Genomic DNA, 70,180 nt, shown 5'->3' on the forward strand with positions numbered 1-70,180 from the left:
CGAGGAGCCAGACTGACCCTTGCCGGCTCTCTGGGCAAGGCAGCCTCGCCTCGTGGCCGATGGAGATGACCCTGTCCTGGCTGAGCTCTCACGTACCTCACTGCACAGGGGCTTGGGCTGCAGACAGAGGCCGTTTTCATTTGTGGCGCTTCTTCACAGAGAGCGCCCTGCACGGGGCCAAGTAGCAATAATTACTTCTCTTCAAAGGCCTAGGTCTCTGGGCAATCTACCGTGGCAAAATTTTGGGTGTTTTTAATTAAAAGTTTCAGAAAGTTGGGCCTGTTAGGTCAAAGGAATTCTCTGTTGCTCTGGCCCATCCTCTGCTTGGAAATTGTTTACCTGGGTATATTTTTCCCCTTTTTAATTAAAGCTGAGTTAAAACACAGGTTATTTGGAAGTGGAGATAATGACCATAAAACCCCATTTGCATTTTGTGTTCATTAGGGCTGAACTCTGTACCCTGTGCCGTGGGGCTGAGCCTGGCTCGCGGCAGCTCCACACCAGCAGGGCAGGGGGACGGACGCGATGTCCCCACGGGGTCCTGTCCCCTCCTGGTGCCATGCCGGCTGCTCACACCAGGTCCTGGTGCAGAGGAGGAGGAGGTGCTCTCCCTGCCCCTGCACGGCATTTCTCTATGGGATATGGGCAGGGCCGCGGCAGAGCAAGCCGCACATCTTAAAAGCACAGAGCAGCACCATGTGCGTGGGGATGCAGGAACGTTTCCAGCTTTGTTCATCTGTTGGAGAGGCAGACTCCACGGCTCTGACAGGGAGCATTTGTGCTCAGTCCCGGACTGCTCCCAAGAAACTGCTGCCACATTCATGAGAAAAAGAAAGAAAAATATAAAAAAGCTCCCTGCTAAGCTGCCCAGGCCCAAGCAGGTTTAAAAACAACAAGCTTTGAAACAAGGTTTGCCAGCACACACAGGACAGTGGCAGGAAGCCCCAGCCGGGTCCGTGCCCCACCACAGCCCCGTGGGAGCCACCGCGCTACGTGCCCGTGGTGCCACGGCGGCTGCGTGGGAACCGTGGCCGGGAGTGCGGGGTCCTGGCGGCTCTGCCCCCAGCTGCAGCCCCTGGCGAACCCACCCTGGTGTTCTGCTAACGATGTGGGATCGCAGGCAGCTTTGTGAAAGTAATTACTTTATTTGGGGTAAAAGGCGCATGTGAAAAAAAAAATAAAAAAATCCTACAGGCACAGAAAGCATTTCCGTTCGACTCGAGGAGCATCTCCCCGAATGCAGAACACATCGGCGGCTGCTTTTATTTGCAGTTCTGATCCCGGCGCTTGTGGGAATTAATGGCTGTAGGTTTTGAAATGCAATTATAGGCTTTGCAGTGGTAATTTTGTTTTTATTTCCCACTGCGTTTGCTGTTGCTCTGTGGAGAGGAGAGGCTTTAGTTAAAACTCATGTAGCACAAGCATACCTACAATTTGTTTGCTTTTTCTAGAAACTTTTTCCTTTCCCTTTGTGGGCTGCAGGTCCATGGGATGTTTTATTTCCGTCTCAACACAAATAAATGTCCAGGACCTCGATGGTTCGGCCTGGTAACAGGATACAGAAGCTTTCACCTCGAGGTCATTTCTTAAATCCGAATCAGGTCAGTAAAGACCGAAGGCTGCTGAACTCCATCAGAGGCCAGCTCCAGCACGGCATGGTTTGGGCGGCTCAGCACAGACGGGTGCTGCATGCCCACACAGAGCATTGCTGTGCCGGGCTGAGCAGGGCTGCTCGTGCCCTCTGGGGACTTTTGCTGCATGCCCCGAGCCCTGGGGCTGTGCCACGGGCGCTCGCATCCAGCAGCACCGGTGTGCGTGGCCAGGGGCTGTGCCTCCAGCTGGGAGGGAAAGGGGAAAGGCATCAGTTGCTCACAGTCACCTTTCTCCAGGAAGCTGATTGAATTGTTTGATTTCTGGAGAAAATTGATCAAAGCAACAACTGTCTGGAAATATTTTTTTTATTTGCAGATTTTTCACAAAGAGAAAAACATAAAGACTCAACACGAAAAATGCTAGAAAAAAAAAAGAACAGAGTATTGTGACAAAACAGAAGTGGAAGGCTGCCATTCCTGAATGGTCTGAAGACCTATTGAGATGGTTTGTTTTGAGAAATTGAAGAAACAGTTGTTTCAGGTCCAAGAAACAGTTTGGGAACTATTAGGTACAAACTTGGTGGTTGGTTAAGATTTCCACTTTTTCATCCCACTTAAGGATGGGAAATATCTTCAACATTTTCCTCAAAACATGGCCACAGTTAAGTAACCCTTGACTGCCCACACTGGCATCTGTGAAAGGAAGAGTCTTTAGTGACCACCATCAGCCGGTGTCTGCAGGGCACCTGGACCGAGCCCTGAGGTCCAGCAGTGACGGTCTTTGTGTAGCACCAGCGTGGCCCCAGCCCAAAAGAGCCATCAGAAATAACCAGTGGAATGGAGCAGACCAAAAGCTGAAAGCTGTCGGCTCGGAGGTTTTGCTCACACGTAGGCAGCAGGCTCAGCGTGGCCCGTCACTCAGGGGGGGATCACTTTCGCCCGGTATGTTTCTGTGCAATGGTTCTCACAGTCCCGCCAACCCAGAAAAAAACCATGCTGGAAATGTGCCCCAGGAAAGCCCTGCACTCACTAGTACCCTGCTATAAGGCAAGAAAACAGAAATCAGGATGGCCCGTGAGCCCTGCGGCCTCCCTGTCCCACGTTCCTCTCCCTAGGGACAGCGGAGGCCCCGTCCCCACAGCTGGTCACAACCCTGGTGCTGCGGGGTCGGGACCGTCCCCTCGTTACCGGAGCACGCTAACTGCTGGCAGCGCGCTGCGCGGCGCCCGCCGCCTGGCAGGTACTTTGTGCTGGATTAATCATGCATTACCCAAGCAGTAATTTGTGATGGTATTGAACATGTCACAGCCCTGGGAGGCACCGAGAGCTCAGCAACTTCATTATGTACCTCGCCAAGCGACACGTGCTGAATGAGCAAACGTCTCCACATCCGTGAGCATCGCCGCTCCCTTGCAGGGAGGAGGAGAGACAGGAGAGGGAGGGAGCACGACAGGGCTCCAACATGAGGGAAAGAGCAACAACAACTAAACACCGCGAAGGGAGGGGAACAGATGAAGAATGAGCCAGGAGTGGGAGGCAGGTGGGGTGGGCAGGGCTCTGCAGCTCCCTTGCTCGTTCAGTAGGTGCTCAAGGGCTGCGTGCTCCCAGACAAGCTCCTAGGCTGAAGTTCTCAGCACCGCGCTCATTAAGCGGACCCTGCGGTGCACTTCCCGTAATAGCTGAACAAAGTACAGCAGCACTACTCACTGCTGTTAGGAAAAGTCTCTCAAAAACGGGCTTTTGAGGAGCAGAGGGGGTGGATGCCCAGGCAGCCCGTGCCCTGCAGCCGAGCAGCTCTGTGGCTCTCAGCGTTGACGGGCAGCGTGCCGCCTCTGCAGCAATGCTAACTGCATCGCCTGAAGGACCACGTGCACCTCACACCTCTTGGTGCTGTTCCAGCAGTCAAGCTGAACGCAAGAGAAAGGAATTAAAGAATGAAAAGTGGGAGGCAGGGAGAGGGAGCGATGCAAGCTCTTGGCACTTAGTGTAGCGTGCACAGGGACAGCCGGCGCAGAGCCGTCTCCAGCCGTTTGCTCAGGGTGCATCGGCACGCTGCGAGGGGAACATCCTGATGTGGGTGTGATGCTGGAATTCCTCCTGGGTGAGGTTCAACCCGAGCACCACGCTCTGCCTGGCCGGCCGGTGGCTACCACCTTGTCAGACACGTCCACCTGCCACCCAGAGGGCTTTAAAAACAGCCGAGGCAGAGGCTTTGGGGCAGGTGAAGCCCTGTTCCCCTCCTCTGCATTGCTTACTGTGCTCCTCCCCGGCGCTGTCTCCCAGCATTTGCACGCCTGTCTGTCCCGGCGTCCTATCGCCCAGTGCAGGCAGCTCCCCGCTGCAGGCAGCCTGCAGTGCGGGCACCGCTGCCTGGCCCTGCTCCCGCTGCCCCAGCCTTTACAGACATTATTCATATTTTTTTATTGTTTTCTTGTGCTGTCCTAGCAGTGGCAGCATGCAGTGGCTGTTCAATGGTCAATAATTCAAAAAAATAAATAAAATAAAAAAATATAGATCATTCATTGTCAAGACAACACCAATGAGACAATATTTAGTTTTTATGCATGAGACAAGATGATAATATTTAGTTTTTATATACCAGAAAACTAAAAATAAGCGGTTTTCATACAGGACCCTGTAGCACCCTCCTGCCAGCCCTCTCGCACACTCAGCCTGAGCTGCTGCATGTCTGTGAGCTCGGGGCAGCGGGTGCAGCCCCCACCGAGAGACAGAGCATGTGCATGGGAGCAGGAGGGCCCCTGCAGCAGGGCTAAGCACGAGTAAAAAAATTAGATATTTATGGAAAGTTGTGGCAGCACTTAGTGAGTTGCAGTATTTCACAATAGGTTATGAAATGTAACAAATATATGCACATACACACACACTCCAATGCTTAAACCCCTGGGGGAAGTGTGTGCCTTGGTGTGCCGGGGCTGCAGCCCTGGCTGGGGTGTCGCAGGCTACCCCGAGGCGCGAGGACCCGCAGGGGACACGCAGCAGAGCCACCGAAAGCTTCAGCAGGTAATGGCCTCCTCTGTTTTCCAGCTCACAACTAAATAGTCTTGTCTTGTTAGCACTGTCCTGGTAATGAAAAACCAATACTGTCCTTGTTTCGTGCATTGCTGCTCTCCAACCTCGGGCGCCGTGCCGTGCCTGCCACCTCTGCTGAGCATTTCTGCGCGCAGCCCCCGGGTAAGGGCAGCGCAGGCAGGGGCAGGGGCAGGGGCAGGGGCAGGGGGCTCCCGAGCCTGCCGGGGGGCTCGGCACCTCCCAGTGGGTCTGCGGGGACCTGCTCCTGGCTGGAGGGCAGAAATGACAAATGCACACTTCTCCAGCCGGTGTGCTGCCTTCAACTGGTGGGTTTTTAAGGTTCAAAGGCTGTTTCTTTTCTCCTCTGCTGCTTAAAATAACAGGGTCAATGTATACACACTCCTCATAATAATGATAATGGGGGCTGCTGGAGAAACGCAGCCTCCAGATGAACTCAAGACACAGACAATCAACTGGAACTCAGGGGTAATTTCGGTTTCTGATCAATCTAAAATCATTTTGACCCAAGGTATAATTTAAAATGTTCCTACCTCGGTTATTATAGCCCCAGGGCACTGTTGGTTGTTTTCGCTCACTCGCCTGCTTGTTCTCTCTCTCTCTGCTTATAAGATCCAAGGAACAGTTTAATGAAAAATGAGTGTGTGGCTGGAGGGGTCAATGGTTAGTCATTCTGGATCCTTTAAAAAAAATCGGGTAGGATTTAGTCGTGTTCTTTAAACAGGGGTTTTCACACTGGAGCAGACTTGCAGAAAGAGAAAAGTGTTTATTCACCAGGCAGCTCTCCTGGCCTTCTTCATCGCTTCTTGTGTCCCAGTTTTCTCTCTGTCACCCCACAGCATCGTGCCCTTGGCCCTGAGGAGGGATCTCCTGGAGGTGCCCACGGTCACTGGCCTGACACCGCCGGTGGCAGCGGAGGTGGCAGCTCCGAGCCACCCCCCTCCAAGCCCAGAGACCGCTGGATTTCCAGGGAATGCACCAAAAATAAAATCCGGCTGAGTGCGGATAAGAGCCAGCCAGGGTGGGACCCCCTCCCCCAGAGCTTCCAGGCATTCCCGCAGGGACAGCAGCCCCCTTTTGGGCCCGGGAGGGATGTTTTGAAGTTGTGGTTTCTCTGCGCCTTGTCCTCTTTCAGCAGCAACAGGGTGAAATCTTTTCTGAGAAATAATCAAACCCCTGGGGCTGTGCCAGAGGACCAGCTGCTCCTCCTGTCCCCCTCCTGCCCCCGCCGGCCCAGACTTTGCGGGGCTGCCTCCCTCCTGATGGAAGGCGCAGCTCGGTGGGAAACGCCAAGGCAAGGTAACGAGGATGTGGCTAACGAGGGAGCCAATAAAGTGAATCAGCACAAAGCGCGCCGGCGGGCTGGAGCTGGGACGCAGCGGATGCTCGGTGGAGGCACGGAGGGTTTAAGGATGTCAGAGCGAGCGGTTGGCAGGATAATTATTGCAGGCAGAAAACAAAAGAGAGTGACAATTTTCCTGTGGATGGATTCAGCCCTCATGCTTCTTAATTCCCATTGAACAAAGAGCTATAATTGTTCTCAATAGCGAGGAGGGGAAGAACCTAATTTCCAATGTGAGTCAGAGAAGCTTTCAAGCAGAGGGTGGGTGGAAACTATTTATAAAGGACCATTAGGGAAAATCTGATTTCGACGCACAGTAAACAGAACACAGAAAAAAAAAAAAAACTATTTATATTTGAGTCTGGAAAGCATGTCCCATGCCGCACAATGTAACGGCGTCCACGATGCAGCCCCTGAATGCTAACACTGAGGGTTCGCCCCTCGGCGCTGCTGAAGGTTGTGGTGTATTTCTGTCCTTCACAGAGCTGGCAGAACAATGCCTTCCTCCCAGGCATGCATTTCAAACAGCAAACAAACAAAACGTGAATATGCTCTGTCCTTTCTGTGTTGCCTTCAGAGAGAAAAAAAAAAAAAAAAAAACAATTGGTTTTGTTTGGCCAAAATTTGCAGAAAGCAAACACCCAAGTGAAGTGCCAAAGTAACTGCAGGACTTGTGCTCCCAGTTCACTCCACATTTGTTTGCACAGATAAACCTGCATCCTTCTGCAGTCAGATTTCATGCAATACCCGCCATTCTCTATTCCCAGCATAGACACACACACACAAACCCCTCTAAAAATAGACTGAAGAAGAGTTAGAATCCAGCCATTGGCTCGTGAGGGCATAGGGTTGTAATTCAGAAGGCTTTCCTTGGAATTAACTGATTCCTGGGGGTCACAGACCTGGATCACGGTGTGCTGGGAGCCCTCTGCTCCTTCAGGGACACCTCCAGCTGACGGCCAGGTGCCACAGTGGCCGCCTAGCACCCTGGAGGCACTAGGGCAGGGTGGTGGGATGTGTGATATATAACTCCAGATATTCTCTCCTAGTGTAACATGTGTCTTCCAGCCAGCGGGAAGCACTTCAGACCCGGGATATTTCTCCATGAAGTCACCCTGCTGAGCCTGGCTAATCCTGCATGCACATTTCTGGGCTGGAAGGGAAAGACGTCACTGCGTAACGTGCTACCAGGAACCGGGATGTGGGCAGCAAAAGTCCTGCTGTCCCAGGTGAGTAAAGCAGCCTCCCTGCTCTCGGTGCCTCAGAGCAGGAATGGGCTTCGTGGGCCCAAACCAAGGCTGAGCAAAGTCGGGAAGGGCTTGGCCAGGATAGCAGGGACACAAAATGAGCCGAATGATAATCTACTGATTAGTCCTGGCTAAGCACAATCTGCTAGATATCAACTTAACAGCTATCTGGCACGTTTCCTCTGCTGCTTTCAGAGCACTTAACCAACAGCTTTAGTGGATTTATTCCTGTTTTATGGGTCGGCCGATGGAAACCAGCGAGCAGAAGTGACCACAGCTCTCCTGCGAGCCTGTCTCCGTGCCAGCAGCCCTTTCTGCCCGCCGCCCTGCCCTCGGTTCTGCCTCTCCCCGTGCTGGTGCTGATGACTGGATGACACGGGCCCCGTCTGCGGAGCAAACCGCAGCTGATGGGATGTCTGCCTCCCCGCCGGCTGGTGCTCCCCCGGCCCGGGCCATGAAAGAGAGAGCTGTTCCCCGCGCGATGTACTTTGTGTGCGTGCAGACCTGATTTATATCTCTTCCAACAAGCTGTTCGTTGCTATCATGAGCCAACAGGACCCATAGGGTGTTACAAGACATATTACATGCAGCCAAGAGCTTTAATCCCCCTGGGGGAGTGATTACAAACAACTACACACGTCCCAGAGTTGCTTAATCACTGTTAAGAAATTTCTTTATAATCTGAGTAAATTACTTTAATTACTTGCAACTACCAATTAGCGTTTGAATGCTTCCACTGAGAAGTTTGCAGGCATTAATCTGCTCCCTTGGAATGTTAAATCACCGGCTGGAAGATGGCTTTCGTCTCGGCAGCAGGCAGCAGGCTGCCGGCCGGAGCGGAGCAGCCAGCCCCTACCCGGCAGGCCCCTCTGCGTTATTTATTTAGTGGCTGGGAAGGGGAGCGCAGCCCTGCCCGAGCCGCAGCAGCTGCAGGAATTTGCCAGGTCGCCTGTGCTGGGAGCAGGAGGCGCCGCGTGGCCCGCGCTGCCCGCGGGGCTGTGCTGGGCAGCACGGAGCTCGCTGCCCGCACGCAGCCCTGGCTCTGACTTAGAGCAACCCTCAGACCTGGAGAAGTCAGCATCTCGGTCTGAGCTTGCTTGTCTGACCGCTTTCTCAACTTCACTGCTATGGAAGAGATTCAAACCACTTTTTTTCTTTGATATTTAGTCCCGGGGTGGCCGCGCTCGTCCTCTTTCTCCCTGCTCATTGCTAGGAGCGTGCTGGTGTGAGGAGCGCGGGCAGGAAACCAAAACGCCCTCTGTGGCACTCCGGAGGCACGGCTGAGGAGCAGCTGCCGCGGCAGCGGGGGGCAGGCGGCCTGGCATCGGCTGAGCGCCGGACCAAGGCTCCCAGGGTCAGGATGCTCCCCGAGCTGCGGGGAGGAGAGGTCGAGGCAAGGGGAGGCTGCAGCCCTGCGGCAGCTGGGGAAGGGCGTCGAGAAGCAAGACGTCACGTTGGGAAAGGCTCCTGCACGGTCAGAGGGCTGAGCGGCAGGAGGGAGGATGGCACAGACTCTGTTTGCCTTCACCTTCTCGTGGGCTGTGCTCTCCTCTGGAAGATGTCGATGAGATCAGGTTCTCCTCACAATGTGAAGCCCACTGAGTCAAACATGTCAGCTCTACAGAGCATCGGAGACCTTGATAACTGCATAAAGGCAGTTTCTGTAATTTATGTTAAGAAAGAAAGAAAGAAAGAAAGAAAGAAAGAAAGAAAGAAAGAAAGAAAGAAAGAAAGAAAGAAAAAGAGAAAGAAAGAAAGAAAGAAAGAAAGAAAGAAAGAAAGAAAGAAAGAAAGAAAGAAAGAAAGAAAGAAAGAAAGAAAGAAAGAAAGAAAGAAAGAAAGAAAGAAAGAAAGAAAGAAAAAGATCACAATGTCTGTGACACTGGTACGCACCAGCCCTGCTACCAAGGTGAAGTTTTGGCTTCCCCCGTTTGAAATGGCACACCCGACACTGACAGGAAATATTTAAGTCCACTGGAGCTGACAAAGACTGATTTCCTGCAGTCCTGAGTTCTGTCATCATTTTTTTGGGATTGGCCAATAGCTTCCCAAATTGCTGGGGAAAGGAACAGGGTGGGAGGCCATAGATGATATCAAGGCAGACAGCGTGATTGCCTAAGCCCTCTTTTCATGGGAACCCAGACTAAAAGTGGAGTTCAGTGCCTAGGGAAGGGGACTAGGAGTCAAAACTGTTTTTTTCTGCTTCCATTTAGCATGACTCATGGTATGTTTTGAGGACAGCTTTCTCGTTTGTGCATTTCAGTTTCCCCATATATACACTAGCCATGTCATCTCCCCATTTTATGAACCACTTTAAGTGCTGGTTCTGGAAGTGGCACCACCAAAGCTACAGGCTTTGTCCACTTGTGTGGCCCATGCCAAGCGCTCCCGTTCTGCAGAGACCAGCTTCTCTTTCAGAAGATGCTTTTCCTCCCCCCGCCCCCACGCAGAGACATGCATACACATACGTCCCAAATGTATGCATTTCGTAGGTGATAAATAAGCGCTGCCAGCCCTGAGTAGGGAGGGCTGTTTTGCTTGTTTGGATTTAAATAAGACTTTGCAGGAGTGATCCATCTGCAAGAGCTTCATGCAAATTCCTTTCTGAGACAGTCCCCAGGCTGAATCACCGATCCCCTGGGCATTTACTGCAGGGGCTCCATCCTGCCCCTGGGACCGGCCACACTGCCTGGCCAGCCCCGCTCCGGCCGGGTCCTGTGGGCGCTGCTGACACCCCTGCAATCCTTCCCGCGGCTTCCCCCTCCTGCCCTGTCGGAGGCGTGTGGAAAACGTCTTGTGGTTGACCAGACGGGGATTTTCGTACACAGCTCGTAAGGTCAGGAGGGTTCTTCCCATGCCCTGAAGGACACGAGCTCTTGCAGGAGGTTTTCCGTTCAACTCCAAACCCTACTCGTCCATCATCTGTGTCCGCGGGCACCTTGCTCAGCTCCCCGAAGGCATTTCTCACCCAAGTGCCGAGTCTGCGCCCTGGGCACTGCTGAGGACCTCCGGATGCACCACGCCGTGTCACCGGCAAGTCAGCGAGCACAGGGCTCTGCATGCTCAGGTACCTTGGGCTGGGTGCTCGCATGTGCCTTTGCAGGGTAGCAGTGGCAGTCCGTGACCAGGAGCACAGCTGCGTGCTGTGTTGTGAAACACCGCCAGGCATTACAGGAAAGTTCAGGTCGCCAGACGGATCCATGTCACTGCAACCAGGGAAGCTCATGGTCAAACTGGAGGAGGCAGCGCCTGATCTTACAGCACACAGCAATGGCAAACTAGCTTCAGTGCTTGGAGCCTTCTTTGTTGCGTCTCTAAGAATGAATATTTTGGATTTTTTGATGATTTTTTTTCCTTTTTCTTGGAGAGAGACAACTATTTGTTTTTTGACATTGAGGAGGGAGCAGCAGTGGCTAGCAGCACGTCAGCCTGACAAGCAGTGTGATCCTCGCTGGAGGATCTGCATGCCAGGCCCCTCAGTTCCTCTTTATGACTCTCAAACCCGTATCACTCAGAGAATGATATTCTTACTTCTTCAAATACACCCCTCAGGGCAGATGTCACCTTCGTATCAGCGTGTGAAGCTGGGGGTGCAGGCACGGAGGCTCACCCACGGCACGCTGCTGTCTCTGACACACCTATACACACACGGAGCTAAATTTACCCCTCGCATATTCCTGAGAAAGACTGAAAGGTCTCAGATGCTATCAAATATAATTCCCTTGCGTGCCCAGGCAGCACACGCACACGTGCACACTTACGCATAACACAGACTTGTGCACTTCTAGACGAACATTTGTGTCGGGGGGGCAGGTCCAAGCCCCCTGCCTGCCCCTGGAAAACTTTCTGCCAGGGGAAAGCATGAATTAGAGGATCTGGGAAGAGCAGGAGCGTGGCCAAGTCCAGGGCCAGGTCTGCAGCTGGCGCCGAGAAGCCCTCTGTGGCCGTCCTCCCTGCGAGCCGGGGCTGCTCAGGCAGGAGCTGGGCTGGGCTGCCCGGTGGCTCGGACTTCAGAGCCCTCGCCCAGGCTGTGTTTATCCGTTGTGATACTTTCACATGAGAAACAAATAAAGGCTGATGATATCTCCTGCAAGAAAAAACCAAGGTTACTCCCCTGACCTGATTAATGCAAATAAACTGAATGGAGTCCTGTCGCCCGGGGCTTGCAAATTTAATATCTGTTAAACTGATTCATTTCATGCTGTTTTAGCCTCTCGCCCTGTGACTGCAATTACCTCTGATGGTCTCTCCAGGCTCCCGGTGCCTGCTCCCCCCAAGCCTCACGTGAAGCACTTTGGGTTGGGTTGGGTTGGGTTGGGTTGCTGTTTGGATTTTTTTCTACTTGTGGTTTAATTTCCTTTGAGTTTATTAATTATGGCTGGGGGCGGGGGGCAGGCAAGTTTAGATAATGCTTCCTCTTTGCACAGAGTGGTACTTCAGCCCTGCGATCCCCCAGTTGTTGGCAGCCCCAGGATGGGCTGGAGGTAGTGGGGCCAGCTGGGGCGGTGGGAGAAGGATGGGGATGGGGATGGGGATGGGGATGGGGACGGGGACGGGGACGGGGACGGGGACGGGGACGGGGATGGGGATGGGGATGGGGATGGGGATGGGGATGGGGATGGGGATGGGGACCCCTTCCTTCCCTGTCCTGCCTGGGAGCTCATCTCCTCTGCATCACTCTCATGGGTTTGCCCTGCATTTCCTGGCTGGCTTCACCTACACAAAGCAACTGCTCGGCAGGAGGCTCAGCAAACGTCTCAAACCATTTGGTCAGAACAGGGGCCTGGGTGCGTGGTGCTGCTCTCATGTGAGATGCTCTGAACCCAGGACCCGGTGCTACCAGCAGTACCCCGCACAAGGCGAGGATCACGCTTTATTCCAACCCCAACCCCAACAAGTAGGATCTGCTTTCATATCTTAGTTGAGCAGCAAAAGCCTGGTGAGAGTAGCAGGTTGGTTTGTTTGGTGGAGGCAGGATTTCTTCCCCCAGCAGCTCTTCAGGAGCTCTAAACCCGCGGGTGAATCCCCAGCCTGGCAGCACTTCTGGCAGTGCAGGGGAGCGGAGGACCAGGGCCGCGTGTGGGTGCATGAGGGTTAAAAGTGGAAGGGAGCAAGCGTGAAAGCGAGCGCGGTGTGAGCATGAAAGATAAATGAGGCTGAGGACGTCAGTCGGGTTTCACTTCACTTTTCATCTAACTCACCAGTGAGGGAGCACTCAGTGAGATTAAAAGGGAGCCCCCTCAGGCGGGCGGGGGGCCGGGTGCGTTCACAGCCCGCCGGCAGCGCACCGCCGCGGGGTGTCACCTCGGCAAGGACTGCGCCGCACGAGGTGCTCCGAGGACCAAGGGCACTGCAGGGCTGGGCCTGCCCAAGCTCTCAATGCCCTGTGTGCCCATTCCCGTGGGACAGGGCGGCAGGAGGCCCTGCCTGGCCCCCCAGCCCAGCGTGGAGCCCCACGGCTCTGCGCACAGCTGGCTGCCGCAGCCCCGGTGTGGGCACAGAAAGGTGATATCGGTGCTCGGCATCCCTGGAGTTTTTCTGAGACGTGTCGCTCCCCGGGAGATGAAAGATGGCCAGATAGCTCCACTTCTCTCTTTCCACCCCTAGGAAGCATTTAGGCTGTGAAAATACAGATAAAAGCTGAAATACCAAGTGCGCTCTCTCAGGGCTGGCAAGCCGGAATGCGAAGCAAATGAACTGATTTACCTCCTTAAACAAGTAAGAACAACTTCATTGCCAAGCCACTGCCATAGCAGCCTCGTTGGGGATGCTGGTGCTGAGCAGCACCATATTTCCCCAGGCCTCCTGCCGTCTCTTTGCTGCCTGCTGCAGGGCCGGGCAGGCTGCTCCCTGTGCCCCGTGTCCCCAGCACCTCGCGCCCAGTGGAGCTGAGCCGGGCACCGCTGCAGGAGGGCATCCACAGCCCCCTGTGTGTGCCCAACCTGTGCCGAGGGTAAGCAGGGCTCCCACCCGCCCCGCTGCCAGCCTGCCTTTCAGCGGTGCAAAACGCATTTTAAAGAGAAGAAAAGCGCACCCGTGAATGGCCCTTTATAATTCATGAGCGGGGCTCCCAACGACAGCTTGCACCCTCTCTGTTTGCTTACATCTTACTTTAAGTCTAGAGCTGTCAAGGGAAGTGAGAAGAGAAGGATGCTGACTTCCCGAGCGTGCACACGCACACACACGTGCATGCTCACACACCCCGTCGCACACCCTTCGGTTTATTTTGCAGTCCTTGTTTAGTTTCAGACACTGGAGCTGCCAATCTCGCCGTGTTTTTAGTGCCTCTGTGCTGAGTCTGTCATGATGCCTTAATGGCTGTATCACCTTGTGAGGCTCTCAGACATCCTTAGCTCCTTTCATCAGCTGTGGGAAACCTGCCAGCCTCTGACAGGTTCTTCCAAACAAATCACAGAGCGATTTCAAGCGGGAGATGTGACCGGCGATCTGGCGAGCGGCCAGGCGCTGGGGCACGCACATCCAGCGGCGCTGGGCACTGAGCACCCCCAGGACACGCAGCAGCCTCCTGCGGCCTCTCCCCGGGGCCGGGCTGCATTTGCCAGGGGCCGTGGTCCCGGAGCCCCAGCTCCATGGTCCCAGAGCCCTGTCTGCTGTGGGCTCGGGATCTGTGGTGAGCCCGCTGGAGTGCTTCTGGAAACAGCGACGGACACGGTATTTCATCATTTTGGGGCCCAGACTGTCTCTCCTGCACCAACAAGGGAACTATTTGTGTGGTTCAAAGACTTATTCATTCTGTTGTGCTTTTTTTTTTTTTTTTTTTTTTTTCCAAACCACCCACTTCAAGTTTTGGGTGAAGGTTCAATTTCATTTTTCTTATTCCCAGCTCATTTGCCCATCCCTAAAACAAACATATTAGAGCAAGCACAGGGGGAGAGGGTATATTAATCAAACCAGAGGGTAGGTGAACTTAATGCAAACAGAGAATGACAATGCACGGAGTATTTGCATAATCCAGTGAGAAAGCTTTCTTCCTGAAAAAGCCAAAGCTACTGGCATAGAGAAGTATGGGTCTGAACAGGAACTCTGGTCCTGAGCAATTGCAGACTTTGGGGGTAATAAATCAGGGATCTGGGTAAAAAATGTAGTGGTTCCAGCATGCTTTCCAAAGTTTGCATTTTGTTTGCTTTGATAGAGGGCCCTATCCTGCCTGCTTTGAAGTTAATGGCCAAGCTCCCTTTGATTGCAGCAGAAACAAGCCCGGGCCTGAAGAACAGGTGCTCGAGTCGGAGTCGCAGCGGAGACCAGGCTCATCAGCAATCAGCGCTGGTTTTATGCAAATGCTGCCAAATGAGGAGAATTGTCTTGCCAGCTGATACAACCAGAACAAAGCCCCAAGCACCAGCAGAGGGTAACGTATGCAATTTCAGGGCTAAGAAGTCCAGGGAGAGATTTAATAGCAGTTGGCATTTTACAAAGGAAATAGCTATTCCTGCACAGGGATGATTAGAGGTATATATTAAAGCGCGGTTTTTTAGGAGCGCGCTGGCTGGCACTCCCCACTTCTGGGTGACCTTGGTCAAGTTGTTTCACCTTGCTCCTGCTTGGTTTTCTGCTGAGCTCCTTCCTCAGCGGGATAATTCTCCCTGCTTCACAGATGGGAAGTGGCTGCATTTGTTGATATTTGTGGGCAGTTTGACTTTCCCTAAGACAATATATTAGAGGAAGGGGAGGCAAATATTGGTCCAAACGGGATCCTGGCCTGGCAGGGGATGCAGGACATGTAAGGCTGTGTCCACCTGTGCCAGTTGCTGCTGGGGTGAGGAGGATGCAGAAAATGTCAAGGAGGAAGCAGCAGGAGTCACACACAATTGGTGCTGAAGGATTTGGGTCTGTTTAGTCTGGGGAGGTCTGAGACAACGGTCTTTAAATACATAAAATGAGTCTGAAGAAGAGAGGGAGTAGATTGTCCTATCCGTCATGGACCTGTAAATAATGGACTTGGGTGACAGCAAGGGAAAGTCAGGTTAGACACTGGAAAAAGCCTTGTAACGGGGGTGCTAGCACAGCCCAGGGAGGACAGGTCTGCACCCGGGGATGAGCCAGGAGGAGGGAATCAGACGGCATTAAACCACGCTGGGCCTGCAGCTCCGCAGCCACCGGGGCTGTGTCCCGGGGACGGCGCAGGGCAGCGGAGGAGCTCCGCTGGCGTGCGATAGATGGATGGAGCCAAACCCGAGCCCGGCTCCCAGCACTGCCCCCGTTTTCTGCGTGCGGACCGAAGGCAGGGCTCACGCGGGAGCCGCGGCACATGCCTGAGCACAGAGCTGGAGGCAGCTGCCCGTCCGGCCCACAGTAAGGCACAAGTGGGTAATACCATATGTTTCCTTCCCCTGTAATTTTATGGCTGAAGGTATTTGATCAGACTGGTTGTTCACTAACCATCTGTCCCCTGCACAAATACAGCTGATTCTTGTTATAACTCTCTGATGGCGAATGCCCTTCTCCGGCGCGGCAGGAGCGCGCTCAGGTTAACTGCGTCCCAGCCATTTCGGAAAATGCTTCTCGTTTTAAGAGCCGGGGCTGTCACGCATGCACATGAATGGCAGCCGATGTCTGTGCTGATTACAGTGGGAGGATATTTAAAGCCCATTCTGCAAATCAGTGCCTTGGATACTAATATAAGTAACTTAAAAAAAAAAAAAAAAAAAACAGAAAGAAAGGAAAGCGAGGAGATAAAAACCCCGTCATTTACATTTCTAAGGAATATGAAATTGTGCTTTTGAAAAAAAGCAATTTGTAAACTTTAGATAGCAGCAAATTCCTTGTTTTTTGGATACAATACCAGCTTTGCATATGCACTGAAAGAAAGAGGGAGAGAAAATAACCCTGAAGCATCCTGCCCACTGCATTAGCTTTTAAAATAAAACCCATTTATATATAAATGTTGGCTTTTTTCCCAGTCTCTGTAGAAAAGCTTTTCTATATTAAATGCTACAATGAATTAAATTAACCATAATGATTTCTTTGTGAATGGAAACCCTTTTTCCTGTGTGACATGTTTTTGATCATTTTTTTTTCCCGGTTACAACAAGCCGTACTCCTATCAAGCCGAGGATTTTGTTTGTTCTGCTATTTGCACAATGCAATACAATTATTATTTGCACTTTTTGTTCTTAAGAAAAATAAATCACAGCTCCTCGGCAGGCCGTCTCCGCGCAGAGCCCTTTGCCAGAGCCACTCTGGCCGGTCGGTGGCGGGGCCGGGACAGGTCCCTCAGCCCCAGGATTCAGAAGCTGAGAAGGAGCCGCCTGAGGGAGGGGGAGATCACCGCCTTCTTGTTCCCCCTCTGCACCCCAACAGCAGAAACCGTTCACCTGCAGCTCCCGGCCGCTTCTTCCCCCCTGTTCTCCTTGCAGGCCCTCGGCACAGCTCCAGCTTCTATTTCTGCTGTGACGCTGTGCTGCCCTGCGGCACGGGGCTGTGCTCCCCCCGTCCCTCACCACCCCTGCTCGTGGGGCACCCCACGGCCGTGTGCCTGTGCTGGGCAGGCAGGGGGGGCCGGCACGTCGCTGGGACGGGAAATTAGGTCACGGTTCTGGTTGGAGTGTGCTGGACGGCGTCCCATTTATTCAGGACTTCTCCTAACAAGTGACTGGCTTGTATGTTCCCCCCACCTCATTTGGCTGTCTTTTTTTATTAGTATTTTTAATCATTTCTCCTTTCACCCACCTCTTTTTCCTCGAAAAACGAGGGGCAGGGGGCAGGCCCAGGGAAAGCTGGAGAAGTCTCCCTGTGCTCGGCCAAGGCTGATACGGGAAAGCTTGGCCATCCCACGGGCTGCTCTGTTGCAATCATCTGAGCAGGGCAAAGGGCTTCAAAAGTCAGTTCAGAGCAGCAAAAGAAAGGAAAGTCCCCTTCCGTGTCCATCTGCCCATTCATCCCAGTCAAAGCCATCTCGTGCCCCCTCTGGCAGATCCGTGGAGTTAGCACGAAGCCAGCCAGTGATCTGCAGTTTCCCTTGCTGGATCTTAGCTGCGGTGTCCAGAGCCCCAAACCCCAACCAGCAAAGCCTGGAAGATGTTAGGATCATGGCCCATCTGGGGGCTGCTGGGCTCCACCACCCCGTGCCTGGGGGGAGCAGCAGGCAGCACGGGCACGGCGTCTCCCCGCTCTAACCAGGTGCTCCTGCAAAACCGCCCCCTTTTGCAGCCTGTGCACGGTCTGCATCCAGCTCGGGTCAGAAACAATTTCAGCTCAGCAAGGATCACTGGAAGGATTCGTTTTCCCTGACACCCAGCCCTGATTTACTTGTGCTGGATTTGGTCCCACCACCCCGCCCCAAGCCCCTTGAGCAACCCCTCTCCTCTCCCGCTGTGTCCTCGGATGTTCTCGGGCAGCGACAGAGCCCCGTCCCCTGAGCCGCCCTCCACCCAGCCACAGGGGCTGGCCTGACAAATAAAGCAAAAATCAGCCAAAGCTGGAGGCATTTCCAATTGTTTGCTTTGTGATCTGGCACCCAGTGTGGAAGTGTCTCTTACTTGGGAAGGGCAGAAAGAATTGGGTGCAGAGGTGCTGCCGTCCCCCCACGTGCTGCTTGTGCGCCGCTGCTCCGCTGAAACACCGAGCTCGAACAAATGATATGTCACTGCGAAATCCGGGTTTCCTAGGTAATATTTTATCTCTCATCTGAGTGATCAGCATAATGAATGTTTTTGTTCTTGCATAAATGGCACCTGAAAGAAACCCCATTTAGCAGAGAATTACCAAATTCAGAGAAAATGCCTGACACTGAGAATCCCCTCAGGACTTTCCCTGCGGATGGGATTGGCCAACGTTCCTGGAAGGACAGACTTTCCAGCTCGTGCTGGAGTAATAAGGTAATTGTGGAATGAGTAAGAAACGGTTGCATCAGTTCCCTGGGGAAGCTGTGCATAGATGGGAATATTTTCGGTCTGGGGTCAGCGTTTCTGCTGCCATTCACAAAATCAGCGTGAACGTGCAGAGGTGGGTACGGATCCTCCCTCAGAGGGGGGAAGAGGAGGGAAATAGATTCTCCTGGATTTCAAATACATTTAAGGGAGGGATAGATCTGACATGAGCTGCAGGTCCTTAAAATTATTTCTTACCTCACTGCCAGAAGTGAAAACCCAGGCAGGGGCTTGCTGGCCGTGGTTCCCAGGGCAGGGCCAGACCGTCCTGGTGCTGTGCCTGCGGGGGACCCGGGCAGGGCTCACCGCAACTCTGCCCCCCTGCCCACCTGGTGGAGCCGCGTGGGGAGCGAGCAGACGTGCACCAGCCACTGGGTGGTTACAGCGAGGGTGGTCACCCTTCCATGGACAAAATAGGCCAAATTTGCCGTGAGAAATAAATAAAAAGTAAATAAAGAAAAATAAATAATTAAATAAAGCTCTCTCGCACTCACTGGAGCTTGGGAAATGCTTTGCAGGGAGACAGGCAGGCAGGGGAAACATCTTGCCACGGCAAACAGGGTTGCATCACCAGGCTGGAGGGGGAAGGCAGACCGTGCCCACGTGTCCTGGGGCTGGCCCTGGGCCTGGGGCAGCTTGGAGGACCAAACACACCCTGCTTCACACACACTTGTCACTCTGGCCACCACCGACCTGGACTTTCCGTGAACCCAGCCGCAGCGTGTAACGTTACAGGAGATTTCTGCAGCTCCCCCAAACCTGCTCGTGCCCTGAGCTAAGGCAGAAGTAGGTCCCTGCCTAAATTCAGCAGCAGGGCTGCGAAAAAAACAGTGAGATTATGGCTATTTGCTATGAGACTGCGGCACTGCACTGTCCTCAGAGCTTTAATTTAGATGATTTAGGGTCCTTTTATTTAGGTTTAGCCCATTTACAATTGTAAAGAGGCTGTGAACCAAGTCGCTGGTCTTTGAACGTATCGACAGAGCTGATCAATTGCCTACTTCGAGGGGCATGATGTGGTTAGGCAGGAAAAAAAACATCTTTTTTCCATCCTAATTAGGTGCTCCATTCGGCTCTGCAGGCACACGTGTTTCCAGCGGCAGGGGTGACATTTCCAGCTCACCAGGGCGACGCCGAGGGAAGCAGAGCACACTGAGAGCTGGGGGCGGGCACGGGACCTGAACACAGCCCCATTGCCGTCGCATCCCACACGGGTAAATGCAGCACCCCGTTAAGCTGGGTGCTCACACCAGCAAACCCCAGCCCGCGTTTCACCCGGCTGCAGCCCCACGAAGCAGCACGAGGCCGGGCAGTGCTGCCAACAAGGGGGCTCCGCGCCCCGCACAGCCCCAGCCGTGCCTGCCCTGCTGCGGGGGGCTGCTGGGGATGGGGACAGGGAGATGAAAGCACAGGGAAGGGGCTGGGAGCTCCCGTGTGCGCTGGGACCTGACCTGGAAAGCGGCAGGAAGGAATTGGTGCATCAGCAAACAGCCAAAAATAATCACGCACCCGAGGAACGCCTGAGCAGCGAGAATGCAAAGCGCTTCACATGCGAAGACTGGAGGCAAAAATACCCACATTAGCAAATCAGGGCCATTATTCTCCCCCTCTCCCTCCCCCCAGCCTGTCTTCACATCGCCTTTAATTAATTCGGCTGCTGTTAGAAGCGGGCCACGGAGACCCCCTGGCCTGCCAGGCTGTGTGAGCAGCCCGCAGGCAGCAGCAGGCGGCAGAGGTGCGGTGTGGGCACCTCGGGGCAGCTTTCGGCTGCTCCAGCCACCGCTGCCAGGGTCACGGTGCGGACCCAGCACTTTTGTCACCCTTGGTGCTGTCAGCCTGGGAGCCAGACACACACCTGGGAGAGTTTCATCAGTTCCTCCTTCTGATCAGTCTTAAATATGAAATGTTGATCTGAGCTGAGTGCTAACAGCCTTCCCACTGCTAGTCAGGAGCAACCAGAGTCCTGCTCCCAGCTGGACAGATTTCAGGGATCTGTCTTCATCTGCTCTGCAATCCCACCGCCCAGAGCTCCCAGTGTTTTACCATGGGAGAAAACAAAACCTTTAGCAGTGAGTGGTCCTCCAGACACCCCCACACTCTGGGGATCAGAACTCACATGCCAGTGAGAGCCCCTAGATTGAAGCCTGGGCAGAGGCTGGCAGAAGAGGAGGTGGTTTTGTGGGGCTGGGATCAGATGTTGCATTGGCTTTGGGATTTAGAAATCTTCAGAAATATTTTCCAGGCCTCCAGGTGTGATCCTGCAGCCACTGATATCGGCGAGAGCTTTCCCTGGGCAGCCAGGGCCTGAGAAGAAGACCTCAGTCCATACACTTACTGCAGCATGGCAGGCTCTGTGACGGAGCCCGGTCACCCAAGTGCACAAAGGAACTGGCTTGCAGAGCAACCAGGCAGCACGGCAATGAAGAGCGCACACTTCTGCCCACGCTACGTGGCAAGGAGACTGCTAATCCCTTCCAGCTCCAGCCCTGGGACAGCTGAAAGACCTGATTCCAACCGGGGCAGGTTAACCCGGGGAAGGTGCTGTCCTGAGGACACGGGTGTCTGAGCACCCCAGGAGCTGCCTGCTCACGGACCGAGTTTCCGGCATCCTCCTCCTCTGGGACCCAGCTACTTCAGTGCTGTGTTCCACAAATCGAGGGACACGATGGGAGCTGGAGGCTCTGCTGGCTTCGGCCACCCCTCAGGAAGCTGTCCTCGCAGGTAAAACTCGGTGGCTGTGACCAAGCGTGGCACAGCTAGGAAAGTTAACGATGGGAAGTGTTGGAGTCAGCAGAGGTTCTCGGTGCTATCTGTCTTGTCCTGAAAGCTCCCCGGCGATTATTCTGCCTTCACACAATAACAGGAGCTTTCTGTTAAGCAGTACCAAATGCACCAGGTTCTCGCAGGCTCGCTGCTGCTGCTGTCAGCCCGGCTTCTGGCAGCCGCGTGGGGAGACCCGTGGGGTCGAGGCGAGGAGCACCATCATCTCCTGACTGCGAGCCAGCAGCGAGATACGCTGAAAGGTAGCGCACAAGAAGCTGCTGGTGTTGTTGTTCTTGGTTTCCTCTGTGTTTTTTTTCTTCTTACCATCTTCCAGATGCTGCAGAATCCCCAGATGCAGCCACAACAAAGTTCTTGCATTTTTAACTTTAAAAAACATAATTGGGTAACTGAGAATAATGACTAAACAATGCAATAAATCATGTCTACACCTGGCTTGGAAATGGGGGGAGGGCAGTTCAGGGAGAAGTGCTTCTTCCCTCATTAAGGAACAGAGCTGAAACACGGACACAAAATGCTCCCAGAGTCAGCAAATCTGTTCCAGGCTCCGCCAGGCAGCCCCTCATGTCTCTGTGCACCCGCCCCGGGGGGCCACAGCCACCGGCCCTGGGGCCAGAGCCCCCGGAGCTGTTCCTCAGGCTGGGGCACAACGGCAAACATGAAGTGAAATGTCACTGCTTTAGTAGCTGAAGACATTTTTATGTCCCGGCAATAATTTTTGACTGTGCAGTGCCACTCACCTTCTCTGCTGTATAAACATTGCAAATAACAATTGCCACGCTGCCGCGCTTAAAATGGGGCAATTATCTAGGACAGGAAACTGCGATAACTGCGCACAAGTTGTTAATGTTCATTTTATTTGCTCATTTATACGGCTAGCAAGACCTGCAAACCTGCCTCCAGCGCAGAAATCCCTGCCAGCCACTGTGGGGCCGGTGGAGGCGGTCGTGCCGGGGCCGTGCCAGGGCTGGGGCTGCTCTCCCCAAGGACAGTAAGACTTGGGCTCTGGCTGAAGCTACTAGTGAGCATTTTGTATATCTCGGTGCTTCCTCCTCCTGCCCAGCTTGCCCCGATGCTGCAGATCAGCAGGTGTTGCTCTCCCCTTTACGGAGCCCCATATGACTGCACAGACCTGAGCAGAGTGAGTCGGCGTGGAGCTTGTTGGAGGTGCCTGGGACTCTGCCCCCGCTTTGTGCGGGACTAAAAGGGATGCCCGCAGCCATCCTGGTGGCTCAGGGAGCCCCGGGAGCACTGTGACTTGCAGGGCAGCAGCAGCACACTATAGCAGCATCACACGGGGCTGTCAGAGCCTCCAGCAGCTCCTTTTGGCCACCCCGGCCCCGTGCCTGGTGCAGAGGCTGAGGATGCTCCCGGTGGGCATCGCACGCGGGGCAGGTCGTTCGCTTGGCACCAGGCTGCAGCACCAATCCTGCCCAAGGTGAGTAACTGGGAAGGCGCAGGGGATGCTGATTCTTTTATCTCTGCCCTTGTTGTGCTTCCCCCATTTTGGTCAGGGTTTGGGAAGATAGCTTACACCGTTCTTCTGTGCGGGACAGCCCCTGCATACCTCTCCAAAGAGACATCAGCGCACCCAGGCTCAGGGCTGTGCCTGCCCCCATGTGCTAGTGATGTGCTCTTCCCAGCACGTACGTTTATCTGCTAGTTCAAGGCGAGATGCTTATCTGTTTGAGCCTCTTCAAGCTGATAGATGCTCTTATCTCTGCTGCTCTCTGAGTGCTGCACAGGCTGGGAAGTTTGTGGCAAAAACGCTAGGAAAAAGTTGTGGGTTTGGAAGCCTGAGGTTGCTCTCTGGGTCTTTCTCTCCCGTTTGTCACTGCTCAAACTCCCCTGGGCAGCCCTGAGCCCCCACAGAACTCCTGGCCATTGCTGTGCTGGGCATGGGAGCAGATCCCTTCCTCCCGCAGCCTCTTCCCACCCCAGAGCACACAGAGCCACCTCCACACCACGGCAGGGCGGTGGCAGGCAGGCACAGCAAGGCCCTAAGGCCATCGGCACAGCCAGGCCCATTAGGAACTGCACTGAAAGCTCCAAGTTTGACTGATGGTTGCATAAAGGCCCCGTCACCCACCTTTGCAATTAAACGTTTCATTCTCTGGCTGCTCTGATCCTCCTGGCTCATCCTAAGCTCTCCGACTTGTGCGGCTTTGTCTCCCGACCTTCTCCGTCCTGGTGCAAGGAGCAGCGGGTGCTGGGCAGGCCGAGCGCCCGCGGGCAGTTCCTGAAAGTGGCAAAGAAAACATAAACATAATTGAAAAAAATAATTGAAACTTAGAACAGCGTTGATGAGAGACTTTTCTCCTTGGCCTGCCATTAATCGCCAGGAAATAAATACCTTTACGGCCTCTGTAATTACGGCCTAAATACAACGGAGAGACATTTTCTATCATTAAATGTCTCCTTAACGATCTCAGCTTCCACCTGCTTCCCTCTGAGCACCGCTTTCCCAGACTTTGCCCACCCCGCAGCCTCAGAACCGCTTTCCAAGGCACAGGGGTCACCCTAACCTCAGACAAGGGGAAACTTTCCAGGTTCCTCCGCAGAGCCTTGCCCCGTTGACTCAGCCTCGCGCCACTGTGCGGCCCCAAAGCAGGCTCCGTGTCGGGGCAGGCCGCAGCCCCGCTCTGCCCAGTGGGACCAGTACAACCAGTCGGCCTCTGCCAGCTGCTGGAGCCGGGAACGTGCCCCGTGTTTGGGCAGGTGTTGCAATACGACTGCTCCTCCTAGGGCAGCAAGAGGTGGGACTGGAGTCTGAGACACGGATCCCGAGCCCCAGGTGGGGATTTCAGGGCTGGGCAGGAAGCGTCTGTGCCGTGCGCCCCGAACATCGCGCCTCGGCTCCCGCAGCCGTGGTGAGAGCCAGAGCTAATCCGACATGTCCTGAAGTGGCTTGAGACCCTTCGGCAACAGAGCCCTCGGAGAGCAAAGCGTTGCTGCATCCATTGTATTTATAAGCTTGTTAGTTGATTAACCACACTCGAATGCTGGCAGACCGACGGTTTCGCTGAGTGGCTTCAATAAGAGCCTGGAACAATAAGATACACACAGACAAAGGTTTTAATGGATAATTAATTGTTCCAGCGTGTAAAGTTTCTGTGCAAAGATCCCAGTGAATCAGAGTTTCCGATTTCCACCCCCTCGTCCAAAGTGACAGAACAGAAACAGAGAAAGCCCGGCCCCGATGGGAAATGCTTGAGCAGGGGCAGAGGTGGAGGAAGATGAGTTCTGAAGGCACGGAGCTGGGCACGAGGACACCGGACCTCCCGGTTACTTTTTCTGTGCTGGGAGCGGAGGAGCACCTTTTCCAATGCTTATCTCCCCTGAGTCCTTCCCCCCAGCTGGTTTGCCCTTCTCAACGAGCTTCTCCAACCATTAAAAACCAGTGGCAAAGCAAGCAGATCGGTGCCTGCCCCACAGCAGCAGCGGAGGCTCTAATCCCCGCCTGGCAATGGGCTCCTCGCAGAAGGTGGGAGCTGATATCACGGCATCGTCTGAGCTGTCTGGAAGCAGCGCTGGGAATGTAATTGACCCCATAAGCCCATTTGGTGTGGGGTGCCTTGGTGTGAGCCACTGCCGCTCTGTAATCACCTCCTAATCCAGAAGCAGGCTCAGGGCATCCTGCACGCTCGGAGAAGGTGCTTCTTCAGGAAGATTAACAAAGAAAGCTGAGAGAAAGCGAAGGGACAGTCAGGGCTGTCCATCCCCGCAGGTGGCATTGTGAAGTGCCCAAGGGGCGGCCACCTCTCCATCCCCCCGAGCTGCTGCTGGCCACCAGCACGGACCAGGCCCAGGAGCATGCCCTGCCCGCAAGCCCCTGGGGCCAGCAGGCAGCGTGCCTCCCAGGCGGCTCGGGGAGCCAGAGGCTGCCTGAAACCACCACAAACCGCGCTCACGAGCCTCGAACCCGCCGGCATGCGTCACGCACGTCATGCTCACGCCCAGCCGTGTGTCCCCGGAGCCCCGGCCGCCAAAATGCAGGGCCCGTGTCTGCCCCCTTCCATCCGTGTCTGCCCCCGTCCATCCCCGTCTGCCTGAGGTGCACTTTGACGCCTCGCAGCCAAGCACAACGCCCCGTGCAGCACGGCACGGGCACACCGCCCCGAGCGGCCGCTGCGAGTGCACATGCTCGCACATACATTAGCGGCAGCCACATGCTAAGCACACACGCATGCATATTAATCACTTTGTTCTGTCTGTCTCCCTCGCTCCCTTTTCTAAGCTGTGCTTAAAGCCAGAGAGATTAGCTGATCACAGCCAAATGCATGCTACAAAGCAGACTTCAATGGAGTCCGAGTATAATGGCAGATTACATTAGAGAGAACAGACAGACGTGTCCTTGTCATCCCAGGTTAATATGACTATAGATTAATGCTGTAGCTGTTGATTGTTATGGAAATCCCTCCATTTAGCTCGTTCCTAAGCATTGACAGTTCTAGCCTTGAATTCGGAGCAGGGGTGGAACTTGTTAATGGATTTCATTTTCCTGCAGGAAGCCAAAGCATTTAAAGGGAGAGGGAGTGCAAATTTGCTGACTTTCTGGAAGTGTTCCAGTGTGCATTGAGTCACTGTGGACATTTAATCCCTTGTTCAGATGCAAAGCAATGCAAAGAGCCACGTTGGTCTTGCCTGTCTAGGAAAAAGGAGGAATTGAGGTTTGGGGAAGTGAGCGCCTATGGGTTGTCTCCTCTTAAAGCCTCTCCTGACCCAGGACCAAGTGTCTCGGGCACATCCCTACGCCCCACGGGCAGACACGCACGTCGCTGCACCTGCAGCAGGGATGTTCCTGCCAGGCCTGGTTGATTGATACCAGCTTGGGACTGCGGCTGCTGCTACCCCTCTGCTTTGTTGTCAACTTGTAGTTACTGTGTTTGTTTGCTTGCTTTCCCCTCGCCGGGTGGGAACACTCCAAATCCCAGCAGTGTGGCTCAGCCGCGATGCTTTTTCCCTTTATCACGTTCCTCTTTCATCACTTTGTCGCTGTACCCCTGAGCAACGGGAACATTTCCAGCAGCCCCTGCACAAACCCACCATTTCTCCATAGATCCCCGCCCCGATGAATTATTTAGGTTTCAAGCAGAGAGCCGAGTGGCAGCAGAAGCTGCGGGATGAAGGCTCTTCCACGGGCACGCGGGGAGCAGAGGGATCGCCGGGCAGAGCCACCCTGAGTGACGGTTTGCTCTAGTGCGATTTCTGCTGTGTTTAATAGCAGGGTCCCCCCCCTGCTCCCACTCTCCAGCAGAGATCATTAGTCCTTCCTTGCACGACCATCTGAGGAGCAGAAAGCTGCTCTTTGGCTCCCTCAGCATCTTTTACTGCCTGCTGGGGAAGCTCAGGGATATTTCGTGACCATCCAAAAGGTCGCCCGTACCTGCGGGAAGTGACGAGATCCCACCGTGTCCCTTCCCGGTCCTGCGCTTCTCAGCAGCAAAACGACCCAAATCACAACAAAGCCCCAGGAGGTGCCACGGGGTTTTATGGTGCTCACGGTCAGGCTGGGACATGTCCATACAGCTGGGGGGCTGCAGCAGCCGGGGGAGGTGGCTGGGAGCCCCCAGCAGCAATGACAAATAACCGGGTACCTCCCCTTTCTGAACCACTCCGTCTTTTGGGGGAGCCTGATGTAAAACTGAGTTTGCAGAAGCAAGGACCGTGTTTTACAGTAATTTTACACCTGCCCAGCATATGGGACACCTGGACTCGATGGGAGCCTTGCAGCACTACTGCAGCTCATGCAGCGCACAGTACCAATGCTAATGAACTGCCCCGTCCCTAATTGGTCCCGGTCCTGGGGGTGTCACGTACTCACTGTCCCCGGGGGCTGTCAGGAGGGCTCCTCCATCACTGCTCCTCTGCTGTGGGGATGCCCGGGGTGTCCCACACCGGCTTCAGGTGGAGGAATAAGCAGCAGGAAGGGACCAGAGCCCCAGGAACAAAGCTGCCCTCTTGTCATGCAAATGTCTCTGGTGGTGCCGGAACGCGAGGGAGGGAAACATGGGGGCTCCGCGATCCGATAGAGATGCTGCATTGTTTCTAATTAATTAGCATGTTTGTCAAAGCTTTCCACGAGGCGTCAGCAGCTTTCTAAGGGCATTTTGCCAAAGAGCATTTAAATGGAAATCCCCCTGAGACGCAGCGTACTCCTCGCGGGGTCTCACTGGAAGGGGGATTCTTCCCAGGGGAAAGCAGCCCCCAGCTCCTGCCCCATGTGTGGGCACTTTCAGACCTCGGACCCAGGGACTGCGGGGCGAGCGTCGTGGGCAGCCCTCTGCTGCACACCGATGGTGTGGTGCCATCCTCAGAGGGGTTGTCCTGGGGCGGCCGCGCTGGGTGCTCGGCGTCGGGTTAAGACAGCTCCGCAGTCTGGCTCTGCCCTTGCCACTTTCTTCCCCGACCGCGTGGCAATTCAAACGTTCCTTTCCCAAAAAGATTATAACGCTCCAAGCAAAGGTCTCGGTGACGTGCCTGGAGCCAAATTGCTGGATCTGACTTGAGCACACACATTTCCCTGTACAGAGGAAGTTGCAATTGTGCTGCTTTCACCAAGGACATGGAATTTCACATCGGCTTATTGCGCGGGCATGCATTTGTAAGATTTTCATGGCCCTGTGATTTATGCTGGGGCCTGAGTTATAACTCACATTTCTGTTTAAAAGCTAAACACTCTAATAGTGGTGGCTATTACTGTCATCACGTACCAGCCGCACTTCTGAGATTCAATCTAGCCAAAGCTGGCCTACGTGATATTATCTGTGTGTTTGTCTGCCTGATGGAGCTGCCTTTATTTCTTCTCTTTCATATATTGCTGTCTCAAGGACTGTTTTCCAAGCAACAATTCATGTCTCCTTCAGTCATCAGTGAAAACAATCAAGCTCAATTTTATTTTTGGCAGAAATCAAATGCTAAATGAGATCATGGAATCATAAACAAGAAAGACGTAGACAAATTGGAGGGAATTTGGAGAATGGCATAGATGATGAAGCGGCAGGAGGGACCGGCTGATGGGGAAAGATTAAAAGCGGTAAATACTTAAAGGTAGGCTCAGAAAAGACTAACAGGGGATGTAATATCTCTCTAGGAATATCCGAAGGGTGCAAACACCGAAGAGGAAGAAACATTGTTCAGAACGGACCCACACCAGGGCAGCTCAGGATGAAGGTGATGCAACCTGACGGAGGGGAACGCGGGCTGAGCACCAGCATAGATTTCCTCTCTCTGCTGATAGGCAGTGCCATGGACTTTCCAAAGGAAAGCAGGAGAAACATTTGCTCGAGTGCTCTGAGCCTGCTGAGAAGCACATCCCTTAAATAAATAATTGGCAGTGGAACATTTTCAGCTTTATGCTATCTTTCCTGGTAACTCGTCTAGATGAATGAATAATCCATGATGGATAGCTTACTCACAGAATGTTGCTGCTGACATTGCTCACAGTTTGCCAGTGAACAGATCACATTTTCCTTCGATTCATCTATTACTTCAGGTTATCTGATTCTTTTTTTTTTTTGGACTGCCTGCCTGCAGGAAGCTGCGAGTGCGTGGGGTGCAGCCCAGGAGCGGTGCTGGACGTGGGAATTGCTCCTGCCCGAGCCCAGGCGAGCACAACCCTGCTGCTCAGGAGCACTGGGCAGAGGCCACCAGAGGTTTGGCTCTGCCACGAAGAGCAGGCGAGTGGAAACGGAGTCTTTCACAAATTGAAAAACCTCTTCCTTCTGGGCGATGCCGACCTTACCGGGAGAAGGGGAAAGGAAAAACAAGCACAGCTATTGCTTAAAGAAGCCGAGTTGCATCATTTCTCCTGGCATTCGCAGGAAGCCGCACGGTTCATGCTCTGTGGCATGTACGGCTGCTTCCTGCTCTGACTTGTGCAAACGGGCTCGGCAAGGAGCCTGATGCTTGTCCTCCTTTGTTGGGAAGTAACACCCACCTACACGGGCTGCATGTGATGGCCCATCATTTTCTAAGTCACTGGAACCGAATAATTGGATGTCAGCACTGTTTTCATCCTCGGGCCTGACCAGGCTCTTGGGTCCCCTCCTGCCTTGCTGGCTCAGTTCCCTGCTCGGAGAGTGGAAGCGAGTCTTGGAGCAATATTGTACCTGAGCTCGATGAATCAGTGTCCCATAAAAGTACCGGCTACTTTGATTGCCTAATAAAACATGCAGGGTGGATAAAAATAATCGCAACGGCAAGAGGTAGAGAAGCAGGGCTGGCCTGCAGAAGTGCTTGGGCCCAGCCGCTGTCTCCTGCACGGCTCCTGCTTTCCAAAAGCGTCTCTCCTGGTGCACAACAGGAAGCAAAGCTGGACCGAGCAGATTAAAGTTTAAATTCAGCTACAGCCTCGCAGATTTTTCCTCTCAGGCTTCGGTTGGTGCAGCTAATTAAACTGCAGGCACACGGGCTGCTGAGCTCTTACCGCACGCTTCCCGAGCACGGCTAAGGAGCAGCGCATCTCCTGCACGCAGCCCCTGGGGTAAACCTGCTGCTTCGAGACAGGTGCTAAAAAAACATGAAGAAATGCTTGTCTGGGACATTTCATCCCACCGTTTGAAAGGAAGCTGTGAGCTGCTGAGCTGTGGAAAGGCACTGCTTTGAGAGGACAGGTCGTGATCTACCCTCAGCTGTAAATCCGGGTGCCTCGGAGCGCAGCTCACTGGGATTTACCGTGGCATGACGGCGAGCAGGGCGCTGCCTGGCACTCGCTGAGCTCAGCTCGCAGGGGCAGCCCACACTTGGCCAAACGAGGGGATTGTCAGCAAAGCTGCCAGCAGAGGAGGTGTCCTGAAAGATGGGAAACATCCCCTGTCCTCTGCAGGGCCGCTCCCAGGACACAGGGAGGCAAGGGGAGGTTCGTCTCCCCCAGGAAGGTCAGTGCCTGCCCCGGCTCACCTTGTGTCAGGAGCTGCGGGATGTAAGGGCTGCGTGGGATGTTCAGCCCATCAGCAAAGTGACAGCTGTTTGGATTACTTAAGAACTGAGAAATGGGCTGTTAACCTGGCACTGCTGGCTAGCAGACAGCCAAAAACCGTGCGTCAAATAAACACCAGCCTGCATCCATCTGGAGCTCCGCTGAGATGTGCAGAGACCTTTCAGACCAGTTGCTCCAGACAGTAACACAAGCAGGTCTCTGCTCCGAGCTGGGATGCTGTAATCCCCCCTGTGGGCTTTGTGAAGGAGATTCTTCACCCCACTTCGTGCTCCTCACCCATTCCTTCCCTTTCCTTTCTCCCACCTGCATTAACCTTCCCATTGCCAGGGTGGCCAGGTTTGACCTTCAGCACTTTTTGGCTCCGTCCCTGCCTGCACAGGCACTGCTACACCACTGCTTGTCTGCCCTGCCGGGAACAAAGGGGCAGAAGAGCTGCTTCACCTTCCCAGCCACCTCGGGCTCCCCTTTTCACAGGCTTTTCTTCCCGAGCCAGCAGCCGCTGGTCGCAGCCTCAGCTGCTTTGGAGGCGCAGTGCTGCCACGCTGCAGGGCAGGACCCAGCCCTGCGCCCGGGTAAGGGTCGGCACCGGCTTGTGCCAGCTCACCCGCTGCCCTCAGCACTGCTTCTGCTGCCAGAAAGGGTGAGCTGCAGCTTTTGGGGGAAGGAATAACTCACTGCCAATAACAAACATTAAAACTGCCGGGCCGTGATTTGGCCAAACAAACATCGGTGCAACAAGGAGCAGGAGGGGGGGACTCAGGGCACGATGCTGCTGCTGCCCGGCCCCTGTGCGGGGGGCTCGCCCCGGCTGCTCCGGCACCACGTGGAGACCGAGCAGCACAAATAGGAAACACATTGGGGATTACTGGGAGAGATAATAGCAACAGACGGGGCCCTGCCTGGCCTTGATTATGGCGAAATCACGGCAATCGCTGCTGTTTATAATTCCAGCAGAAGTCTCTCTTGTTTTTTTATTGTATTCACTTGATTGTGTTTTGGGCTCGTACCCCCTCTATTGTAAAGTTAAAGGGACCCTGACAAGTAGTTCGGGATCAAAACTGGACCTGACGGGGAATCGCCGTAATCTGATTACACGGGAATGTCCCCCAGACCTGAAGCAAGTAAACACTTTAATTGCATCTGACCTGTCCTAAAACATTATTCCTACATTTTTATTAAACAAACAGATATATTTCAGTCTAATATGTTTCGGGTTGTTATTAGCGAAATCAGGGCCTTGGTCCTGCTGTTGCACTGCAAGCGTCTCCTAACCTGAGGGCACTGGGATTGCAGCAATTTATCCCGGGGTACCCACAGGTGGACAATTTGGGCAGTAAAAGCAGCAGGGTGACATCTGAGCCCCGGGCAGAGACACAGGGCACCTCCTCAGCTCAGCAACGCGCTCAGGACCCCCCCATTCGGTGAGCTGGCCCAGCGCCACTGCCAGGCTGGGGGACCAAACATACCCGAGCATCACGGGACAGCGAGGGGAGGTGGTCGCACCACGTTAGTCACCGGATAGCTGTTTTCATCGGAAGGTACGGAGGAGGAGTGCTGCCCTCCCAGAAGAAGCAGCCATGAATTTTGCACGGGGATCAGGCTGGCGAGCGAGGCGCCCCTGCTGTCTGCGCAGGAATTCGGCCCAGGGAGCAGCTCCGCTCCTCACCGCCTCTCCAAACGCCCCCTTTGTCCGCCTTGATCCATTTTGTTTTTCTGTTCATTTGTCTCTAGAGCCATCCCTCTCCCCGTCCCTGCCTGTCAAATTTCACTCTCCTTTCGTACCTGGAAAGCCTGAATTAGAGGGTTTTGAAAACCACTTTAAAAGACAGCCATCACCCATTGTTTTTCCAATGGCATATGGTGATAATAACAGTGCAGCAGCCCCAGACCTCCTGGCTTCAATTACTTTACAGGATCAGCTAATCCCAGTTAAAATTACCTATGTAACTGAAGAATAATTGTAAACCGGGGTCTCTCCTGGACTCTGGCTTTCTGAAAAATCGTTACTGAGGTGCTCCCTGTGCCAAGGCTGCGGAGGATCAGCGGATGAGTAACAGGTTCTGGGAGATGCTGTCCGAGGAGACTGCTTTCTTTTGCTTTTCAAAGCAAACTCCAAACAGATGGCCACTTTTTTTCCTGCGGCTCCGTGGAGTGCGTGGGATTGAAGCAATGGGGAGAAAAAGAGATTTCAGGAGTTTCTTTAGCCGGGTGGAGCTCAAAGGGCTGAACCTCTCCCAGGACTGTCCCAGCCCAACAGAGCAGTACCGAGGCGGCCGACGGGGGCTCGGTTTGGGAGATCTCTGCCGCAGCGGGGCAGGTGCAGGTCCGGGGCGAGCCAAAGCAGGGCCCCGAGCCCAGGTGAACGCGAGGCTCGAGGCAGGGAGCGTTGCTTGTGCCAGTCGTCAGCGCCATCGCTCTTCGCTGCCCTCAGCTGCGACAGGGACGGGGAGACATTAACAGCAACTTATTTATGGAGACAGCGTGATCCTGCCCACGGCATGAAGAGGGCCGGCTCTGGCACCCCCTGACATCTCGTCTTTTGCCGGGGCTCCCTGGGCCTTGTACCTGCCTTGCAGTCTCAGGACATCTCTGCGGTACTTCCGTGGAGTAACTCTGCCTGTTACTGTGACAAGGCGTGATTTTTCTCTGGATGGGCGATAAAACCCTCCTGAACCACAGAGCTGTGTTTTGATTGCTTCTATACGTATGGAAACTTCCATGACAGTTTTTCTGCAAAATGTTCCTTTTAAATCTAAAATTCCCTGGATTTAGCCCAGTTCTTGATGAGGTCACCTCCCCATTACCGTTCCCACTGCCAGCTTTGCCCAGGTATTTGGCACCCTGCGTTATTCCACCAGCTGCCTCTAACTAGCAAATGTATTTTCCCTGGCAGTTTTGTTGCAGGCCTTGATGAAGGATCAGACAGACACTGACAGCTCAAAGACTCCATAAACTTTATGAACTCCGTGACAGGCTGCCCGACACGCTCCGTGCAAGACTCCCCTGTAGCCCAGGGTCTCAGACCCCACCTGGTGCATCCTGCAGAGTGCCCTGGTCCTGACATTGTTTGGCAAAACCTGTCAACAACTGTAGATCGGATCTCTATAAAAAAAATAGAGTCAGGTGTATTCCAAGAGATATCATCTGCTCAGGTACGGCCAAGAACAGCACACATTTCACCCAAAGCGCTGCACATCATTCTTCCAGCCTGCTGCGGCCGGTGCTCGTTGCTCCCAGACTGCGAGCTGCCGTGGGGCTGTGTCACCCCTGTCAAGCAGATGCTATCGAAGGCTGCCCCTTGGCTTCCCAGCCCAGGGACTGGGAACATCTCCCCATGCCTGAACGTGCCGTCACCTCCACGGATGGCTACGGCATTGTGCCAGACATCAGCCCTGCCAGCCAGCCTCGCGGTACGGGCACAGCTGCAAAGCTGAAGATTGCTCCTAGAAGCGGTGCTGGGGCTGACAATTTGTCGGTGCAGGGACAGGAGGGGGGCTGCCCGTGTGATTTACTTAATTAAAACGAGATTATCTCTAAATAGCGCACTAAGTAAGCACACTTGAAACATAAAAAGCAACAATACAATGTTTAGCATCTAATTGCACTGTGGCTTAAGTGAAGGTTTATATTGTCTGGAGCTTGCTGAACACTTTCGCAAAGAAAGACAAAAATGGGAAAACAGTGGCATGATCAATGTTGCTATTTGGTCCTCCTCAAATTGTTTTTCTTCTGTAAGTGTAGCCCAGCGCTTCTGTTACCATTATTACTCTCCCCTATTTTTCAGTCTGGTTTATGAAAGCTATTGATCCATCAGATGCTCGAAGATCCTGCTTCCCTGGCCGGGATGTCTCATCTGAAGCTATTATAGACTCTGCACACTGCAGTGGTTTAGGATCAATACCGCCATACGCGCTCACACGCTAGCCGAAGTGTAACTTAATTGATATGTTGGTTAGGAGATACTCAGGGATACTCGCGGTGCCACGAGTGTATCCGAGGGAAAGGGGAGCGTCCGCGCTGCTTCGTATCGCGTTGCAGAGAAGTGCAGTTCTGACAGCCAGCATCCGGCTCTTTGCTGCTAGGCTTGCCTTAATGATATTTGATTTGCCTCTTACCAGCAGGTAAATAATTGCATAAGACCAGGAGCTTGCTCAGAGGAAGGATGAGGGGGAAGACAGAGTCATTTTCTGATTTCCAGTTGCAAACTTGTGGTGTTCTTCTGGGAGGAGAGTGTCTTTGCTGGGGACGGGCTGACTTCAGCCAGTCAGCCTCTTCTTCCTCAGCACGTGTCACCCAGCATCCGAGATGTGTTGACCGCTGTTAGGGGGACATAGGGGGCTAGAAGGCATTCACAACCTTGGATTTACTCAACCTGCCCCAGCCACACACTCCCACCCGCCTGGGGACACCCCTTGTCCCCGTGAAGCCAGCCCCACAACACCCTAAGCATTTACCCCGCAGGGGCTGGCTCTCCACCTGGCCAGGGCCAGGTCCCTCTCCTGGAGCAGGAATTACTTTGCACATGTGGAACAATTTATCGTGAGCCGGCGCAGGGCTCCTCTCCAGGTCCTGGGCCACTGATGTGCCAGACGAACAGCACTTCTCTCTTCCCGCTTGCCTTCAGGTGTTCGGGGCTCCTTGTCGTTTTTACAGACATTTCCTGTGAACATCTCTGTATTTTAAATTGAAAAAAATAAATGACTTATGCGGCCTCCCTTCCTGCCATCAGCAGGCACGTGCTCTTGGCCCCAACTTTGGGACAATCAAAGCAGCATTTACCCAGAAAATAGATCTCAGGTTTTCGTTTGGTCTGTCTGCACTGGGATGGGAGGGTGCGAGGTGCTTTGCTTCAGATGGAGATTGATAGCCTAATCTGAGTCCCTGTGAGTAGCAAAGTGGATGGCAATCTACATTCATTTTGGAATTAATATTAATTCCAAGCAGATGAGGCCAAGCAAGCCACACACCAGGGCTATTTGCACAGCAGATTGAAGGCTCAGTGACATGGAGACACTGTTGAGCTTTAATTCCCTCTGCTGTGCTGCTGTGGAAGAAGGCGTTGTCACGGGTGGGTCAAATGGAGGCAAGATAAACCTGTGGCATGGTCACACTTTCGGCATCTGGGAGAGCGGAGCAGCGTCTTGGGAAGGGCAGGGAGATGGGGACGGCGTTGCCTGGCAGACGTGAAGAGCTCAGAGGGGAAGGCGTCTCCCTGCAGGACGTAGGAAGCTGGTGGCGTTTCCGACATAAATGGTCCCTCATCTGCTGCACCGTGCCGGGGCTCAGAGGAGCACAGTGTAAATAGGAAGGCAGAGAGCTGGAGTAACATCTCAAGACCTCAGTAACTCCTTGCTGGCATTGGGGAGCTAATGTGGTTTTTGCCTGTGGACTGGCAACACTTTATTCACTGCTGGGGATTTCTAATGGGGTCCCCCTCAGCTCTGCTCCCAGCCTTTCAATCCAAGTGTCCTTTGTGTGCAGGAACAGGCCAGCGGCTCTGCAGAGGACGCACTTCTGTAAGGGCTTTTAGCATCCTCTGTGTGTGTTCAGGGAGCCAGCTGGACAAGTTGAAGAGCTTACAGAACCGAAAAGGGCACGCGCCAGCTGTGGCACCTCGTTTAGTCCTTCTGCCCAGAGGAAAGGTGCGGGGGGCAAGGCAGGGACCTCCGCTGGAAGTCATTTGAGGTCTTGCTGGGTTTGGAGCAAGAGAAAAGGACGGACCAGTCTTCACTGCAGACCAGCTCGGCAGGCATGTCATTGCTGCTAGGGGCAAGCAGCGGTATTAGCATGCTCGTCAGCAGACAGAGAAAGGAAAACAGAGCTCAGGAAGGGAGCTGGAACTCCCAGCTCTATTTCCTTCAGCTTTAGGGGCTGATGGCACAGGGAGCCCCACACGGGCAGTACGTTTTGATGCCAAATGTATTTCCTTTCCCTCTTCCACTCACAGACTCGCTGATGTGAGGTCGGCAGGTATGCGCACGCACAGCTCCCCTCTGCGCCTGGCTGCACGGCGCCCGCAGCAGCCGCCCCGCGCTGGATGGGGACAGGCTGCTGGGAGGTTCGGGCTGGCTTTGTGTTGTTCTTTCAAATATCCTCGGTTTTGTGATGCTTAATAAGAATATTCAAAGCCAAACCAAAGGTCTAATGTATTTTTGGCTGCAGCAGAAATAATTATCCCCTGTTCAGCCCGGCTTCTGAAGTCAGTAGCTTGTAACAGCTGCCTGAGGAATTAGTTCCAAATGCAGGGAGCTGTACGGGGAGAGAATGGAGATTTCGCTCACCCAAACCACGATGCTATCCACCCACCGGAGGAGCAGGAGCAGCCTCTTCTGCATAGCGAGGGTGTCCTGGCACGGGATCAGGCTGGCAGCAGCCCAGCTCAGAAGCATCTATTAGCAGGGCTTGAACTTATGTCAGCCAGGGGCTGGGCTAATTCCACTTTCTGAGACCTCTCTGGGTTTCTGCCCAAAATCCCTACCTAAGATAATCTGAAATGAATGTCAGGCTTTATCTGCAAATATAATAGCATTCTTGCGGAAAGCATAACTTGATTTCATTATTGAAAAAAAAAAAAGGGGGGGGGGGGAAGTGGGGAAAAAAGCCTTCTAAAGCATGGACAGCCCTGCAGGAGAGTGCAGGCAGGTCACCACAGCAAGCCCCCAGGGGGTGATGCTGGCACAGGCAGGGGTAGCAGACCCCACAGGCTGTGTGCCCAGGCACCACCACCACCAATACAACCAGCATTCGGCATTCGTCCTGCTCAGGACACGGAACAAGGTATTTTTTATTCTATGGTCTGAATTACATCACAAAAATTGAAAGCTGTTCGTAGGCTATTTTCAATCTGAAACCAAGTAGAATTATTCTATTAAACAGGTTACTATGAATAATTCACTCGGACTCTGGAGGTGAAGGTGGCACCCGTTACAAGTACAGAAGGGCTTTGCTGAAGAGGTGAAAGTTTGGGCTGTGCTGGGAGCAGGGTGCCCGGAGTGCCAGACCTGGGGCTGCTGCTGGTGTCAGAGGCAAAATGCTCGTCCCAAACTGCTGGTGGATGTCAAGGTGCACGGCAGCCGCCCCCCTGCCACCCACGTCCCCCTGCCACCCACGCTGCCCCGCGGTGAGACGGCGACCTTGTCCCCACACCACCACCTCTGGTCGGGCAGCCAGGCTCAGCCAGCCCGGGAGAACCTCATTTCACAAGGTGGCAATTAAAATTTTATGCTCTGAGTTTTCCCTGAATGATTTTAAAACATCTTTTCTGATGACTTCCTAGTAGCGAGTTGAGTAAATTAGAATCGGAGCGCAATCAACATCCTTAATTCAGATGCCAGCCCGGGATCCGCTGGGGAGGCTGCATCTGAGCAAGCTCTGCCTCCCTGAGAAGGTCAAGGGCTGGGCGTCCTCGGGGGCTGCGCCCTTGGAGCATTGTCAGGAGGAGAAGAAGCACCAGAAAGTAGGACACAGTCCCCCAAGTAGCACAAAAATCCCGCCCCGCTCAGCACACTTTACTTCTTTCCTTCACACGCATGTTTTCTGTCACATCTGAGGAGATGTGACTTTGATGATATATGAATAAAGGCACCTCGCTGGCAGCTGTGAGGAGCTCAGCCCGCTCCCCTCCACGTGCCCCAGGGAGCAGGGCGCAGGAGCGATGCCCACCACGTGCCTGCCACGAGCTCCTTCCCCCTGGAGCCGGCCCCAGCAATGCTTTGGCTTTGGAGGCAGCTCCTCAGCTCTGCTCAGTCCTGCACCCACCTCGGCACGTAGCGAGGTGCCCGCTGGCCCTGCTGCCCCGTGCTGCCCGCAGCCAGTGCTGCACATTGCACGGGAAGGTGCAGCCGGGGCCATCGCTCTCCAGAAGCTCCGCACTAACCCTGCGCACCCCAGGGAAGCACTTCACAGGGCCCTGGTCCTGGGTTTTGTACAGTGGGTTTGGAAGACAGCACAGACCTGGAGAAGGATGTGTCCATGGGCACGGGACCAGCAGAGGACAGCGGCTCTGGTGTGCGCTGTGTCGGTGCGCACACGGACATGCAGTGCTGGGGGGCTGCACCCCGGCACCTTCCCAAACACAGAGCGGTTGTGAAACTCCCTGCAGTACAGCCCCAAGGTGAAACCCTTGGGCAGAGAGCAGCCCCTCTTAGAGGAGAAGTGTGGGAGAGCTTCTCTTTCCAATTAAAAGCTCGGCAGCTCTGATATGCTGCAGCTGGGTTGCTCGCCCCGTCCCTGGGGTGCACAGGCAGGGCTGGGTGGGCCCAGCCCTTAACAAACCGCAGAGCAAACGGCACGCAGGGGTCAGGCTCTCAGCACCCTGCGCTCCTCAGAACGAGCTCAGGCACATCATTGGAAAAACATTGTGTTACAACCTACGGTGCTGGGTGCTAACGGGGACCGGGCAGGCACCGGCATGGAGCAGGGAGCAGGGAGCAGGACCTGGAGCACTCCGGGGCCCCCGGAGGAGCAGCTCGGCCCCCTGGGGCGATGGGCGCTGGGTGCAGGGACAGGAGGGACACCGCCGTCCGGCTCGTGGCCAGGCTGCTGCGGCTCCCCGCTGCCCCCACTGAATGAAAGCTGTTTTTGTTTCGCCTCCTGCCTGAGAGCGGAGGTGTGTAAACAGGAAGAGGCACTCCCCGTGCACCCGGCGAGCGGAGAACGAGGTGTTGAAAAGATGACAGCCGGCTCTGCCAGAGCCTTCACCTTGCTGAGGACAGGGGGAGGCCGGGAGGCCGGGGAGGGGGGGCTGCAGAAGGGGAGATGCTTGGAAAATTTCATCTTTTATTTCAGGAGGAGAAAATATTCTCCACCGCTTCCTGCCATCAAAGGTTTCTTGCTTTCTTCCACCCTGAAAAAATAAAGCCAGCGCTGTCGGGCCGCTGAGAGACGGAGGGGCAGCGGCGGAGCCGGGCGGGCAGGAGGACGGGCAGGATGTACCGTATGAAAAGCGCTCTATGCGGCTCAACTCTCCCGTGGGCAATAAGGGCTGCTGAAAAGCCCAGAAAGGCGCTTTATCACGGAGTGTTTATCGCTGAGGTCATTTCTGCCCTTCCCCTCTTCCAGCCTCCTCCTCCCTCCCTGTCTGGGGACCAGGTGCGGGGTTTCCGAGGACAGAGCCTGCGATGCCCCAGGTCCTCCCGGTGTCCCCCCAGTGCCACCCAGGCATCCAGTGGGTGCCTGTTTGGGGACAGCCTCGTTTAGCGCACTGTTATGTCAATGAGCAGCGAGCAGTCAGCCCCAGCAGTGCTCATGCAATGCCCTTTTTCTCCATGGCCCCTCATCCATCCCACGCCAGCAGCTACGTTTGGTGGCAGGATGAGACACCTCCATCCTTCGAACCGTCCCCACACCGTGCAGTAAGGCAGGGGACCCCGTCCCCGCTGCCCCTGGATGCCCACGTCCCCACACAGCGCCTGTCCTCTCCCCGGTGCGGGGCCGGGTGGCGTTAGGGGACAGCCAGCTCGTGGTGCCGGAGCGGAGATGCAGGCTGTAACCACCTGGTGGCACCAACTAAAGTTGTCTGAGCAGGAACTAATTACTGCCAGTTGCAGCCCTTGGCTTGGGAATTGCAGTGCAGTTTTTAGTATCTCTGTGGTTCGCCGTGTGGTTGTTAAACACCAAGTCATGTTTTATAGCTGCAGGGTTAATGGTTGTGGGCTGGAGTCGCGCAGCAGGGGATGGGTTTAGGCTCAGTCTGTGCAGCAAAAATAAGAGGTGAGGTAGTGCCCAAAGAGAGGGGCCGAGCTCCGCATCCCACACCGCTGCCTGCCACAGCTTGGGCTGGTTTGTGCTCCACTGCTGGGACAGGGCCCAGGAACAGGAGCTGTGCAGGGGGCAGGGGCCGGCCCCATGAGTGGGGACAAGGGGGTGGCAGTTTGGGGCTGCACAGGGGGGCTGAGCGCTCACAGCCCTGGTCTGCAGCACTGTGATGGAGAGAAATCCCCGTCCAGCCCCAGGTGGGACCCTGCGCAGTGGAGGAGGACCGAGGTGCTCTGGGCACCCTGTCCCACCCCAGGCATCCCCCAGGCCGCAGACAGATGGAGCCCGGGGGCTCCCAGCAGCTCCTGGTGCTGACATTCCCAAGCCCTCCTTGGAAAAAGACGCCACAGTACACCAGGGGACCTGGGGACACGCTGATGGCACGGTGGAGATGTAAGTGCCCCATGTGCGGTGGGTCCTGTCTGCAGCCAGCAAGGCGGATGGGTGCTGGGTGATGTTTTTCTCCGGGTCAGTAGGAAATGGATCCGTCCCCACTCCAGCGCTGCCCTCAGCCCGGAGGAGGCAGCAGAGGTGAGGTGATGCTGAGGCAGGATGCCTCCCGCCCGCTCCCGGAGCCTCCTCCCCAGCTGCCCTGCTCCACCGCACCATCCCGCTGCTCTGACACCTCCAGCAGCCATTTATTCACCCATTTTCCCCCAAAAGAAGCAGCTGCGTTTCATTTGGGATGCCAGGAGGTGTCCTGGCCAGAAGTCACCCTGCCGTGAGCGCTGTTTGCACATGCCTCTGGTGGGGGCACGTGGGGGCACCGCGGGCTCTGCGCCAGCTCCTGGCGTGGGACTGCCCCAGCATCAAGGCCCAGGGCAGCACCGAGGGCTGCGGTCCCTGCTGCCCCGCAGCTGTCACCAGCAGAGCACCAGGCCCCAGGGTGGGTGGGAAAACCCCCCAGAAAAGCCCCCGGTCAGGAGAGAGGCTGCAGGACCCCGCAGGTTGGGCCTCCGGGACGAGAAGTCCCTGCGGTGGCTGTGCTGGCCGCTTGTTGATAGCAGCTGGCTCTCGTGGGGCCTCAAAGCAACCCTTAAACTGTCCAAACAAACACTGATCTCACAGTTTTCCCAGCCAGCATGTAATCTGTCACTGGCTCTGCTTTATCGCGGGGTGGAGCAGCGCCCAGCTGCGGCGTTCCCTCTGCTCCAGGGCTGACCCTGCTCTGAGCACCAGGAGCAGCAGTGGCCAGGGCACGGCCAAGGGGCAGAGGGCTCGAGCTGTCCCGTGTCACAGCATCACTCTTCTGTCCCTGATAAAGCATCCTACGTCCTCTGGGGAATGGCACAGACAAGCACCAGGGCAGGCTGAGGGTGGGATGGTGTCCGATGGAGCTGAGACGAGAGGAAAGTGTCCGACCCCGTGAGCAGGGATGGAGCAGGACTCGCTGTGAACTGCACCATGCCCGTCCCAGCCCTGCACAAGTCTGCAGAAGCCTCCTCCATCCTTCATTTCCCCATGATATCGCTAAGCAGGACCTAAATTGACGGCAGGACATCTGATGAAAGAGAGCATAATTGCTTCAGGTTTCCTTCAAAAAGCATAGCTTGAATAAAGTTTGGGGGTGGGAGGTAGCAGCTCCTGATAGCTTCAGAGATTTATGTAGCTCAGCTGCTCCTGATCAGCCCCGACCACCTCCAGCTCCCCATCGTGTTTTCCACCCTTCCAGTGTCGTCCTGCGTGTTGAAATGTTTGGGTGTCTCCGGAGGACTGAGCCTTGGCCCCCATTAATCCCCCCTCACTAACCCGACAACAGGGAGGAAATTGGCTTCAATTAAATGTGTAAGGTTTCATTTCCCTTTGAAGTGCGGAGCAGCACAAGAGGCTGCTCCGGGAGGTCTGGAGAATAACCAGATAAACTGGGCCCAAAGTCTTAGAAGCAGGGACTTGCAAACTGGAGATGGGGCTCGTCGCCAGGACCAGACCCCAGCCCGGCGGTGGTTCCTCGTCCCTGGGGAGTGCCCCCATTCCCAGGAATGGATGGAAAGACAACAGGAGGAGCAGAGTGTTGGTGCCAGCGTGGGCAAGGCAGGGCCTGGCCGTGACGATCATGTGCAGAAAGGTCCCTTCGGGGCAGCCTGAGCTTCCCCAACCCATTTCAGCCACCCTTCGGGGCAGGAGAAGCATCCTCTGCCTGAGGTCGTGCTGGGCTGGGCTTGCTCCTTTCACAGATGTGGAGGTGGCACCTGGGCACGGGGATAGGGTCAGGGTTAGGGTCCGGGCACAGGTGCAGCATCCTTGTAGGCCAGTGGGGACACACATCCCCGCTCTGCTGCCCCTGTCCTGGGGACCGCGCACTTCTGAGTGCAGGGAAGGCTTCACCCAGCCTGGAGACACCACTGTGTGCTTAGTGAAATGAGGTCTCAAAACACCCAACCACATTTTCTGCATCTTCTGGCGCACTGTGGGAATAACAGATCACCAGCTACTGCCTGTCATCCATCCTGCTTATTTCCTGCGCAGGACCTGATTTATGCCTGCATCTCCTTCCTTTATGCCATCAGTGCATACTGATAGATGGCCCCTCTCTCTGCTCTTGCTGTCCCCTTGTGCTACATCAAACCATTAATTCTTTGCCAATGTAAACCTGTCTCGCCTTCAAGACTTTAATTTTGCAAAAGCATAAACACCTTATAATCTGCCTGTCTTTACCTAGCCGGCTCTGGAGCTTTCGCTCCCCTTCCCCTGGCCTTAGGTTATCTGGGGTGACAGCAGGGCTGCAGGTGAGGACAGCAGGGAACACGGCCTCCCAGCTCAGCTGCCCCGGCCAGCTGGGCAGGAAGAGATGCTCACCGTCCTCCGAGCTCCTCCGACACAGCCAGCAGCCTGGGTGCTCTCCTGGAGAGCTGGGGAAGGCTCGGTGAGGCCCAACAAGCTGTTACATCCAAGGGTCCCGTGCTCGGCAGGCCAGCTAGGGGTCTGAGCCCAACTGAGGCCTCTGGATAATGTCCAGGCATCCTGTGCTGGGAGAGTTCCATCCTGACCGAGCAGACTGGCATTTTATGGGGTTTCAGTCCTGGTGAGAGACTGAAAGTGGGGCTTTGGGGTGACCTGGGAAGCAGACACGTGCTTGCTGCCCGCTGCTGCTCTGCTCCCAGCCTGGCTCCTGCGCACGGTGCCAAGCTCACGAACGGCCTGGGGATGGCAGCTGGGGCACCTCCGGCAGGACTCATCCCCACCTCCTGGGGTTGCTCCAGGCTAAACGAAAGTGCCCTGGTGCAGAGCACGGCTGATAAGCCAGCCTCTAACGGGGAGGTGAGAACACATCGGCCCCAGCTCGGGGCACCCCCAGCAGCTCGGGAGCAATGCCAGCCCAGCGGTGGGATGCCCCAGCAGGGTGCTAGCCTCGGTGAAGCCTGGCACGCTGACCGGCACCCGCGCCACCCAGCCGTCACAGAGCCCCCAGCGAGCCCCTGCAGAGCTTTGTCCTTCCTCTCCTAACTTTTCTCTCTCCTCTTTGATCCTTATTTGAATCATTTGTCCTGATCTTTGGCAATTCCTACAGCATATAAAAATATGTGCCATTTCTCCCTTTGGGGAACGACATGAATTCGGTTTCATGGCTGTAATCCATTTAGTGTCAGGTTATTAAAATGAAGATATCTTTCAGCACTACAGACCTGTTAATCAGGGGAATGGCTTCAGAGGGCTTTTGTGGGCTCTGTTAATTTGTGCTGCATTGAGCCACGTAGAGCTGAGAGGAGCATTAGGGACGGGAGTGAAGGGAATAAATCAATAAAGTGGATTGAAGAGTGCTCGGCTGGCTTGCTATTCTGCGGCTGCTGTGTTCTGACTTAAACGCTTTACATCCATCACAGCCCGCAGATGTAACTCTGACTCGCAGGCAACAGGTTTTGTCCTCACCGGCGCAGTGCAGGTTCGCCAGCACGTCCAGCTGCCCGGACGCCGCAGCATCGCCCTCCCAGCCTGCACTCACAGCTCAGCCCTGCTAAACAGAGGACTTGCGTCCTCCCACCTTTCTGCTCGGCGTTTAGAAAATTAAAAGCTCGAACGCACTCCGAGAGAACCTCTTTGCCGCAAGGAACGAGGAGACAAGCTCTCATCTTTCCACCGGGGTGCCCCAGCACCACGCCGGGGCTGCCCGCAGCTGGGCTGCTTTCTGCGCCAGCGTCCCGCCGAGAAATGCAGCGGGGGGCGAGGGCCGGGCGGCGCCACGCCGCGCAGCGGGTGAAGCCGATGGATGTGCTGGGAAGAAAAGTCCCTGCTCCCACCTTCCATCCGGGCAGCTCCTCCCGGCAAGCGTCTTTGATGCAAGCGCAGGGAGGGAGTGGTAAATCAAAATAATCAATAATTAGCACTGCTCCCCCTCCAAGCCCGTGCCAATAGGTTGACTTTTAGAAATTCATGACTTCTACTAATTAGGATTTTCCTTTTATAATAATGGTATTCTGGCAAACAGAAATGCATAATGCCACCTCCACACTGCCTGCCTATCTGCTTCCAGTGGGAGAATCTCCAGAGCTCCAGTAAATACGACGGGATTACACAAAACCCTCTCTGCAGAAGGACAGCTAGTGTTCTGCCTTTTGGCAGGTCTGATCGTTTGTAGCTAATCTGGGGCACGTGTCCTTCTCCATCCTCCTTCTGGCTAGGAGGGAGCTCTTGTTTCTGAAGGAAATACTGCATTTTCATTAGGTTTAATTCTTTAGGCAAAAAAATCATTCATGTCTTCTGCCATTGAAACCTGGAAGCCTTATCATCTTGCTGTTAAAAATGATATTTTTCCTGAAATATTACAGAGCCGCAGCTTTTAAGCCTTCAGTATGGTCAGATAATGGAAAGATGGCATCAGGTCCATGCCTGTGGGTAGCTGTAAGGGAATTTTAGGGAGGTAGATGCTGGAAGTTAAGCACCAACAACATGTATTAGGATTGTTATCAAGCCAATGGTGTTGCTTAGAATAAAACAAACATAGAAGTACGACCAGCCTTAGGTTTTCCTGCACAGTGGCAAGGTGGGGAGCAAAGGCACCAGGTTAGGTGCAGGAAAAGGGGTGGCTGTAGAGACCCCGCAGCGAGCGCAGGTGGCAGGGAGAAGAAACCCAGCTGGCTTTAAGTACGGGGCAGCATGCAGAGAACTAGCCCCTAAAACTGCACGCTCCATTGACACCTGCTGGAGTTTGCCAGTCTCAAAGTTTCGCAACAGTAATCTGTAATTAACAATTTCATTTCCCTAAAATTTACTCATTGGCACTTGCTCACGCTGAGAATAACTGAAACACATTTTCAGTGCCCAGACTGAGCTGGCTGAGCTGCAGCACTCCAAAATCATATTACCAGACTTTTCCCAGCGCAACAAATCTCTCAGCTTTCAGACCCCAAAACCTCCAGGTTGTCTTTATCTACTTAACCTCAAACTTTGAAGCAAAAATAGCCCAGCTGGAGGACACGGCCGAGATATTCCAGGCTGGACGTGCGCCTGCCGAGGCTGTCGGGAGGGTGTGCCAGGCTGCTCACGCAGGGACCTCAGCTCCTGCTGCTGCCAGGAGGCAGCGGGGCCGCTCCACCAGCTGTGAGGGGCCAGCTCAGAAACCTGCCTCGCTCGTGGCAGCTTGGAGGAAGAATGGAGTTATTGGCCAAAATGCGTGGACAGCTCAGGGCACAGCTGCCTGCTCTAGAGCCTTTGACCAGCTGCGGCTTTGCAAGCGTTCACCTTGGGGACACACACACGTGGTGACTGCGGAGGAAAGGACAGTGGGTAGCAGGAAGGGAAGACCCCAGCCGCCTCCAGGGCCAAGCCTGGCTGCGGGCATACCCCAAAAAGCCCCCACAGGAGGGAGGACGAGGAGGTGCCAGCCGGGGGGGGGGGTGCGGGTCAGCCCCTCCCGGGGGGTCTGGCTTTGTTCTCCGTATGACTGAGGAGGCGAGGGGAGAACCTATGAAATCTGATTTGGGGTTTTAAGCGGCGAAGAAAGCTTGTGGCGCCTTTGGAAAAGACATCAATAGCTGGCATGCCTGCAGCCTGCCCTCCGCCTCCCTTCCCCCCGGCCGCAAGAGAGAGCGCAGGCACGAAGCTCTGGAGCTGAGGTTGCGGAAAACGCTCTTTGTCAGAGGAGGAGAAGAGATTTTCATGCATTCTGTGTACATTCCTTCTGGGCTGGCTCCGGCTTTGTATTTAAAAATCTCCTGGTAACTCTCATTTTCTGTACTCTGTCTGCCTCTCAGCTTTCTTTTTTTTTTCCTTTTCTTTTTTTCTCCAGGTTAGTTTATCTCATCTAGTGTCGGTCCCCCTCCATGCCCACTCCTCGTGCTCCCCGTCGTGCCAGGGCTGTCACCGGCTGCTCCAGGGGCTCTCGCGCACAGCTCACCCAAGAAAATGAGATCTCTGCTCACAAGCGACCACACACACTCCGGAGTGACAGAAGGTGGCAAAAATCCCCTTGATTCAGTTCCCTGGGGAGGACGTGATGCGGATCCTCCACCAGAGCAGCCTGCTGGGGCTGGGCGGCCGCGCAGCAGGAGCCTGGCCCGCGGTGCCTGCCGTGGGCACGGAGGTGAGGCTGCGTGGCACCCAGGGCACGAGCGATGCGATTAATGCCACGTGGCAGGACAGCGACTGAAAACCGAGCAGAACATCGCGGTCCTTAACACAAGGCTGAAGCGCCTCCTCTGCAGCCATAAATCCTCTGTCACAGCTGCAGGACCCCGCAGGCCGCGCCGGGTGACTCTGCTGACGTGCAGGCAGTCAGGGATCCCACGCAGTGTGCTTCTTATCTCATTCTGAACTCGGCTTGACAAATATTTTGAAGTTAAGAGCCATCAAGGGATTAAAAACATCAACATGCTCCGTTCCAGCCAGGTTACCAAAATGTTTCTTTCTTCCAAAGGAAACTTAACTGGAGGTAACTTCTTCCTGTGGAAAGGCCTGTTTTCAGTGAGGCAGTGCTGGCACGGCAATATAAAACCTTATCGACCCACTCCGTTTGGGAATCGTTGGAGAAACACTTGGGAATCACTGGAGACACTCTGCGGCTGGGGCCTGCCCCAGGCTCGGCGCCGTGCCCGCGATCCAAGGCGCTGGGGTCCGTCATCCTGCCGACCCCACGTGTCCCTTGCTGTCCCCTCCGTCCCAGCACCGCCACGGTCGGGGCCTGGTGGCAGAATCCAGCCCCGGGTGATGCCCTTACCACCACAAAGGTTCCCAGGCTGGGCTGACGAAGAAATGCTTGGGCTTCCCTCCACCTCGTAGGATTTTGTACATTTGTCTTGTGGGCCCTCGCCTCAGCCTCATCCATCCAAATTCTGCCGCGTTATTTTCTTTAGCAAATTCTCCTCACATACATGATAAATGCCACCCAAGACTTGGCCATTCTCTTCATGCCATTCAACAGACCGTAACACCAGGCTTGAACTGCAAAATCCTCTCTGGGTGGCAACCTAAAATTAGCCATGATGTATGAGGGTCTCCAAAGAGAGATACTGAAAGATAAGTTGCTTAAGAGGTTTAAAAAATGAACTGGGAGGATTCGGGGCAAAGAACAAGCCAGTGTCTGCCAGAAGGGAGGCAAAACCCACGCTGGTTTTAAGAAAGCCCTCCTCATTCAGCCTCTTGCTTCAGCAACATTAGTCTTAATGTCTGCACAGCTCTGAAAAGGAATTGAGACCAATTTGTGCCTCCTTTATGACTGCACAGAGTGCACTTAATTTGTAGGTCCTATGCAAATAGCAACCACTGTTTATCTGTTTTTAAATTCTTATCAACTGTGATACATTGTTTGTTTTTAAACAAAGAAAGGCTAGCATTTGAGTGATATTTCTCACTAATTAGAAGTTATTGTGTGGGACAGAGCAGAAAGGGCAGGTTGCCTTTTAGCTGAGACCATGTGTAAGAGCGCTCTCATTTTAATAAAGCTGAGTGCCGCTCACTGCCAGCTCCTAATCTGAAAAAGCAAAGTAAATATTTCAGCATTTAACAGCCAGTTTTCCATGCTTCAAAGCTTTGGGGGAAGAATACATTTTCATAATTGTACTTCTTAGCAATGAATTTGAATATATCTGGGGGAAAGGCAGAGAAGCCGGCCCTAGCACAGGCATGGAGCTGACGTGGCCCCGTGGGGGCAGAAGGAACGTGCCAGTGGGCAAGCTGTCCCTGCGTGCCAGGACAACCTCCCATCTCCGTGCCTGGCCTAGGAGGCACCAGGACAGGGCTCCAGCATGGGGAGGTGACCTGCTCGCTGCCCGGACACTCCTAAAGCAGGACCAGCAGCTGATCTGAGGACAGAAAGGTCACCCTCTCTGTCCTGGGGCACAGCAGGAGCGGGGACGTGGTCTCCACCAGGTTGACATGGGCCCCTTGTCACGCACGTGTCACCTCAGCTGCCTTTCCCAGGGAGCTGGAGCTGTGTGACCATCTCTAGACCTCAAACCATTTCATTATTTTATTTTTTTTCCTGCAGAAAACTTCATTCTAAAGCTAATTCTTCCAGTCAGCGTAGTGAGCCCAGTTCTATTGACTTGTAGGCCTTTGTGAAGCTCATTAGTTTTCTGCGGTCTTTGCCTTAAACTTTGAGGCCAAGGGAGTAGTCCCATTAAATAAGACGGCATAATCTCAGCACACAAGTTTTGCGGTAGATACCAATTAACAAATTTGATGATGCTTTTAGCTTTTTTTGTGTGGCCCCGAGACAGTGGGACAGGCATAGGCTGGAGAGGCTTGTATGCATTTATAAAGGGCAGGTTAATAGCTAGGATAGCTGCTTCGATATCGGAAGGATTTTGAAGACCCTGGGAAGCTGTGAATGCGGAGGAGTGTGGGTATGATGGAGGACATCCTGCAGAGAAAAAGGGAGCGCTGGCCTGCAGGATATCCTGAGAGAGGGAAGAGCGAAGCAGATTGGCTGTCTGATGGCCTCTGTTGGAAATTATCATAAAATCTTTAAAGCAAATAAAGTTCCCTTAAATTGAAAAGGTATTATTTGAATGCTTTCTGAAAGAAGAGGCTTGAACAGCATGATCTATTCTGTCTCCGAAATGTCACGAAGCATTTATACAGCTGCTCAGCTGGCATTAAAATCTAGGTCTTCTGCGGGAACGTGGCAAACAGCCGCAGGTCACCGGGATAAGCCCGAGACCTCAGGCAAGGCGTGGCTGGGCCCGGCAGCCGGCAGCGGGATGCTGTGGGTGCTGCGGGATGCTGTGGGATGATGTGGGAGCTGTGGGATGATGTGGGTGCTGCAGGATGCTGTGGGTGCTGCGGGATGCTGTGGGTGCTGCGGGATGCTGTGGGTGCTGCGGGATGCTGTGGGTGCTGCGGGATGCTGTGGGATGATGTGGGAGCTGCGGGATGATGTGGGAGCTGTGGGATGATGTGGGTGCTGCAGGATGCTGTGGGTGCTGCGGGATGCTGTGGGATGATGTGGGTGCTGTGGGATGCTGCAGGCGCTGTGGGGAGCCACGGGCAGCACCCCGCGGGCACCTGCCGGAGGTCAGCAAGGTTTCCAGGCTGGAAAGCAATTTCCCCACATAACGCCAAGGACTGCCTCAGGAAAACGTCAGCAAGCAGTTTTGGGAGGGCTGGGTACGCCAGCAGAAGTGTGGACGCCTCTCCTGCTGATTATCTCCTCTCTCCCCTGGTCCTCTTCCTCGCAGCCTGCCACCTTTCTTCCATCTCGCTGCCCTCTCCTCGCCTCCTGCACATCCCAACTCCCGACGTGCTGAGCCTTGCTGCCAGGCGCTCACAGCCCACCTCTGCCTGCTGCTGGGCTCCTCGTGCCCAGAGGCAGTGGTAGGCACCTTTGCCATCTCAATAACAACTGAGAGGAGGTGTCTGGAGATGCGAGGGTGATGGGACATGTTCACGGCTTCCGTCCCCGCAGGGGCTGCCCTGAGCACCCCATAACACCCCACCGCTTGCTGCCAGCACAGAGTTTTCCTCCAGCCCGAGCGCTAGTGGCTTATGGTGAGCACCTCGCCTTTGATCCTTTCTCATGGCTGTGGTTCCCTGTTTACACAGACAACCACAGATCTTTGTATTTGCATTCATTAACTCTTCTGAAGCATTTTTTGATCGCCGTGATAAGGCTCCCAGTGTCTAAGCAGGGACCGAGCCCACATCCCAGCATTTCCTACCTTGCCCCAACAGATCCCTCTGAGGTTCTCACAAGCGATGCGGGTTTGTTGATCGTGGCAGCCATCCCAGACAAACCCACGGGAGGGTGGATGTCTCCTCCCTGGGCAAGGACGCCTTTTGTTCCCGAGAAGGCCGAGGCACGGGGAGACCCACCTCGTGAAGGCCAGCCATGGGCGAGGACCCTTCAGGTAGCAGGGAGGACACGCCTCACTGACAGAGCTTCTCCTTTACGTGCATTAGGGATTTATTTTTTTTTTTGGTCGCTTTTATCCTCCTAGCCTTTCTGGCAGGCTTTTGAACATACATAATGACTTGGAAGGTACAGTAAAGGTTCTGGCATCTGCGCAGTGCGGCGGGAGCGGAGCCAAGACACTGGCCCGCACAGTGGTTTCATCCCATTTGCAAACTATAAGGCTGCCTTTGAGCAGAGGGGGGCAGTGCGAAAGAACATGTGCTAAACATCATGTTGGGAAGCTTAGCGCATTAAGGGGAACAGCGTGCTGGCTACGGACAAATGGAAACGGTTTGCGATTTGTTATAGGAAAAGGAGAGGCAAGGAACAGTCTCTTTTGATTTAGGTTTAGTGCACGGTCTGTCAGGGCAGGTATGATGGTCTTCTCTAGGTATTTTAGCCAAGCAAGCGTCAGAGTGGCATAAATCAGTTTAACCCGAGTCTGTCAAACCTTTGAGAAGAACTCCTCGGTATTTGAGAGTTCACACATACAGAGGTGTACAGACACAAGGTAACGAGACGGAAAGAGAGTCTTTGGGAAAATAGAAACCCAGACACCGGCCCGCAACATGTGCTTCGAGCTCGGGCCCCGAGAAGCTTCTCTCAGCCACCTGGGCTGGCACGGAGCTGAGCTGCTCCTGCTCAGCCCTGCTACGTCCTTTACAACCTCACATGCAAGGGTGACTGCTGCCTCTGACAGCTCCAGAGATAACGAGAGGCCGGCTCGTTAGGCATCAGCTCACCCACAGTATCTGCACAGCTCCCTTCTTACCACAGCACGCAGTGCCCCACGGCAGACCTCGGGTGACCAGGCTGCTCTCAGAACCCAAATACCTGCACAGCGGACAGACGTCGTCCATCCCCGTGCTGCTTGGGACGGCGGCATGGACGAAGAGCGAACCTCAGCGCTGGCGTTGTGGCTGCTGACTGACGGGATCGGGTGGGTCAGGTGCCCTGGGATTTGGGAAAAGGTTCAAAGCTACAGGCAAAAACTGAAATCTCTCCTTCAAAGAAATGCCGATCTGTCCCTGACTTTCCCCAGCCCGAGCCTGCAGGAGGCTGTTTGGTCAATGCAGGGACAGCGGGCAGGCGGCTGCAGCCAGCCGAGAAGCCCAGGGTCCTACAGAAACAGAAGGGCTTTTCCAGACCTTTTTAAACTCAGCATCCACAAAGCAGTGCCCACGTATCAGTTTGGGGACATAAAAGGGTTCACAGAAGAAGCCAGCTGAGAGTCTCCCAGCAAGCCACCTTTCCCGAGACCTCGGCAGCCCCTCGGCTCTTGTCCCTCCCTGGCCCTGTTCCCACTCACAGCCGCACCTGGCACGGTTCCGAGGGTCCTCGCCGCTCCCCGCCGGGTGCAGCAGCCACCACGGTGCGGCACGGCTCGGCTTGGCACGGCTCGGCACGGCTCGGCTCGGCACGGCTCAGCACGGCTCGGCTCGGCTTTGCACGGCTCAGCACGGCTCGGCTCGGCTCGGCACGGCTCGGCTTTGCACGGCTCAGCACGGCTCGGCTCGGCTCGGCACGGCTCGGCACGGCTCGGCTTTGCACGGCTCGGCACGGCTCGGCTTTGCACGGCTCGGCTCGGCACGGCTCGGCACGGCTCGGCTCGGCACGGCTCGGCACGGCTCGGCTTTGCACGGCTCGGCTCGGCTTTGCACGGCTCGGCTCGGCTCAGCACGGCTCGGCACGGCTCGGCACGGCTCGGCTCGGCTTTGCACGGCTCGGCTCGGCTCAGCACGGCTCGGCACGGCTCGGCTCGGCTTTGCACGGCTCGGCACGGCTCGGCTCGGCTTGGCTCTGCTCGGCACGGCTCAGCGCGGCTCGGCTCGGCTTTGCACGGCTCGGCTCGGCTTTGCACGGCTCGGCACGGCTCGGCACGGCTCAGCACGGCTCGGCTCGGCTTTGCACGGCTCGGCTCGGCTCGGCACGGCTCGGCTCGGCTTTGCACGGCTCGGCACGGCTCGGCTCGGCTTTGCACGGCTCGGCTCGGCTCGGCACGGCTCGGCTCGGCTTTGCACGGCTCGGCACGGCTCGGCTCGGCTTTGCACGGCTTTGCACGGCTCGGCTCGGCTCGGCACGGCTCGGCTCGGCTTTGCACGGCTCGGCATGGCTCGGTTCGGCTTTGCACGGCTTTGCACGGCTCAGCACGGCTCGGCTCGGCTTTGCACGGCTCGGCACGGCTCGGCTCGGCACGGCTCGGCACGGCTCGGCTCGGCACGGCTCGGCTCGGCTCGGCACGGCTCGGCTCGGCTCGGCACGGCTCGGCTCGGCTTTGCACGGCTTTGCACGGCTCAGCACGGCTCGGCTCGGCTTTGCACGGCTCGGCTCGGCTCGGCACGGCTGCCCACGGCCACGTGTGCGCCCGGCGGCTGCTGCGGCCCGGCCGCGTGGTGCCGGCACATCGCCCCGAGGCGCGGCCGCCCCGTTGCCGGCAGCCGCGCTGCGGCCCCGCGTCTTCAACGAGCACCGCCCCGGCGGGGCCGGGCGCGCAGCGCGGCACGAGGCACGGAGCGGCCTTCTCCTGAGCGGGGGGAGGCCTCGTGCCCCCGCATCGCTCCCGGTTTAACGGACGGATCAAATCAGTCGCACCCGACAAGCATAAAAACGGCACGGCCCCGCCGTGGTCTCGCTGGGAGGCCGGAGCCGTGGGTCTGACACCACAGCTCGTGAACTCCATCCTGCATCACCCGGCGCGCTGCACCCGCTGGGCTGCGTGGCAGGAGCCCCCGGCCAGTCCCCCTACGCCCCCTTCCCACCAGCAGCCCCAACGCTCTGCTCCTCCAGTGCCCCCCCTCTTTTTCCATTTGTTTGTTCATTCTTTCTTTATTCTCTGCAATTGTCCTTAATGGAAACAGCATCTCAGCAGAAGTCACCCTGCAGGAAAGCTATAGCACAGAGGGATTTTTGTAGATGGCTTTAATAAAAACATTGAAGGTCTGTTGTTGTTACAGTGCTGTGTGATCCATTAAGTCTATTAAATACAACACAGAGAAACTGTGAAAAAAGCCAGAGGAGGCCATGATGTCACAAAAACAAATGAGCCAGGGCTGCTTTCCTGGTCTGCTTCAGGCGGGTGGTGCCACAGCTCTGCCCTGCGCTTTGCCACCCGTGCCAAAGGAGCATCGCACCCGCGTTCGCCTGCCACGTGAGCAGGCGTGTTCTCCCATAAACGTGGAGTTTCCAGATATTAAATCCAGAGGATATTAAAGCCGAGGGCCCCAGGAGATCTGCTCTTCCCTCTACAGCACACGTGTGCTGGGTAATTGCTAGCTTGTGTGCGGGCGTGCACAGGTGTCTTCGGGTATCCGCGCGCCGCCGGGTCTGGGTGGCCCACAGCAGGAGCAGGGACCGGGTGCGCGCTCTCCTCTTCATAAAACACTCATCAGCTGCAGGCGGGGATGGACCTGACCAGGCGTGCTGCTCCTCCGCCTGCCAAGGCTCGGCTCCTGGGGCCTCACCGAGGCTGAAGCCCGGCCGTAACCCCAGGACAGGCTTCCCGTGCTGCCCGGGGCACCGCGGCACGGCAGGCAGAAGGAAGGTGGGGACCCCTGCCCTGGCACCCAGCAGGGCGCTGCCCCGCCACCTTGGGGCTGGCTGGGACGGAGTTAACGTTCCCTGCAGCGCCGTGCACCTGTAGGTAGAACAGCCTTGGTAACACACCGGTGTTGTGGCTACCGCAGAGCGATGTTGGCACAGCCCCGGGACTGCCCCAGCCCCCAGAGGCAGCAGGCGGGGGTGGGCAAGGGGTGAGGAAGGGGCATCGCCGGGGCAGCTGGCCTAACCCGACCAAGGGGATATTCCATGCCGTGGTGTCACACGGCAATAACAGGTGGAAAAGAAGGAGAGGGGACGGGTGGGTTCCCGTTGGGAAAACATCTGTCCTCCCCAACAGCGGCTATGTGCGCTGAGGTCCTGCTTCGGGGACGTGGCCAGGCATCGCTCCTCGGTGGGAAACAGAGAGGAATTTCTGTCCTCTGTGCTTCCACATGGCCTTTACATTTTTATTTTTTTCCCCTTTTACCTTTACCTATTCTCTTTAGTTACATTATTTAATTAATAATAACTTTCCTTTAATAATTATTTTTCCTTTAATTAAATTGTCCTTATCTCGACCCGTGAGTTGTTTCCTTCTTTCTTCTTCCCCTCCTCTTCTGTCTGGGAAGCACTTGGAGATGCTGTGCTGGAAGGGTACATGGATTGTATTTGTGCTTGGGTCTCTACTTTTTGTGGAGAAGGGATGTGGTGGGAGCCACGAGGCAAGGCTGGAGGTCGCCTTATGCTCCCGGCCCACAAAGCAGGTGGGAGAAGATGCCTGTGGGCGCGTCCATGACGTGAAGGGTGGAAACATTCCCAAGTGCTTCAGCATGTAGCCAGCACATGCAGCCAGACCACAGCCTGGGAAAATGATCCGGAGGCAATTTCCCCGGTCCGGAGGCAGATTGCTCAGCACCCAAGGCAAGGAGCAGGAAAAGGAGCGCGGGCCCCAGCCGTGCTGCAGAGCGCCTGCAGCAGGCAGGCATTCCAGCAATTCCCTGCGCAAACAGCCTGCGATAATCCATCTATTCTGTTTATTTGCACAATATATTTTTTTTTGTTGACATTCAAGACCCTTTTCCCTCTATCCCCCCTGCCCTCATGTTGCCGTAAGACATTAACCCCGCTCTCACAGCAGCACACCAGAGCCCTGGAGGCTGGTGAGACACGGCCAGGCAACACCCAGGAGCCCCACAGATGTGCCCACGCCATGCCTCGAGCCCAGGCTTGGGGTGGAGAGCACGGGGACCTCTGCTCCTGTCCCCAGCCAGGCACAGATCTCGGCCGCTCCTGTCCCCACCCCGCTGCAGTGACATCCTGGTCCTGGTGCTGCTCTCCCAAGTCTCTGCCTCCTCCTGGGCTGCTCTTGTGGCTGCTGGACAAAAATCCTGGGCCTGGCCGCAGTACACGGGGTGCAAGGCGCTGCTCCCAGCCCCGGCCATGTGCAGTTTCCCAAGGAAGAGCACAAGAAAGAATTCCTGTAGGGAGTGACTGTATCCCATGTGTGTCCTCCCACGTTCTGCCAGGCTGGGGCTTACACTTCTGGAGTTGCTTAATACCCCCTGTTGGGCCTGCCTTCAAAGAAGTCATCTAATCCCATCCTGAAACCTTTTAATACCATTGGCTACTTCCCTATTTTGTGGCTAAGAATTGCTACACAACTGGCCGGTCCTTTCCTACCACCAGGCTTTCTGGCCATCTACAGTCCATGACAAGTTAAAATGGGTGTATGGACTTTAAATTAAAGCCTCCAAACCATTATCCTGTTCCTATCTCTAGCTATTATAATTATAAATAGCAGCTGTGGCACTCGGGAGGCTAGAGACAATACCTGGGAACAAAGATAGCAGCAGAGAAGAAGGTCTCTGTACGCAGGCTCCAGCGCAGAAACAATTTGTAATTCTTCCGCCATTATTGTCCCGGTACACAAGGGAAGCATCACTTTCGTAGGAAGTTGTGCCGCAATGTATTCAGAAACATCAGCTCTGGCTTTTCAAGTAAATAGAAGTAAAACTCGATCTTTGACAACAATAGCTGCTCAAAACCTGCAATGCAAGCTTGGAAGCCTACTGATCAGATTATGATTTGAAATACCCGAACACAAGGAATTAGACAAAGGGCCCCTTCCCGTGTTTATCGGTTGTGCCTTTAAGCTTGTTTTTCTCCTGAGGAGGGCTTTTCCAGTAGTCACGCTCTCCTTGGTACGGCGGCAGGCCGTGAGGGGCGGGATGCGCAGCATGGCTTGCTGCTGTTAGCACGAGGCACTCCAAGAATCTAAACTTACTTCCCGACTTTTTAGGACTTTGGCTCTTAATCAGAGCAGTAAATGGGTGCCAGTGTTTTTATTTGAACATGGCACAGAAAGCTTTCCTGGCTCTCCAGGCCTGGCTGCACGATAGCTGCAGACAGATACATCACTCACGGACTGAGCACTTCAAGGGACTGCTGGCCAGTCTGCTTTCGCTCGGAAAAGCAAAGGGCTGTGGTGTCGGATTTGGGGCTGGATGCGGTGCTGAGCAGAGCACGGGGACACAGGGGCAGCCGCCCGGACCAGCAGCCACGGGGTGCTCGTGGCCAAGAGCACAGGCAGAGGAGAGAGCAGGGAAGGGACACAAAGCCCACGCTTCTTGTCTTTCTTCTGAGGGGAGAAGCTCCAGAGCAGCGCCCAGGAACCGGCCATCAGGGGCAGCCCCCTGAGAACCCCTTTGCTGCAGAAATACTGCTATTTCCTTTTTATTTCTGATCCTAGCCACAGAACATGTATGGCTGCTTGGCCGGTTCCTAATCCACAGGTCAGGGCTTCTTAAACCACCAGGCTTTTTCTTCTTCTTAAGCTAACTGCAGCGGAGTAAATGCAGGTCTCTGTGCTCCAGCCTAACTCAAGCAGGAGACTTCCTTGATTGCAAAGGAGTATTGCCAGAATTGGGTCAGAATAAAGGAGTCTGGTCTTGGAATAACAATATTCACAGCAATAGACTGTATTATATAATGTACTATAATAAAAGATATTACGGTATTACCAAGGGACGGGAATGCGGAGGGAAGGAAGGAACAGACGTGACAATGATAAATAAATCTGGAGAAGAAATACCAAGTGCAATATACTTTTTGTCTCCTTTTGTTTGAGACTGTGATAGATGTTTCCTGGTTCAAATAATAGAGCTCACAGGAACATACTCCTGCTCCTACTCTCCTACTTACGCATTAAGCTGATTTTATTAAACCACTCCGTAAACAATCATTGCAATGTATCTTCCCAATTTCCCCCTGACATTTCTCTGGCAGCTGTTATACAGATGTCCACCGTTGTTGAACAGGAGTTGCTGCACTTAGAGGTAAGATAATTCAGCTTAAAATTGCTCTTGATGAACATAATGTGGGACTTAAGGAAGCCGGTAATAAAATTGGTTTAAAAATAGTCAATTAGGGAGCAAATGGCGAGCGGGGCACAAGGAGGCAGGGGCTGCGGGGCAGGGGGCTGCGAGCACCCCCCGGAGCAGAGCACGGCCTGCCTGGGCTATCCCTGGCTGGGATGGGATGGCTGCAAGGGAATTTGACTTCTGAGGTCCCCCTTCAGCGAGGGGCTTAATCACCTGTCTAATCTCAAACGTTTAAGTAAGCCCATTGACTTCAATGATTTTCTTCAAAGGAACAGCCCAGATATTTAAAGTGGCAAGCCCTGCTGAATCAGGGCCTTGGCTCTCTTCCCAGGTCTTCTCAGTTGGTCTTCAAACTGACCAGTCCCTTTTATGTAGGGTGTTCCCCCCCCAACTTTTTTTTTATCTTTGATGCTGTTAATTTACTTTTCTTATGACTTTTAACCAGAGGGTACAAGGGCACTGCAAGGTTTTTGTTTTGTTTTGTTTTGTTTTTTTGTGTGTGTTTTTTTTTTTTCAGCTGTGGAAATTAGGGTGGAAAATGGTGACCTGTGACTTCATCACAAGGCATTAGGTTGTCATCTCCCATAACGTCTCCCAGAGTTTCACTCCGTCTGCCATGCTGCTCTGGCAGGCATTTTAATATCAGTGCTTCGGAAAAGATGGGATAACTTCCAGGGGTTTGGAGAGCTTTTTTAAGTAACATTCATCCAGCATTACTGACGTATTCCAGGTGGATTTTCGGCTTCCTCGCAGTGTTTCAGGGCACAGCCTGACACTCAGCGTGGGCAGCCTGCCTGCCCACCCCTGTGCCTCCTCCTCCATCCTGCAGCTGCACATCTGGGGACAGCTGAAGGATGGAACCTGGCTCAGATGGCGAGGACAAGCCAGCACAGACAGCCCTCATCTCTGCGATGGCCCCTGACCCCTGAGAGCTGTGATGAGTAATTGTGATTAACAGCCAAGGGAAGATGACTTCAATGGGCTTCGGCTCTTCTGTTTCCTTATTTATCTTTATCAAAAAAGCAACATTTATTCCTCTTTTTTTTTTTCTTCCCCATCTCCCTTCTCCTCTGCTCTTTCCTCTTCCTCTCCTCCTCATCCTGTCTCCATCATGACTTTCCCTCCCTGTCACCTCCACGCATGCCCCCCATATTTTATCTCTGGCTACGAAAGGAGATTAGACTTTCTTTAATTACATATCTGTTTGTTGGTCGTGTCTCTAAGCTTTGCCTAAAAGCCGCGCTGGCTCAGATGTTATTGCATGCAGGCTTTCTGCTTGGTTACACTTGTTTATTACTCGTTCATTAGCTTTTTTACATTGCTGGAGATCTGAGCCACTCACATGGCAAAGGAGGCTCGAGCTGACAGCAGAAAAAGCCTCTGCTAGTGAGATTATAGCTGCTTGCTGGCTCGGGTGGGAGAGCTGGAGAGGGCAAGAGGAGCGGCTGCCTTTGTGCGCAGCTGAAAGGCCTGTCAGTGCGCGGCAGGCAGCCTCCTGGAAACAAGGAGCTTCCCAGCCCCAGGGCCGGGTATGTTAACCCCTTCCCTGGCTGCTGCCTCCCCAGGGGCCGTGGGCAGAACAGCTCCCTCCTGTCCTTGTGGCACTGGCTCCCCCTCCCCGCTTGCTGCAGGTTCACGCAGGGCATCCAGCGCTGCGGGCTCCTCGGCAGTGGCTCCAGACGCCACCTGCTCCGCACTCCTGCAGTCATCCAGCGTGGCCACTCGATTCTCTCCTGCCCTCATTCCTCTGAGAGCCGCAAGGTGAAGGGGCTGAATGGTCCCAGTCAGAGAAACTACCTGCAGATGGGCCGAGGACAGCCAGCCGCTGTGCGCAGCAACAGGATCCACCATGGAGAGGCACAGCCGTGCTGCTGCGCGCTGAATGCAGCCACTGACACCACGGTGAGCCTCTACAGGAGCCCCCTGAGCCCCTGAGGGCTGCCCCAGCTCCCAGCCAGTGCTGCGAGCTCCTGGTGAGCATCAGCAGCGGCCGTGGGAGCTCAGCCTGCTCCGTCTGCCCTTCTAGTCACAGGCACCGCTGGCTGAGCATCGCCCACAAACCCCCACCCACATTAATTCAAAATTAACGTTTGATACTGGAATGCTGTGAAACTGGCCAGTTCTCGTGGCACAGACAGTTTGTCCTGGAAGTGAGGATACTGGAGAGTCCGCGAGGAGGGGGAGCAGCAAAAAGGCTGAGGTTTCAGGCAGCAGCAGAGACGTCGGATGTGGTCCCGGCAGGCAGGAGGAAAAGGGAGTCTGATCCTGGAGCATGCAGATCAAAACAAATTGTGTCAAATCGTGCACAGGATGGTAAACACCGCAGACATTAGCCAAAGCTTATCTTCCCTGGGTGGCTGTGGTCGGGAGGCAGAGCAGGAGCACCGCGGTCAGAGCAGGCGTGTTAGTGGGAACCCCCCGGGGACACCTCCAGCCCCAGCTGGGGCCGCCTGGGGGACAGCAGTCCCACCACAGGCAGAAGCTGCAGCACCACAGGACGGTCACCTGCAAGCAAACAGATGTCCCTTCATGCACACAGCAAGACACAAACGCTCTGCACCTGATCCAGCCTTTCCCAAAATGTTATCAGCACCTGCAAGGGCTGGATGAAGCCAAGCCCGGTGGGTGCACCCAGCTAGGAAGGTGCAGCTGGTCCACGCACCCTGGGCAAGGTCTGGTCACCTCTGTAGCAGAAAGCCGCCTCTACCAGAATGTTCCTCATCCCTCCCCAGCTCACTCTTCTTGGCATTTGCTTTGGAAATGGAGGCTACCTCTGCCAGCTTTCTGCCGACATCCAAGGTCAAGCCAAAACCATATATATACGTGCATTGATATATGTGCGGGCGGTTGGCTCAGGGATGTCCCTGCCACCAGGACACCGGGCGTGAGGGGCAGCATCAGCAGCAGCCAGCGTGGGCTTTGTCTGGGTGCCACGTGCCGTGGCATGGTCCCGTGTGGTGTGGCATGGTCCCTCCCATGTGGCACGGCACGGCTCAGTCCCACCGGCACGGCGTGGTGCCTGTGCTGTGGGGTGGCACAGTGCCACAAGCCACAGCGCAGACAGGAGCAGCACCATCACAACAAGCTCCCTGCTTGCTGCCAGCACCGTGACCTCCCCCAGTGCATGCCCACACTGGTCGGGTCGGCAGCACTGGGATGGCCGCGGCCACGCAGGGGCTGCCATTACCCAGCGCACTGCCACAGCCCCTGCTGCTCCCAGTGACAAGCCCTCTGCAAAAAGCCAGACGAGCTGGCAGACTTCCCTGTGCCCCATCTCGGAGGCCAAGGAAATTCCCCTCGAGTGAAAGAATAAATAGCTGAGGAGCCCAAGAAGACAGGCTCTGACACTGCGCTTTCTGCAGGAGCGTTTTGTGCCGCCTGTCGCGGGCTCGGCGCCTCCCGCCCAGCCCTTCCCCGGCAGCAACAGCTGTAATGAACCAACCTGCTAATGGGCTCAAGGGTTTTAATTGCTTCCCCACCAACCCCACCGCCACTGGAGTCAGAGCTCCAGGGCGCACAAGTGAGAAAGGTTTCCTTTCACAATTTGCATTGTTCCGAAGGAAGCACATTTTTTCCCAACTCCTAATGAATATTGCAAATTCCAAGGGCTTGAGGAGATAAATACTGCCAGGCCGGATCGTGCTCTGCAGAAACACTTTGTCACTAGCTGTTCCCATCATGTGCTCTTTAAAAGCCTGATAAAGTCTAACTCATGATTATGGACAGCTAATGTCTTCAAAGCCCGCGCCGACAGAGTCTCTAGTTTCAGGTCATGGAAATGCCACTGTCACTTCAATGTCTGAATGTCCCAAACACATTGTCAATAGGGATGTAAAATGCCCTGAGTCAACTGAAAGGAGGACAAAGGGAAGAGGGGCAGGCAGCGGCTTCACCCCGAAACGCAGCGGGCAGAGCCTTGTCTGCTCTCACTGGAGCGCGGTTTCCCTTCCCTGCAACCTGAAAGTTGAGAGAGTCACTCGGGCACCCGATCCAACGCTGCCAAAAAAAAAAAAAAAAAAAAGCCTGCAGAAATGTCAGCTTTGCTTTAACCCCTTCCTGCTGCCCCCACAGGTTCGTTCTGTGGGGTGCTGGCCTCGGTGCCGCGCCTCCCGCTCCCCGGCAGCAGAGCCTGACCTTTCCTGCTGCGCGCCTGGGCAGCAGGAGGTGAGGGGCTGCTTCGCTTCGGGGCCTGATGCACATAAAAATGACAGGAAAACGAGAAATTCCAGTGTAAGACATTTTTTCTCACACCTGAGTGATTTCATTTTGTTTTCCTCCACTGCCCCGTGGTGCCCACACAAGGCGGGGTGCTGCGCAGCCAGGCCGGATCACGCTCTGCAGAAACACTTTGTCACTAGCTGTTCCCATCACGCGCTCTTTAAAAGCCTGATAAAGTCCAGCCCGTGGTTACGGACAGCTAACGCCCTCACAGCCCGCACCGCACGTGGGCACAGCCCGGGGGAGCCAGCCCCAGCGCCCCTCGTTGTGTGGCACCAGCGTGGGTCACGCCATCCAAACGCAGGACGAGATGCAAAGGTGGCTTCTCCCTCGTGAGCTTCTCCCTCGTGAGCACACTGCCACGGTTCAGCTGCATTTTTGGAAATTTTTCTGTGCCCCCATCTGAGCAGGGACAGTCAGGAGCCAGGGTGATGGCAGCCGCTTAACCTTCACGGGCACAGGCACGCTGATGGCATGGGGGGGATGCACAGGCACACACAGGGGACGAGCGCGTTGGAAATACTGGTGATAATGATGATAAGTTTAGAACTGGAAGAACAATTTCTACCCAAGTTAATGTGATTTTAAGGAAAGCCAAAATGACTTGACAGCGCAGCAGAGTCCTTTAAATTAATCGCTATCTGACTTTGCTCCCTCTTTTTTAGCTGAGCTAAATAATAATATCTCTTAATCTCCAGAGGTGAAATGCTTCTCCAAGGAGCAGAGAAGCAGGGGACAAAGCCCATTGTACCTTGCTTAAAGGTCAGGATTTGTATTAACAGAGCGGGGGGGCCCGGGCTGCTGCCGGCCATACAAAGCACGACTGGCTGGTGAAAAGGGAGCGGGGTGGCGTGGTGCCCGCCGGGGTTAACCGTGCGGAAATGGTCCCACGTGAGGAAGGAGCCCCGTTCCCAAGGTACGGGGTGCTGCTGAGCGGCTGGTCTGGGAAGGGGGTGCCAGGCAGCGCCAGGCTCGCTCCGAAACACAGCTTTGGGCTCGGCACCTGTGGTGTCCTGTCCCGGGACAGGCAGCCACGTGTGCGCGGCAGGAGCCGGTGCAGCGGGATGTTTAGATAACGCTGAGAGCACTTGGGTAGTATTTACTGATAATGCTCAGATAATGATTCTCTCTTTCATCGTGTCAAGTTGTCACATTTTATGATAAACCATTATAATATTTGCTGTGAACTTATTACTTGTTGTAGTTGATTCATTTAAAATTCAATGTATCCACGGTTATCAACTGAGCATTAAAGTACCTGGTAACACATCTCACGTCGTCGGAGGATGCTCACAAGGTGCCACTGATATTTACTGATGGTATCCGGAGATACTAAAGCAAGTAAGTAAAACCTTGGCCCATCGAACCAAAACGTTTTGCCACGGCAGAACCAAAGACAGAAGCATCAATGAGCTGTTGAATGTGAGCACCTCTCCTTCAGGGGGGAGGGCAAAAAAGCAGGTGTGAAATTCGGCATCATTGTTCACTAGCAAAAATTATTACATCCTCCCCAGGGTGGCAGGAGGGAAGAATTAAATTCTCCCAGGACTCGGCTAGTGGACGAGGAGCTGCCAGCAGGGCTCCGGCTGCCCTACACATCTCCTCTACCATCAGCTCTCTGGAAACGTGAACACTCCAGCCCTGCTCCTCCATGTGCTCCCCCCGCCGCCTTTCAGGCTCTGCATGAAACAAACACCGTGATTAACGCTCGGTTTTAATCCCGGGTATTTTTGGTAGTGCTTTCGCACCGCTGTTTCTTATTTCTCCTATACATTTCATGATAATTGCATCTCAGATAGTGTAAACACTTTCATTTTGGAAATGCTCTCCCAGGGAAACAGGAGATAGACAAGTCATTTGAAAACTCTCAGCGTTACTCACTTCCTGATTTTATTTAATTTTTTTTTTGTTTTGTTTTTAAAACTGTCAGTGCAAAATGAGCTGTGGAGGGAAGCAGCTATAGCGGTGAGAGGTAAACAATTACAAACAAAAAACAGAAATCCACATTTTGCAGAGCCAGCTTCTCCCATCCCCGGGCGGGCACCCTGCGCCCGGCCCCAGCGCGCCAGGGAGATGCCAGAGCAGCAGCCTGCCCGGGCACGCACCGCCAGCAGCCAGCTCGCATTGCTTCCACCCAAAAGGAAAATATTTCAAATAGAAAACTGTTCATGGACAGAAATTTTGAGGCAGTTTCTCTTTGCAGGGACAGCCAGGCACCATGGCCACAGCGTCTCCGCGATGGCCAGAGCTGCAGCGTGCCGGACCTGCGGGCAGGTCCCTGACAAGTGCTTGTCTGACCATCTGAAAGCATTTCTTTGAGGCGTTCCAATTTTGTTAAGGGGGATTTGTAGCAAAATCTTTCATTCAAATTCCAAAATCAAATCTGAAGGAAGAAACAGGAATACTGGTTTTCTGGTTTGTAATATAAAATTATATGAGGAACAACCATACATAGCCTCATAGTAAAAAAATGCTTCAAGCCAATTCCCTTCAACTGAAATTAAACCAAATCTGGTTGGGTTCGTACAGCAGAGGGCATGCAGAGGGGCAGCGCTGGAGCTGCTTTGTTGGAAAAAGTCCATGCAGGTTCCCAGCATTAGAGGTGCCTGCACCTCATCCCGTGTTTGTCACAGGAAACGATGTTGTGTTTTCATTCCCTTCTCATGTGTAGATTAAGTAGCCAGGAGCACAAACGGATCCCACTTTGATCATAAAAAATACTTGCCATCCCTCCACTGTCTGGCAGCATTAGGTGTTGTTCTCCACGAGACTGCAGGCAGCACTGGAATAAAAATGAATAATAATAGTTATTATTGGAAGGGGCAAGTAAATGCGAAGAGAACATGTTTGTTTTGTTGTGCTCGATGTAATTATTTCTAGTGGTCTGGAGACCGATGGGTGAGACTAACGATATCTAAAGGGATTTATCGTCATGATGTGGGGATGCTGCTGTGGCTTCCCCTGGGGCCGAGCGCTGCTCCAGACGGCCCCGTGGCTGCGGGGCGTGGAGGCACGCGGCTGGTCCCAGCCCCTCGGTGCAGCACGCAGGGCCCCTTTCAGCAGAAACTGGGTCAGTGGCACGGTCCTGTCCCACGTGTCCACGGGGATGTGATGGGACCAGCAGTGACGAGGTCACTCCTGCACCACCCCGCTCCCACCAAAGCCACCGCTCGCTCCGTACCGGGCCCCGTGCCGGTGGCATCGCCTGGCCGGGGCTGCTCTGTGTGGCAGCTGCCAGCATCTCATCCACGGCTTCAGCTCGTTACCGCTCCCAATCAGCCGGCGTGTGCTCTGGAGGGGGTATGTGGCTCAGTGGGTTTTGCAAACTTTTCCTAGAGGGGCCCCACCAAATGTGTAGTGTTCGTGTGGGACTGGCCACCCTGTCCCATGCCTGGCTTCCTGTGGCTTCACAAGGGCCTCACAAGGACACAGCCGTGTCCCACAAAGTCCTTGGGAGAGAGTGGGCAGAGGGATCTGAGGGGTAGACAGAGCCAGGATGCTGGAAGTCTCCTCCTGTTTTCTTTTGCACAAGACAGAATATTTTTTCTGGCTTCGTACATCGTCCCTGATCTTAAAAATAGCTGGGTTCCTTCCTGGTGGAGCGGAGCAGTTTGCTTTTTCTAGATTTATCATTCCGATTTCTCATTCCCCTCACACCCAGTAATTGCTCCTGGAGACAGCGGGGCTCGGGGAGCTTTCTGCGCACAGCTCTGCCTGTCCCCGCACACGCAGCACAACTGCACTCCTGCGAGCCAGCAAGACTGCCCGTGCACAAACGGTGTGCCGGCACACAAACAAACCCTTCCAGGAACGGGGCTGCTGGTGCAGCAGGTTTGGGCATGTCAGTGTTTGCAGCCTTCGCCGGGCTCAGTTCGTGATGGGAAGTTCAGAGGGGCAGCCGCGCGTGGTCTGGCACGCTGCCCGCTGCTGAGGCTGCCCGCAGCTCATCGCCTCTCCCGGGTGGAAACGAGGCCCCACAGAGGGACACACCTGATGGCACCTGATGGGACACGCTGCTCATAAAGCGGGGAAAGGCGCAGCACTCGCTTGTTAAAAATAAGTGGAGCTCTGTCTGCTGAAGTTTGGTCGATTCTCCTGGTATATCCCATTCTCCTTGACTTGCAAATCAGGCTGGGATTTCAGGAGAAGAGTCCTCCAGCTGACATCTCAGGTATTTCCAGGAGCCATCTGTACTGCTACGCTCCTCTGAATATTTCTCTCTGCTGTCACCGAGAAGCAGAGAGACTGAACTCTTTGCAGCCACAGCCACAGCACTTCAGGTCGGGTCCTTGTGCTGATGATTTAAAGCACTCTGGAGCATCTCCTCGCCGAAGCAGCAGCCGTGGAGAAGTGGGCTTCTCCTCCCCGCCTGTTAGATCGCTTGCACTGCTGCCTGACACAGCCTCAGGATGGCACTTGCCCTAATTGCTCAGCACTGGAATGATTTCGGCTTTGCAGACAGATTAAGTTTGAGCCTGAGAGCTGAGGGCCAGGCGAGCTGCTTGAAGAAAGCACAATTCCCTTCCCCTGCCTCCTCTCCTGTCTTAGGGAGGTCACTGCTATTTGCTAGCACTCCCATGGCGATCTCACCAGAGGCACCATGAGGAACAAGCACAGTTACAGGCACAAATTCTCCCTTTCCTGCTTCCATGCGAGTGTTATGGACGGGAGCAGAACAGGGGGAAATGAAACACGGAGCCCTGGGCTAGGGGAGCAGCACTGTCACTACCAGGCCAGCTTTTTCCCATTTTCTGCACTTGTATTCCCAGCATCTCTGCTGCCTCGCTTCTTCACTCGGACAGGGACGTGTTCACGGGGGACAACCAAGCAGCAGTGGCCAGCCCCACGCTACACGTGGGGCACCGGTGTACGCGTGCGGCTGCCCTTCGGCTGGTGGCACGGCCAGGTCTGTCCCCCAGGAAAACACCAGGGCGGGCAGCGGGGCATTTTGCAGTTTGAAGGCCTTCCTGCGGCGCACAGGATGCAGGGCACCCGGTCCCAGGCTGCCGGGTGCGAGCAGTGCGTTGTGAGAGCTGTTTTAGCGCACCTAGCCAGGACTGCAGCGCGCTTCGGGCCTGGCCCCACAGCTCCCCGTGGCCGTCCCTGGGGATCACCCCCTGCTCCCCAGCCCTGCCGCTGTGGGAAGGAGAGGCTGGTGGAGGCCCTTGTGGGGACGCAGGATTTGTCCCTGCAGCCGCCCCAGCCTGGGAGCAGAGGGGCACAGGGCAGCCCACCTGGGGGGCATCACTGCCGGGGCTCCCACACGCCCTCCCTGTGCACCCCACGGCCCTGAGCCCCCCGCCGGCCCCCTTTTACCCTCCTCCCCGGGGAGCTCTCGCTCTGGCAGGGCTGGAGCACTAAATAAACGCCAGCCGGGGCCCCTCTTGTTTCGGGGCTGCTGCGGGGGGCTCCCCGCGCGGCTCTGCCGAGGTCCCTGTGCTCGCCGCGCGCCGCTGAGCTTCTCCCCCCGCCGCCCGGGCCCAGCTGAGCAGCTACCAGATACTGCGAGCCGTGAAGGTTGATAAACAAAAGTGAGATAGGACATGGCACCAGAAAGACCTCGGCTAATGGAATTTTTAAGCTACTTAATTTGGGGGCTTGTCAACCTTGACAGCAGCCCTTTAATAAATGATGCGCCGCCGCCCCCCCCCCGCGCTGGGGGGCTGCAGGGGACCCCCCGGTGCCTCCGGGGAGGGGGGGGGGCAGAGCAGGGGCCGGACCCCGGGGGCTCCCCGCGGGGCGATGCTCGGCCTCCTTCGGCCCTGCCTCCCCCCGCCGCGCCCCCCCCTCTCCCGGCGCTGCCCCTCGCTCCGCCCGGTGCCGGTGCCGGGGGGGGGCCGCCGGTGCCGCCCCCGGCCCGCAGAGGCGTGCGAGTGCCCCCCAGCGCCGGCCGCGCTCCGCCGCTGCTTGTCCCGTTTACCCCGGCTAAAGCGGGGGGGGGGCAGCAGGAGACCCCCCCGGCAGTGCCCCCCGGCCACCACCGGGGTGTCGGGGCTGCCCCGGCGGGGACGAGGGGGGGCTCCAGGGGCTGCGGGCAGAGCGAAGGAGCAGCCCCACGGCCGGGGTGCGGGGAAGGGCAGAGCCCCGCTGCTTTCAGGGTCAGAAATCTGGGGTAGAGCCGGGTGGTGCCAGGAGCTGGACTCGGTGATCCTTGTGGGTCCCTTCCGACTCGGGATATTCTAGGATTCTGTGGTTCTATGATCCTCTGGAGCACGGACACGGCTGGGCAGGGGCACTGGGCGCCCAGAGCAGCATCCTGAGGGAGCACAGCCGGGGCCCGGGGTGCTGGGCTGGCCTCCCGCTGCTGCCCCGGGTTAGAGCATCGCCTGGGGGGGAGCTGCCCTTCCCCGCGTGTCCTTCGCCTTGGTGCTCTGTCAGGACACAGCAGTGCCTCCCCCAGGGGTTCTGCAGCAGCTCCCGGCCTTCTGAGCCCTTCTGCAGGAGGCTCCGCTCCCGGCAGGATGCAGGCAGGGCACGTAGTTAGCGGCATGCGTTTAGCAGAGGGCTTAATGGGTTGTGGCCTGTTCCTCATCAATTCATTGTGGCACATGCTTCAAGCAAGTGACTGAAAATTAGTTTCAGAGTTGCTCTAATCCACATCTTGGCTGCATCCAGCCCTGGAAGCCCTTTCCCTCTGTCATGGCTGGATCCATCAGGCTGCGTGCTGCGTTAGCTCAGGGTTTCTATGATTTCTCTCTGCTTCATCGCCTCTGCGAGGTGGGCTCTGACTCAGGGCTGCCGCGCACACCTGCCCGTCCTCCGGGCGCCGCGGCCCCGCTGAAGCAGGCTGGGCAGCGAGGGAAGAGCAGCAGCACAACCTCACCACGCTGCGACACCCATCGCTTCCCAAACCTGTCGGCTCTTGGCAAATCTCACTCTCGCTTGGGTCCTAGAGGCTGTCTCCAGCTCTGTTCCGTGGGGGGAAATGACCCAGGACAGCTCAGTTTACTGAGGGTGAAGGATCAGTGGGTAAAGCGGGAGGAGGAGGTGCAGCACACCCCTGGGCATTCCCTGGGGGTTTCCAGGGCAAGGATGCTGTGGCGGCGTTTCAGGCAGAAAGCACAGAGGGGCAGAAACCAGCACTTGCCCCTTGCGAAGGGCAGCCAAGAGCGCTGCCCTGGCAGGCGTGCAGACGAGCCCGTGACCGCTGGTGATTCGGAGACGGCAGCAGAAGCCAGGCCTCTGCATGCGCCGAGGTCTCTGAACCCAGTCAAGAAAAGTCATTAGGAAGAAAGCTTCCAGGCTGGGAAAGAGCCAGATGGCAGAGGTGGCGGGGAAGCAGATGGGAGATGTAAAACCTCCTGCGCATCTGAGCGTGCCGAGCCCTGCGCTGCTGCGGCTGCGCGGAGCCCCGGGGGCACAGCCCTGCAGCCCCCAGGGCCGGGTGTGTGGGGCCGTGGGGCCGGGATGGGGTGGGATATGGGGCCGAGGCAACGTGCCCAGCACAGCCTGGCAGCTCCAGGCTCCTGCCAGCACCGCCACCTCCAGCAGCCACCCCGCCCTGCCTGCCCTTCTGCCAGCGGCCGGCTGCCTTTGGCAAGCCCCTTCCCCCAGAAAGCCCCTTCCCGTCTCCCTGGTGGCTTCGGGACAGAGATCCAATGGTGCTGTGCAATGCAGCAGGAGCACACAGGCTGGCCACGGCACTGCAGTCTCGCAAACTGCAGGGGACAGCGCTGCCACCAGCTGCCTCCACCTCCCCACGCCGCAGGTCCCACGCGTGGCTGAGCGCATCGATCGGTGCCCCGGGGGCTGAGCTGAGGCATCGGGAAAAGAGCCTGGGTCTGTGCCAGGGGAAGGTGTTGAATGCACGTGCGCAGAGGTGGTGGTAGGAGGAACACGAGCAAGAGGGGGATAGACCCAAACAGGCACTGTAAAGCATTTAACTGCTAGGGCTTGTGAGGATTTGGCCTTGTCCCACCAAAACTCAGCCATCACCTTGCTCTCCCACATGACACAAAGGAAGGGCTGGAGAAAGGGTCTCTTGTACCCCGGGGAATGCCCCACACCCTGAGCCTTGGGCTCCAGGATGCAAAGCCACCAACTTCCCACGGTCGTTCTGTGCCTCTAACCCCAAAGTGAAAAATTCTCCAGCTAGAACTATCCAACAAAATTAACTGAAAATCCTGAATAGGTGTGAGACGGCTGAACTCACATTTTGAAACAAATTTCTCATTTGCCAAATGACTCCTTCCTGCCTCTAGAAGCGTGCGCAGGAGGCCCCCGGGACGAGGGAGCTGGTGAGGAGCCAGAGGACGGGGCCGGACCGGCAGCGCTGGGGCCGCGGCGCTGGGGCTTGTGCCGGGCCAGATGTCTCCAAACGCCTCGCGGTCACACAGCACCGTGGTAGATCCTGCCCGAAGCCGGGGCAGCCAGCTGAGCCGAGCACTGAATCGCCCTCTCCGGAGCTTTATAGCCAGTGAAATTAATTTTTTTAAAGCCCCTGTATGATCTCTGGTGTCTAGCGTTTGGCTGAGACGTCAGTGGTCTCCAGCCACTCATCCCCACATCCAGATGGCAGGGTAAAGAACGGGGGGAGGCAGGGCCCCCCAGCCAGAGGGACGGGGTGTGGGGGCCCCAAGGAGCAGGGCTGGCCCCAAACCCCCTTGAGGACAGCCCAGAGCCTGCTCTGCCCTCAGCTCCTCTTCTTCTCAGCTGCCTGGATGTGGATCAGTCCCCTCCTTGCTCCATTCCCACGGCTTCACTTCCACCCCATGCTTGGGGAAGAAGACACCCTGGGAGGTGTGCGGGGCTGGGGGTGCACAGCACTGGCAGCGCTGGGTCCCCCCAGAGCTCATGGGGGCTGCCGGATTTCCCTGCTTGCCTCCTGAGCCAAACCTCCCCCCGGCACCGAGGCGAGCTGGTCGGTGGGGCAGGCGCCCGTCGGCAGGCTGGATGGCACGGCGGGGCTCTCCGTGCCCGGGCGCTGGCTCTGTACTCAGAGCAGAAACCCAAGGCCCTTGTTACCAGCTGCCTCCAGCAGCCGATTAGGCTTCTGCAAATACTCGGGACTCAGGTAGCTTAATTAGCATTTCTCTTGGTTGCGAGGCACAGGCACCCAGATGGCACAGCGCACGCCCACGGGTTCCTCTCGGTGTTTTCTTTTGGAGCCTCACCACCTGGGGATG

The 70,180-nt window shown here is 55.3% G+C and overlaps 2 long non-coding RNA genes across 3 annotated transcripts; one reads left to right on the forward strand and one right to left on the reverse strand.

Moving 5' to 3' along the window:
- Window positions 1–4,449: 4,449 nt before the first annotated feature.
- LOC125184829 (uncharacterized) lies at window positions 4,450–9,090 on the forward strand. Of its 2 annotated transcripts, none has more exons than XR_007169316.2 (3): window positions 4,450–4,613; window positions 7,032–7,211; window positions 7,425–9,090. It is a non-coding gene; the product is annotated as an uncharacterized lncRNA (long non-coding RNA). The 2 variants fall into 2 exon arrangements; XR_007169319.2 differs by having other exon boundaries at window positions 7,051–7,211.
- LOC125184830 (uncharacterized) lies at window positions 6,361–51,378 on the reverse strand. Its single transcript, XR_010834807.1, has 5 exons — window positions 51,238–51,378; window positions 50,755–50,874; window positions 23,425–23,942; window positions 22,989–23,138; window positions 6,361–6,553 (listed from the first exon to the last, which is right to left on the reverse strand). It is a non-coding gene; the product is annotated as an uncharacterized lncRNA (long non-coding RNA).
- Window positions 51,379–70,180: the final 18,802 nt, after the last annotated feature.

This window comes from Anser cygnoides, chromosome 13 (assembly GCF_040182565.1).
Source record: "Anser cygnoides isolate HZ-2024a breed goose chromosome 13, Taihu_goose_T2T_genome, whole genome shotgun sequence".
NCBI lineage: Eukaryota > Metazoa > Chordata > Aves > Anseriformes > Anatidae > Anser > Anser cygnoides.